At 41.8% G+C, this 57680-nt stretch overlaps 3 protein-coding genes across 3 annotated transcripts; all 3 read right to left on the bottom strand.

Moving 5' to 3' along the window:
* Window positions 1-12686: 12686 nt before the first annotated feature.
* On the bottom strand, window positions 12687-16489 carry NAA20 (N-alpha-acetyltransferase 20, NatB catalytic subunit). Its single transcript, XM_082287622.1, has 6 exons — window positions 16331-16489; window positions 16175-16199; window positions 15995-16085; window positions 14730-14865; window positions 13620-13765; window positions 12687-13013 (listed from the first exon to the last, which is right to left on the bottom strand). The coding sequence occupies exons 1-6, from the start codon at window positions 16381-16383 to the stop codon at window positions 12928-12930; spliced, it is 537 nt and encodes a 178-aa protein (XP_082143748.1). The 5' UTR covers window positions 16384-16489; the 3' UTR covers window positions 12687-12927.
* Window positions 16490-19253: 2764 nt separating this feature from the next.
* Window positions 19254-31485, bottom strand: RABGGTB (Rab geranylgeranyltransferase subunit beta). The gene is made up of 9 exons (XM_082287157.1): window positions 31378-31485; window positions 30783-30890; window positions 29619-29816; window positions 27277-27382; window positions 25759-25811; window positions 25517-25627; window positions 22355-22480; window positions 21414-21563; window positions 19254-19534 (listed from the first exon to the last, which is right to left on the bottom strand). The coding sequence occupies exons 1-9, from the start codon at window positions 31378-31380 to the stop codon at window positions 19394-19396; spliced, it is 996 nt and encodes a 331-aa protein (XP_082143283.1). The 5' UTR covers window positions 31381-31485; the 3' UTR covers window positions 19254-19393.
* A 1232-nt stretch (window positions 31486-32717) lies between these two features.
* ACADM (acyl-CoA dehydrogenase medium chain) lies at window positions 32718-47628 on the bottom strand. The gene is made up of 12 exons (XM_082287449.1): window positions 47476-47628; window positions 44184-44283; window positions 43287-43384; window positions 43104-43173; window positions 41061-41161; window positions 40894-40974; window positions 39867-39997; window positions 38684-38792; window positions 37688-37828; window positions 37515-37610; window positions 36575-36823; window positions 32718-33019 (listed from the first exon to the last, which is right to left on the bottom strand). The coding sequence occupies exons 1-12, from the start codon at window positions 47497-47499 to the stop codon at window positions 32948-32950; spliced, it is 1272 nt and encodes a 423-aa protein (XP_082143575.1). The 5' UTR covers window positions 47500-47628; the 3' UTR covers window positions 32718-32947.
* Between the last annotated feature and the right edge of the window lie 10052 nt (window positions 47629-57680).

Below are 57680 nucleotides of genomic sequence, written 5' to 3'. Positions count from 1 at the left end.
AATGCCTGTCAGCAGGAAATTCAGGAGAAATGGGCTGCTGGCTCCTGGCATCCTGGGCTTTCTAGGCAGGTTTTGTACTGGATTGCAAGGCAGTTTTCCTGCCTCTGGCGAGTGGCACCTGCATCCCACTGGAAAGGGAAAATGTGGGGAGAGGGGCAAGAGGGAAGACCGTTGCTGACCTGTGTCCTTGGATTGCAGTTCTTCCTGGTGGGTTTGTGCTGCCAGAAGTACAGAGGAGATCGGTCTTCGAGTACCTGTTGGTTCACCTGTGGGGCTTGGAGGAGATGCTGGACATGAAATTCCAGCGAAATTCCCCTCGCTGGGGTGAGCAGCAGGGAAAGCTGTTTGCTGTCTGCTTCTTTATCACCTTCACCACCATCCCCTGGGGCTCCAGGTAATCCCACCTCCCCTTTGCTTTTTCCAAGGGTCTCTAAATGAGGGCCTGAGCTTTGCTGTAGCTCCTGTTTATAGGGAGGATCTGTTCCAGGAAATGTCTTATGGTGTGGACCGATGAAAGTGCAGGGAAAGCAAAAAATCCCACAGCTCCTGAGGCTCACTTGTCTGAACTGCCTCCAGGCAGCGAGGATTGTTCCCAAATATCATCCCCTGGCTCTGGAACTCGGTAAGGTTGCGTTCCCCCAAAGCGCATGGACTGCATCTTGGTGCTGTGTACCTCTTGCCTTTGCCTGCTGTTAACAGCTTTGTGGTGCAGCTCAGTGAAATCCAGTTCAGTGGTTTCTACGCAAAAAACCTCTGTAGTGAGCAATTAAAAGAGAGGTGTGAAATTGGTGATCCTTTGACTTCTGCAGTGGGCTTAGGGGTTTTTTTTTTATTCTCCTCTCTTTCAGGAAAGGAAAATCCATTTAAGTGGGCCCAGTGATGCCAAAAGCTTTGGTGTTTGAGCAGCCAAAGCCAAGGGGCACCGGCGCCGAGGGCCTGTGGTGGAGGGCCCGTGGTCTTGCCTGCGCTGTGGGGTCAGAGGAACGCAGGGTTCCTCTTTTCCTCTCTGCTGGGATTAAGTGCCATGGGAATGACATTTCTGACAGCCCGGTCCTACCGCATGTCTGCTGCAAATGGGCAGAGGCGAAGAGGCAAATGCCAGAGTTCCTTGGGGGTGATGGAGTTGTGGCGTTTGGCTGTGCCAAGAGAGGCAGGTTGGGCATTATTCGTGCGTCTAAGGACTGGTTTGGGGGTATGGGAGCCCGGGGAGCAGAGCTCTTGGTGGCTTCCCAGCTCTCTCAGGGATGTCAGCCGGTGCAGGGCTGGGTGACAACCTCTGGTTGGGCTCGGGCGAACGCTGGCACTGGCCCCAGCACAGACGTGGGTGAGGTTTGGGAGCAATGGGAATAAAATGAGGGATGGTGCTGGGCAGAGCGATCGGCCTGTGCTCGTGTCAGCGCAGCCATGCAGGCCGCTGGGATCCGGGTAAGACTCCAGTTCTCCTGGTGTTCAGGGATGCAAGGTCTGAGGACCTGAATTTACCTGTGGGGTTTCCAGGACAGCAGGAATAAGAGGAAATGTGGTGCCAGAGCTGCATCACATCAGGTCGTGTTTCCCTCTGAGGACAAAGAGTCTCTGGCCTGAGGTGAGATTGCTGTGAGTGCTTGGATGAGCAATCGAGGGAACAGGGAGCTCAGAACTCCAGTCACTTTAGGTCTGTTTGGTTTGTGTCTGTGAGAACTGGGATCTGAGCTGCAGAGGTGCTGTTGGGAACAAAGGATGGAGTAAATCCACTCCCTAGATGCACAGTGAAGGACTGAGTTGCAGGCAATGGGAGTATTTATAAACAGTATCAATATTTCACTGAAACTGGGGCCAGAGCAGTGATGAGGGTAGTTGGGTTTGGCCTGGGCCTGTCAAGATGAGCCATAAACAACTTAACCAAACCCCTGACCCCTCAAGGGATGTGTCAAACACTTCCACAGAAAGCCAAGTCAGTAATGATTCCAGAGAAAAAGGTATTGGAAATTGCTTATGATCAGTGGGGAATTTCCTTTGGAATTATCAACCAGAGAGTTTATCAAAGAAGAACATTTCTTTTGGCTCTCTTTCTGATTTTCTCTCTGGCTTAAATTAGTTTTGTGTGCTTCCATTATGGAAGCGGCGTGTTTTCACCTTGAAATTTGGTTTGGGGTTTGAATAGTCCACATTGTTATACATGACTGCTTTGGTTATGGGTCAGAGAGAGGGAAGGGAAATTAGTTTTTATTATCTTGAAACTTTTCCAAACAGAAGATGTTGTCTTGCCTCTCCCCAAAGCACTCTAGACACATGGGAGTAACTCAAAAAACAATGCTTGAGAGGTTTAAGCATTAATAACAACTCTATTGTATCTCGGTTGCAAGGATTCAGTCCTACAGTCCCAGACCGATGAGGAAAAAAAAAGGAACTTCTGTTGTTCGTGAAAAATCTTCCATTATTCCTTGTGTGGTCTTTTCATTGTGTTACATGATTTACTGTCCAGTATCTTTCTAACAAAATGTGTTAGAAACTTAGATTAAGAATTTGAGTCTATTCACTACAAAATCCTGCCAAGCTTGAAGGACTGGGGTGATGACTGCTCTCAGCAACGGTTATTTATTAATATTCCGTCAGATTTCCCTCAGCTCTGGGCAGAAAAGCCAAGGGTTTGTGTTAGGAATTCTGCAAGCAAGGCCTCTGTGGCCATTGGCTTATTGTGCGTGTCAGTGAGCCAGGGCTGGGACAAAGACTCATGCAGGTACTTGAGCTGGCACTGGAGCTGTTGCCCTTTGGAGCCATTTAAAATGTATGATTATTGCACATTTTGGAGGCTATTTCCAGAATTCCATTTGTAGCCAGATCTCACTCCAAGTGCAGCAGTCCAGGTGAGGGTTTTTACATCTCCGGCCCAATGCCGTCTGCTGAGCCCCAAAAATGTTCATTTTGTCCCCTACAAATTACCTCGGATTTCACTCCCAACACATCCTCTGACTAGACTAAGTTTTACCCCCAAACTGTCCCTACTTAATACTTCTATTTTACCTCTGAATGTTTTTTCTGTTCCCTACTGATTGCCCTTCTTATATTAAAACCAAAATTTTCACTCTGTCCCCTGTAGTTTTCCTCGTATGTACCTTCAAAACGTTCATTCTGTCCCTCACAGATTAGCTCAGGTCTTTTCCCTCAAATTGTCTCTGTCTGTCCCCTACCGATAAGAACCTCAATTTTCATCCCAAAATGTCACCTACTAATTGCCTCGATTTTACCTCAAAACGTTCATTTTCTCCCATACAAATTAACTCACACTTTACCCCCAAAACGTTCGTTTTATCCCCTACAGAACGTGCCCAGCATCCGAGCAACAGGACCGCGAATGCCTGGCGGCAGCAGCGCCACCGCTCCGCGATTTGCGCTCTGGCCACTGAAGCCCCACACGGCCGGGACAAGCATGAGGCGGCGGCACCTACGGAAATCGTGAGGTCGTGGCCTGCGGTACGGGATGTTACCCCCTGAGCGGCAGCACCGAGCGTAAAAAGCCGCCGCGCCCGCACGGCCTTCCCGCGGCGCTGCGCGTGGGTAGCTGCGGCCGCTCCCTGCACACGCGCAGCTTTCTTCAGCCGGCATCGTTGGGCCAATGCGCGCCTGCAGCTGCTCCCCGGGGTGGCTGTAGTGCCTCCTGTGCACCAGCAGGTGGAAGCAGCGAGCAGCACCACGCAGCTCTCCCGCTTCCCTGCGCGCACGTCGCTTTCTGTCATTGCACCGGTGCGGTTTTCCGCGTTACTGCACGGGCACGGCTTCTCAATTTACTGCGCGTGTGCCGCTCTCCAAGTCGTTGCTCATTCCTTTGCTTTTTTGAGTTCTGCCGCTTATGTGCAGGTATTTTTGCTGGGGTTTTTTTATGTTTGAGGAGTTTTATTACTGCTTTTTAACTGCACGTGCACGGCGCTGCTGAGTTCACATGCACGGGTGGGATCTTCTGTACTGCACGTGTGCGGTGTTCTTACTTGCAGTGTTAGCGAGAAGGAGAAGAGCCCAGCCCGTGCTTGGGTTCGGGAGGAGTGCAGCAATGTGCAAGACGAACGTTTGAAACAACGCAGGTCAGCGCGGTGCAAACGACCTGGCAGGTGAGGGTAGCGCACAGCGAAAGGCTACTACGCGCACAGTAGCAGAAGTCAGAATTGTGACATGGAAAAACATGCTTTCCTTCTCGCCCCTGATACAGGAGTCTGGGATGGACGCTTGGAGCACGTCCATCAGAGCACCAAGGACCTCTGCAGGAGCCACAGCCCTAAAGACTCACGATGGCACTGAACACCTCTGTGCTCTGTTAACCAAAGACTGGGGCAGATCATGCCTGAAGAAAGAGTGGTCTCTGTTTTTTTCCAAGCTGCTACAGAAACAAACAAAGGTAGAAAGGTAAAAATGAACAAAGGAGGGAAGGTGAGAAAGGTAGTTTGAAAGTCAAAGTCAGAGAGAGAGAGAGAAACAAAGTCAAAGTCAGAGAGAGAAAGTCAAAGTCGGAGAGAGAAAGTCAGAGAAAAGAAAGAAAGTCAGAGAGAAAGAAAGTCAGAGTCACAAAGAAAGAAAGAAAAATAGAGAGAAAAAGGAATAGAGAAACAGAATAGGGTTTGAGAGAAAAAGAAATCGAGTTTAAAAGAGAATTAGTGTTGAAGAGAAAAAGAGAAACTGAGAAATAGAGTGACAGAGACATCCAGAAACAGTTAAACAGTGAGAAAAAGATAAAGAGTTAGAAAAAGTCAAGTGAGGAATAGACTGAAAAGTAAAGCAAAGCAGAGCAGCAAAGCAAGAAATACGGCGAAAAAATTACTAAACCACACCAAAGGAAGAGAGCAACCAAAAGGGGGGAGGGGGGGGTATCTTTATTAGGGTTTATTCAACTTTACTGAACGAGGGTTTTTTATTTACACTTCAGCAAAGCAAGTGGAAATAACAACATACACAAGCACAAATACAATCCATATGCACACTGGTCAAAGTCCAATTGACATACAGAGCAATATGTGCAAGTGCAGCAGCAAACACGAACACAGAGCAACACAAGCCAACCCCCTATCAGTACAATGTAACAATTGTTCTATTTCTGGAAAATTCATTACATTTTATTGTTTCAGGAAACCCAAAACAACAGCAGCACAGGGAGAAGAAAACACTCATCCACCACACACCTCCTTCAGCTGACACACAAACCCACCCTCGCTCTCGTCTCGAGAGCACCCCATGGGAACGCGGTTCCCGGGAGCCCCAAAATCATCCCGCCTGACAAATCCCCGGCACGGTCGGCACCCAAACCCTGGCGATGAACGGCACCTCACAGACCGGCCGGGTCCCAGATAAACAAACCCAGCCAGGAGGGAAAACATCCCCAGACAGCGCAGCTGGGTTGTTTTTACCCTAAGTTTAAAAAGTAGCTGAAAAGCCTGAAAGGCAAAACTCACACACACAAGGTTAGGACCATTCCACACACGCACTCTTCTCGCAGGCAGACAGACACAGGCACACACACACACAGTCACACACCCTTCAGCTTACACCCTGACTGCAGCCCTTACTCCAAACATTCCAGTCATGGAGATGCTCCAACACAGCTTCTGGATGCTGCTCCTCGACGTCGAATGGCGCGCGCCGGGAAAATTGGCAGCGTCGGTGACCGCGGAGATCCGGAGCCGCCTCGGGGACCTGCGAGACAACGGGAGGCGGTCAACGAGACGCCGAGGGCTGGGAGTTATTCCCACACCGGGCCCGTAAGTCTTCTGCCCAAAAACCCATGAAAAAGAGACGAACCACTAAGTTTGATAACTCTTCTACTTAACCGTGACCCTACGTGCCGGGGCAGGGCAGCTCAAACCCAGAAAGCACACAGGGAAGTGTTTTACCATGTACAGCCCCGTGAAACAGAGTGGGCCGAGAGGCAAGAACTAAAACGCAGGGGAAAGCAGGGATTAGATACAATAAAATGTCGGTAGGGCCTTTTTTAAGCTGAACCCAAGTCGATCACTACATCAGGTTGAACTCTATGTTAACTTCCAAAGACATATGTCTTTTCAAATCCAGACAGCTGGTTTAGAACTTCTGTGTTGCTGTTTAGACATCAAGCTTTGGGGCTGAGGTTTTTTTATTCCCAGGTGCTTGCTGGCAGTAAAAATACACTTCACATCTGCAGTGTGTGCACGTGGCTTGGGCTGTGGATTCTGGGGCAAAAAAAATTCAGGAATCAGGGAAAGAAAGAGATGGAAAAGAGAAAGAGAAAGGGAGTGTGAAGGGAAAGGGAAAGGGAAAGAAAGGTGGAAGAGAGAAACGGAAAGGAAAGGGAAGGGAAAGGAAAAATTAAGACATAAAAATAATATTAAACCCAAAAATAAAAATAAATATGATGCCGCTCCCCATCCCGTTCCCCGTTCCCCATCCCGTTCCCCCCCGTTCCCCATCCTGTTCCCCATCCCGTTCCCCCGCTCCTCGCTCACCGCCCGGGCCCGTCCGTGCCCGCCCGCCCCAACCGCTCCCGCCGATTCCAACTGCCCACGCGCAGCCCCGAGCCACCTCCCCATTGGCCAGCCCTCGGCCCGCCCCGCCTTCCCATTGGCCGCTGGGCCCGTCAATCACGCGGGAACACCCCCCCCCCCCCCTCCCTCGCCCGCAGGCGCTGTCCCACGGCGGCCGCTGGAATGCGGCCCGGGCACATCCCCAAGGGAAAAGGAGGCACAAAATGAGGAATTGGGAAGTAAAAGGGGAAGGCTGCGCAGCGCCCGCGGCGCCCCGAGAGCGAGGAGCAGCCCCCACTCCTCTCCCCATCTTCGTTTCGCACCACCGAGCCCTGCACGTTATCAGGGAGCAGCCCCAACCCTCTCCCGTCATTAACTCGGAGATATTCCATGGTTTTTCCAAACTGCTGAATTTATTGTGCTGAAGAGCCGCTTCGTTCAGCACACACCGGTCCATAGAGCTGCATAGAAAAGTGCTGAGATACAATTCCAGGCTTCCCCAGCCCATCTCCAGGTGCCACCCCCAGCCCTCCCAGGGGCTCCCAGTTCCCAGGGCAGAGCAGAACCAGCACCCAGCCAGCAGCTCCTCGGTCCTGCGAGGTGTGTGGCACTTCCAGAAGTACACGATGCCTTGGAGCAAGCTGGCCAAACAATTCCACACCTAAACCCTTCAATCCCTGCAAGTCAAGGCAGACTCACAAATGCCCAAGAATTCGCACCTGCAATGGAAAAGTTAAAAGATCAACGTCTGCCTGAACTGCATTTGCAGAGTCCAATTGCACCGATTTTGCTCTGCCTCACGCTCGCAAATTGCCCGGAACGTGCTGTGTACAACAGCCTGGAAACCATGGAAAACTCCTGACACTGGTATCCCGGCGCCTCTTGCAGACACCCAGCTCAGGGAAACCTTTGCAGCAAAGCACATCCCAAAGGAGCTGTTTTCCCCGAGGAAGCCCAGCACCGGCAGCGCTGCCCCAGAGCACAAAGCAGCAGCTCTGCCGGGGAAGAGCATCCTTCAGTTCCTCTGCTGCTCACTTGACCAGAGAGCTGTTCCTAGGCCACATTCACTGCCCCACCCTGAAGGAACTACCTGCACCCCCCTTCCAAATGCTCACTGCTCCCTGCTGTTCACATGACCTTTTCTACATAAAACTACCAAGAACAGTGGAGACCTCTCAAAAAAAAAATTAAAAAAAACTGGGTTTGCACAAATAAGCACTGAATCCAAAACCTTTTATGTTTCCAGTATTCCAACCACGTTCAGATGCTGAGCAGGTGCTAAAAACAACAGAAAAGCACAAAAAGAGAGAAATCTTCCTTCTCGACCTTCAATATCCTCAATTCAGGAAAATCACCCAAACTCAACAGCTCTATATAGAAGGGCAAAAAAACCCCACGTGTACTTTGAGCTGGTGAGAAGAACAGGAACCTGCAGCAACTGAGGCTGCACAGTCCACAGCAGTGAGAGCTCAGCACACGTCCAGACAGGCAATTCCAGCACCTAAATTTAAAAAGAAGAAAAAGTTGATCTCTTTTTTTTAAAGTTACTCTAAGTTCATAAAACTAAACCAGCCTTTGCTCTTGATTTTGGCTCACTGATGCACACACACACACAAGAAGCCAACGGTCACACAGGGCCCGCTTGCAGAATTCCTGCATGACACTCAGAGCTAAGCCGTGTCACTGTACAATGTACAGCTTCACGTTCTTTGCCGGAATCCACTTGATTCTTCACCTGTGGAAAGACATGCAAATCCCTTTCCCCATGTTATAAGATCATATGGTCTTTCTATTTTTCCTGCTTCTAAATTCTTAATTAAAACTGGGGGGTGTTCTTTCAATTTTGCTTTTTTTGTTGTTCAAGAAATATCTGTAAATGGGAGGGTCGGGCTCTTCTGCAGAGCTGCTCAAGAAATTATAAACATACAAGGCTTTATTGAAGCTTCTTTGAGGTGTAGCCTGGGCTTCTCCCCCTTTCTGTTGATCTAAAATGCGTTTTAAAGTTTGATGTGTTCTTTTTAGGGTACTTTTTAGCAGTTGTTTAAGATACGGTGAGCAAATACCACTGTATCTTACAGCTCTTCTTAGTTCTTTAATTTGGAAAGTGGGGATGGGACCCCACGTTTTAGGACTGTCAGGCTGTTGGCTAGCTATCACAGGCTTAGCTAATAGACTAAGACTTTCATCTTTACAGATTTGGCGTCTTATTTCATGCCAATCTGTTAATTGAGAAGAATCTGAGCACTTTGGAGGATTTTTTGATTCAGAAGGTAGCGCTGACAAACTCTCGGAACTCGTTTTCTCTTTCTGGGTCGCAAGATCCCCGCCGCTCGCTGGCGGGACTCTGGGGCTCTTTGCAAACAAATGTGGCTGCTTTTCAGAGTTAACCTCTGTTAGATTTAAAGCATCAGCTCCGGCAGAGGGGCTCTCCGTCTCCCCTGCCACTGGAGCTGCATCACTGACCTCCGTTCCCTCCCTGCTCGCGGCTTCTGAGGCGAGGCTGCGCTGCGCGGAGGGATACAGCTGGGCGGCGGAGGGATACGGCTGCACGGTGTCGGGGGAGCTCGGCGGGGGCGGCTGCGGCCCGGGGAGGATGGGGCCCGGCGGGGGCGGCGATGGCACGGCCGAGCTCGGGAGTGGCGCAGCCGATCTCGGTGGCGGCGGGCGAGGAGGCGGCGGGGCCGCGGGGGACTGGCTCCGTGACTCCGGCACGGCCGATCGCGGTGGCGACGGGCGAGGGGCGGGGCGGAGCTGCGCGGCGGTGGGGGGGGCGCGGCGAATATTTCCACTAACGCTGCACAAGCCGGGATGAGTTTTGCGGTTCTCTTGTCCCGGCGTGATATGGCATTAAATAATTTGATTCCCACTGAGTCCCAAAAGTCTCTGGTGTAGACTGCTTTAGAGTCAGCGATTGGGACACGGGTCACAGTCCATGCTATGAGATCCTTCAGTTCTTCCTTTGCCAATTTAGTTGGACTGGACTTAATGAGAGGTTTTAGGTGCTGATAGACATCCTTCTGTTGGGCAGACACATGCTGACCCATGACTGGATTACTCGGTGCTCACCTTTGCCGGCCCGTCGCGGCAGGTGTCTCTCGTTGAGGTCCGGTCCAGGCTCTGACCCGTCGCAGTGTCCGTCCGGCCTCACACGCCTTCCTTTCAGGCGTCTCCTCTCGTTAGCAGCTGCACACGCTTTCCTTTCAAGCGTCTCGTTTGCAGCTCCTCAGGTCACTTCGTTTCAGCGACCGACTACACGTTCACAGAGAAGTCTCCTATATGCGGAAAAATCCCTTTTTGCCCCTCTAAAACGCGGGCGCCAATTTATAGGAGAAAGTTTCACGAAGGATGTCTGGACTTCAGGCGGCTCTCTTGAAAGCTGTTTATTGCGTAGGCGAAGTTACAGCACCTCAGGGAGTGGGTATCCAGAGCCAGCCCTACAGCTGCCAGCTCCAGCTGTAGGCATCCCTGAAGCCACTTTCTGTTCAAGTTACAAAGCATTATATACTTTTCTTTGCAGAGTATCTTAACACATAACAACACAATACCTTTACATTTGCCTATAGCCTATCATAACTACTACCATCACCATATTATAGTCATTATTATCCAATCACAAGAGTAAGTAAGTTACAATTTAAGCTTACAGTGGAAAATTCTCAGACCTTTCTTCTTCTTGCTACATCAACATTTCTTGTTTGCCTGCCATCTCTCTCTTTTTGACATGTTTTCTATTTACTTATGCTCTTCTTGAGACTTATTTACTTGGTGAAAAACATGTCTTTGTAGTCACATCCCTTTGTCCTACTCCTAGAAATCTCCTTCCAACTCATCTCCAACCTTTGCCTTCTCAGTTACTCAGCGATCACTGTTTCAGCAAAACATCTTTTATTCTATACCAAAACTTGCTTTCATTTCTACCTCATCCCCAGTTTCTACATTCACAGATCTTTCTGCCAAGCCTACATACCTGTGAAACTTTCTTACCAAACTTTCATCCTCCCCAACAGGAAAGGGAATGGGGGACTGGCTTGTGCAGAATTCACCTTTATGTGATTATGGGAGTATATGGCTCCTACCAGAACCTGCTGGAAGTAGAGAAGCACAGCCCCAAATCTCTGCACTGTGGGTGGAGTCACAGAACCTAAACTGGCACAAACTGGAACCCCAAAGTTAACCATGAGAGAACAGGCCAAAATAAAGATCACTGTCCCTATGGAAAGGCAAAAGGAATTGTTTGGGACTTGGATTGTCCCTTTAGGTGATGCTGGTTGCTGTGATTTATATAATTCCATCCATCTGACTGCCAGAATTTCCCAGCCCAGGGGTTTTGGCTCACACAGCAGCACAAAGATCGTTCTGTGTGGTGGCAAGATTTGGGTTTCAGTATCGGCTTTCCTAGTTTAGATGAATTATACCTATAGCCTTGACTTCCATGCTGAATTCTTCCTGGAATAGCCTCACAGTGCCTCATGGGGAGTATTCCTGTCCCCATGTGGAACTGCTGTTTAACACCAGCTTTGTCAGAAAAGGTCCCAAGGAAGATCAGTGGGATCAGGACAAAGACAGGTTTATATTCCATAGAATTTTCTATTTATAACCCTTGTCCCCCAGCCCCACTGATGTTCTTGTGGGGGTCTTGACCAAGTTCCCTGGAATTCAGCTGATTTTCACCCACCCTGAGGTCGAGCTCCAATGGGTGTTTTAAAGCAGGAGAAGGTGGTAGCTGGGCATGCTCCCAGCCCAGAAAGCTGATTTCATTTCAGAGCCTGAGGAGTGGCCTCTGGAAGTTCTTTTCCCTGAGGAAAGGGATGCACATACCCACCTGCAGGGCACCTCAAGTCTGACTTGCCTGTTAAAACCTTCCCTAAGGTTCTGCAGTTCTGGTTGGGTCCCTGAAAAACTCAAAGCTTGATCCAAACAAAACTGTATCAGACTTTAACCTTTTATTTTAAGGCATCTCCAAGGGCTGTTGCTTGGGATCTAATTTTTGTGAGGTAAGATTCCCTTGGCTTTAATAACTGCTCTTGCGTGATATCCTCAGGCTGGAAAGGAAGGGATTCAGACACACCTGCGTGAGTGTGTAGGAGCTCTGAGAGGTTAGCCCTGGGAATTGCTGACAGAGCTCCTCCTCAGAGACAATGTGCTGACATTCCCTAGTCCCAGCTGGTTTCTTGGGGTATTTTTGGGGTGCTGGTGGAGTCTGTCTGGGGTGAAGGATCTCAGGGTGCCTGTTCAGAGCAGCCCACCAAGGGCAGAGCTTTATCTGTGCCCATCCAAGCACTACCTGGGCATCCCAGTGCCCATCACTGTGTTCTCATCCCTGGGATGTGTGTTTCGCAGAGGAGACCCGACTGGGAGACAGCTCCATCTTGTGCCAGATGGAAGTGCTGGCCTGGCGCTGCTCCATCCCTGGCTCCCCCAAACTGTGCCACGAGTCCTGTAGCTGGAAGGCAGCACCTTCTCACTGCCCGGCCCACCTGGAACTGCTGGGAAGGAGTGGGACGTGGCACTGGTCCCAGGCGACCCGCCAAGGGCTCCAGTGGTGCCCGTGCCTGCGGTGCACCCCCAGGCTCAGCCGCTGCCTGGGAGCAGTTCTCCGGGACAGCCGCTTTCGGTAGCAGAAAAGGCCTAGTGGCACCTCCAGCCCCGAGCCCAAAGGCACTGGTGTTCCACACTGGAGAGGTGCTCCGGCCAGGAAGGCTTTCTGGCTGTTGGCTTTGCCACGCCATTCTCTGCCACAGCAGCAGCCTTGGCCGTCGCACTGCCCCGGCTGCGGCTCTGCTTCTGGTGCCAGCGGAGAACACAGTAGTGGAGGGTCCTGTGCTGGCCAGGACCTCTGGGAAGGGCAAGGAGCCTGTTGGGAAATGATGGCCTCTGAAGGCTGCCCTGCTGGGGGCTGGAAGGCTTGTGGAGGATAGCCGTGCAACAGGGCTGTGTGTGGCCCTCCGGTTGAGCTTCCCTGACCTCTGGACGCTGCGGAGCGTGCTGCGTGCCATGGGCAGGACACCGCAGGGTGCAGCTCATCCCCCGTAAACACAAGGACAGGAAGTGCTGGTTCGCTTTCTGTGGCTGCCAGCCTCCTCCTGCCCTGCGCTCCCTGGCCAGCTGGGACACAGAGAAAACAGTACAGCATTTTCAGTGGTCACAAATAAATGCATTTGAAGAGTTTTTACTATTACTGAATTCAGGTATTTTGGTTTGACAGAAAACCAAGACAAGACCACACAGGAGGTAATTCCATTTTAGTAGTCTCCAAATCTCCAATATGTGAAAGGAAAAATAACAGATAAGTGTGGCAGTGTACAGCCATTACCAATATAAGCAGTGTTAGTCGGCTTCTCAACATTGCTTTTTAGTATTTTATGGGAAAAACATTCAGCCTAAAACTTCTTATCCGTAAGCTATTGGGGGTTATAGGAGAGGGAACCTGACACTTAGTAAATTGCATAGGAACCACAGCTTAAAATTACTCGATGTCTTCTGGCCTCACAGGATGAGGCAGAGGTATAACTGATTTCTTCTCTGTATCTCTGGAAAGAGCTTTTCTCATATCTATAGCAAAAGGAAAAAATGTTGTTATAGTAACACAGTCGTACAAAGCCATATTAAGTGACTTCTCCATTAAAATAAGGTAATTTTGAATCAAGAAGATTTCCTAGAATCATATGACTACCTCAAGTTGGAAGGGACCTATAAGGATGCAACACCTTGCTCTGCACAGAACTACCTAAAACTATACTGTATGATTAGGAGCATTGTCCCGATATTCCTTGAACTTCGATGGGCTTGGTGTCATGACCATTTCCCTGGAGAGAGACCACTGCAGTTACCAACCACCCTCTCAGTGAAGAAGTTTCAAGTCCCTGTTACGGGAGGAAAGGAAGAAAGCACTGCCATTCCTTTGCGTTTACTCTTGTTTTGCAGTTGATTTTGCCAGAGATGCTACAAAATGCATAAATGGCAAGATTAAGTTTTGTAACTGATATAATCTTAAGTAGGAAAAGTTACCTAAAGGAGGATACAAAAATCCCACTAATCAGCTATCTGAAATTGTTTCATGTACCAAAAAAAAAAAAAAAAAAATACTCCTACAAACAAGCCCAGGAACCCTAAATGTGAGAATCGTTCCATTCAATTTGAGACAGAACAAGAACTTACCGTAAGCATCTTCATCTGGCTCCCCACTGCTAGCTGAGTAGTACTCTAAGACTGTCCGGTACACACTGTAGCCTAGTTGCTTATACATATTTACAGCAACCTGATTTGATACTCTCACAAAGAGATCGACAAAAAATCCACCCTTTCTTTAGCAGGGGAGGAAAAAAACAAACAAACAAATAAACAAAACCACAATAAGGAATCGTACGTCAATGTATTTCTAAATAACAACCCATAAATTGTAATCAAACCAAAGTGAGTCTGATGTAGTACACTAATCAAACATCTTTCACAATGTAATAACAGATACACTCCTTTACCAAGGGAAAATTCAAATATAGACACAAATTTCATTTTATTTTTGTCGCACGGCCCTTCTACACCAGTTAGTGAGTGCAGAAATTTGGACAGAAAGAACGGGACAAGATAAACACCCCCACAGGCCTAAATCCATATGATACGATTAAAAAAAAAAAATCCATGTTTTAGATTGCTTGGATTAGGAGGAGTGGAATCGGTCACAAAATCCAGTTGCCTAACAGGAGATAGCCCCTTAACTTCACAAGGCAAATTTTTTCAAAACATGGTACTATTTTCCAATTTTACCAACCGTAGTACGGTTACCCTACCAGAATCAGTTAAGGACATTTCCCAGTGGGTTCATCTGACACTAAATTAAATTTTCTCAGGTACAAGTAACCAAACACAGAATGGCAAGTAAGCTAAGATACTCTCTGCAGTACAAAATTTGTTCAAGATTGTGCCTGAGGGTATTGCACAAAGCCCACAATTACTGAACAAGTATGTTGGAGGCCCTACAGGAAACAGTGGTGACATTTCACAAAGCTCTTTTCCTGTCAAGAAATGTTCTTTTACACAGGATCTCTACTGGAATTCAGGCCACGTACTCCTCACTCTGGCAAGTTAGCTTTCAGAAAAACTGTGACATTTTAAACTGCTAAGCAACTTTCGTAACTCTTTTTCTCCAACTATGAGGAATTTCAGAAAATCAGAACACTACGTAAAGCCAAATTCTGCACGTAAACCAGGGACAGGTGTCTGTAGAAATATTACTTTAAAATATAAATTTAAACTAGACATACTACTCACTTTTCTGAAATTTCTTCCAGGAGCTCCATCAATTTAGCAGCCAAACCCAGACGTCGAAATTCTGGTGCAACAGAGAGAGCAGTAACATGTCCATGCCATTCTTCCCTAGCCACAGAGCCTTCGGCTTTGCCCATGACTGTGAACATACAGAGCGCATCAGCACAGCAGTGCCTCTGGAGTAATGCACTGCTCGCAGCCAGACGACTTCACAAGAGGAATACGCCATGGATAAGGGGTGTCTACCTTATCACTCTATGATTCGGCGGCCACTAAAAATGTCATTTTGCTCAAATATTACAACAGTTTCTTGAGTAGTGTAAAAAAAACACTGAACAAGTTTGCAGATTCTTGCTTGAGGTGGCTTCTAATGCAAATTTTAAGCAATTCTCATGAGTCTTTCCCTGAACCAAAATTTAAGATCTGACTAAAATAATGGAGGAGCAGAGGGCTAGAAGCTCAAAACTACCATTCCAGCAACTACTGGGGACTTCTGGAGATTATGGGGGAATAGAGCTTGGGAAGCTTCACCAATCTGGAAACAGAAAGCTAGGGCCCTGCAAACACGATGTGTCAAAGGGGAAAAAAAAAAGAAGTGGAGGTGGGGATGGTGTTTTGGGGAGCTTCCTTCTAGTTTCTCTCCTTTCCACACTGGGCCGATCCAATGTGAGTTTATTAATGAACATTCACACATCCACACTGTGCTTTTACAGGTATCACAGTCACTGCTAATAAGCAACTAGTGTGGTGGGTACAGAGAAATGTTCTGTATAGCACGCATACTTGCAGCTTTAGTATGTCAAATACTTTATTTCTCGGGTCCCTGCAAAAAACATTACTCTGCCCCACCCCACCTCCTGGCAGTTCTCTTTGGCATGATTTCTGAAAAACACAAATATTACACAGCAAATCAGCAAATGACATCCAGGCCCAAAGCTTTCCCTTAGAGGGCAATGCAAAACGCAAACCCAGCACTTTTACTGACTCTGTGTAGGGAGCGTAGGGGCTTAATTCCAGATTACAGAAACACCCATTCACCAAATACGGGTGGATGTTACCACAGCTGCGCTAGGAACATCAAACTGGAAGCTACTGCCGTGAGTCCTGCATAATACCCTAAGACATTTAAGAAACGGGAAGATGCAACGCAACGTTCCTCTTCCATGTTGGATATTTGGTAAACGCGAAGAGTAAGAAAAGCTCCCGCGTCACAATCCCCGAAATAGGCAACGAAGGGAGACGTTACCGCCGGAACACCCGGCACTCACTGTAACCCATCAGCTCCCCGCCGGGCGCCTCGGCGACGATGAAATACTCGGGCCAGTGGGCGAGGTACTGCAAGTAGAACGGAATCCCGTACTGGGCGCTCGGTTAAGGAGCCAACTGCGGCCGCCACGGCTGCGCCGCCCGCGCCCGGCCCCGCGCCCCTGCCCCGCCGGGAAGGATACGGTCTCGGTCAGCGGGTCCAGGTTGCTGTGGGGGAAGAGAGAGCGGCGCTCACCACGGGGTCGGCCCGCTCGGCCGGCGGGGCGCCCCGAGGACCCCGCGGGGTGGGGAAGCGCGCAGGGGCTCGGGGGCAGGGAGAGGGGACAGCCGGTGCTCACATGTTGTTGAATCGGAAGAGATCGTCGCACGTGAAGGCGCGGAGCGTTGTCATGATGATGGTGATCACGACGATGACGGCGAGGGTGACGGTGATGACGCTGCCCCGGAAGCGCTCCCGCGCCCAAGGGGCACTTTCGCCACGGAAAGCCGGGAGACGGGGCACCCCCACCCCCTACACAGCCCTGCCCCGCCCCGTAGAACTAGCCCGGCCCCATCTCGCCCCAGTCCTGTCCCGCCCCGCAGAACCGCCCTGGCCCGGCCCGGCCCGGCCCCGCCCCCGCCTCGCGGACCCACCCCGGCCTGGCCCCCGCCTGAGAGCTGCTGCAGCGGGCCGTGCGGAGCCGGGGGCGGCGCGGGATCCCTGACCGAGAGCAGCGGGCGGGCGGCCGGCAAGGCTGAGCCGGCCCGTAGTGGCGGGAGGCGCGCTGGGGCGGGGCCCAGCGGGGCCGCAGTAGCAGGAGCGCTCTGAGCTTGTGCAGCTCCACCCCGAGCGCACACACACACTGCACGTAACGCGACATGACCACACGCGGGAAAAACAACTCTGCATCTGGAAAGACGCCGCCGGACGAGGCCGGACACAGGCTGGAACTGCCGTGCCCAGCACATGCTCCTCTCAAGAGGAAAGAATCCCCCACTGGCTCTCAGCACCAAAACATGACTGATCCTGAACACCCCTCACCACTACACTGACTTAAGCAGCTCGCCCGTCCCACTTTGCAGTCTCTCCACCCCACCCCCTCAGATCATTGGCCCTTCAACTTCGCTTTCAGAGGGCTGCGTGTCAGAATCCATCCTCAAGAAGGACCTCATCAATTTAACTGGGATGCTGCTGCAATCAGCAAGCAGGTCCCTCTTAATCATTTGCAAAAACATGGGGCTGGAGGTCATGCCAGCCAACATTGACCTCTTCCACAGAAATACCGTCCTCAGTAGTGCACAATACTCCAGTCACTTGTTCTACAGCATCTCCTGTGGCACCCAGAAAAACAAAGAAACAAGATGTCAGCTATGCCCATAAGCATTCACCTACTCCACACAACCCGCTGTGCCATTCCTCTCACCTCCATCAGTGTAATTCAAATGCTCAGCTATTTCTGAACAAAGTTACCTCTGCAAGGGACCCAGATCACTCTCCAGTTACTCTGAAGAAAGGTTTGCTCCAAAGTTTGAGGCTATACTGTGGGTTTGATTTTTGTCTTCAAAAATTCTGCATGAGATACAGTGCATGGAGTTTGGGTACATGTTTTGGGAAAATGAAGGATGTCTTCCTTAACCTGGAATATGGAATCAGGAGATGCTGGCAAGGCTACACCTGACAGAGTGTAGCAATTGGAGATCCGTCAGAGTTCTGATAATTTAAGGGTCAACATTTTGGTAGGAAGAAGTTGATTCAAGGTCTGTAGTTACGGTGCAACAGTGATGTGGGATTTCAGAGCTGCTGGAAGCAGGAAGAGACTATGCTTTTCAGGATGGTGGTGGAGGTGTGAGGGGGGATATGAAACTTGGGAAAAGGAATAGACCATTTCAAGGCTGATTCTTGGTCCTTTGCGGTGTTAGCGAATGTATAGCTTCATAATACTCTCCCACTTGAGGCATTCTTTTCCTGCAGAACTACAAGAATGATATGATGACACACCCTTAAGAGGAGAAAAAGCTCAACCATTCCCTTGACTGCCGTGACTAAGACACTCTCTCCAGTCACCCTGGACTTTGGGCTGTTTTGCTGTACTCATGATAAAGCCTTTACTGCTGAGGTGCTCAAAGGCACTCCTGTTACTGAAGTTGGTTCAAAAGCCGGTCATGGCTACAGCGGTCTTACTCTTATCAAATTAATTCCCAGTATTGTAGCCTAAACCAGTATTTCCTATTCAGTGAGTTTGGGTTTTTATTTTAAATGACTGACTACACATCAATATATAGTTCTGCTAGTATGAAAACTGTGCAGGCCAAATCTTGGGTGGCTATCTCTGCTGAGTGAAGAACAGGTAAAACAACTTTAGGCCTTACTTAAGCATAAGTACAGAGATTATCAAAGACTTTCTCCCTTTCACAATTACCTTTTACTGTATATTACAAGTGGAATACCATTCAGTCTCAGCTACGATGTGTGGAATGTAGATTAAAAGGCAATTTTAGCACTCCTATGTAGACAAAGAGGATTTCACCCTTCAGAGAACAAGTATTTTCCACAGCTATTTTTATTTTCAATTACACCATAATCGAGCGTTGACAATTAGTGTCTTAAAAGCTACAAAAGCAGGATTTCAACCCAGCAAGAAATTTAGAATCAACTTTAAATTCAATTACAAGTCACTGTCCTACAGGGACCTTCTCTAGAATGTTTAATGTTAGCAAGTTTCACTATACATACTCAAGGTATGCTGTATTTCAAGTATCAGTGGAATTTTGTCTACGGGACTCATCAATAAATGAAGACATTCACATATTTAGAAGAATCATAATTGTGGTTTTACTGGTATCAATTACTGTGAGAAAAAGCACCTGTTTCTCAATATAGAAAAGTGATGGCAAACGTGAACAGGAAGAATTAAATACTTAAGTGTGTGGTATTTAAGTGCATGGCTTAGGTAAAATTTTGTTGGTTGTTGTTTTTTTGGGTTTTTTTGGTTTTTTTTTTACTATTCTTTTAAAGTGCTTTGCATGATCTACCATCAAAAGAGGCCTGTGTGAAGGCCAGTACTGGCATGGCTGATATTACAGGAAAAGAAAAGTTAAGCATTCACACAGTCAAACTTTAATATGAATATTATATTTAAAAAAAAAAAAAGCGCCAAGGCCCACACATTTAGATACAGATTAGAAATGTTTCTAGGTATCTTAGAATACAACCAAAGAACATGTTACACTCAGGTCAGGAGAACCAGCCTGTTCTGATACAATTTATAAACTGACAAAATCCACAGCAAAGCAATTGCTTTACTTCCATAATGTAAACACATCTGAAAGAAAAATATGCTGACAGTTTCGCAGATGAGATTATAAATCAGTAAAACCAGAGCAACTGGTCATGTAAACTAAACCTTTTGTCTCTACAAGGCTTAGCTTACAAGCTCAGGCTGTACATTTATTCTTCGAAGGACATCTTCTGGCATACAAAAGACAGGATTGACAGCCTTAATTTGTTCTTCTCCTAGTAAAGATAGTCCAGCAATTCCAAATAAGGTGTGAAATGGATCAACCTGGGAGAAAAAAGAAAGCTTGTGTTTGTTCCCAGAAGTTAATCAGTTTTTCACTTGTATGGAACGAAACTTTTGTTTGCCAGCAGGAGACTGAAAATCTCCATGGCTGGGGAAGACAATACAACTGAACAAACTTTCATTTGTGCTAACATGTGTTGACAGGCAAGACAATATCCATAGCAGGCTTTTACAATACTACAATTTACTCAGGAATGCTTATCAATTATCTGCTGCTAAGACGATTTTCAACTCTGAGTTAGACAGACAGCACTCACATGTGTCTATTAGCATGTGATATCACAGAGTGGTAGAAGCGAAGATAATTAACACTTTAAAAGTAAACTGGATCATCTACAGGTACCACTTCCATAAATTCCCCATTTGTTCTTCAGAAACATCATAATGCGCTTTAATGGTCTCCAAATACAGAGCTATGCTGTAAAACCTTGAGAGGGAAGCCGCAACCTATTTTGCTAGAAAACCTCCCAGAACTATAAATAAAAAACACCCCTCCCAACCTCTACTGCTAAAACCACGTGACCACCACCTCCTCCCAAACGAACAGATGTAAAAACAACCCAAACAGAAAATCCCCCAAAACAACAAGGTCTGTTAGGAATGAGTTTCTGCAGGAACAAAGCAAAAACCTGGGCATCAGCATTTCTACAGGAGTAGAAATTTCTACACTTCAGCAATTGAAGACAGGTAAAAATCATACAAAATGACTGCTAATATAATACAGAAAAATTCTCCCAAAGGTGCTCTCATTAGATATAGGGAAAAGGCTCTGCAGAGCTGCTCTTTAAGAAGACACAAATATTTCAGTATTTAAAGCCAGAAAAACATTTAGACTAAGTGCTGGGCTTTTCTTGGAGAATGCTGAAAAGGGAAAACGTCTTCCTGTAAGTGCCTTAGAAATACAAAACTCTTCATATCTTAAGAACACAAAAACACTTTCCAAATGACAGATAGGAGTTAACAGATTTCTCCCCCAACTGGGAACAAAGTAGTGGTTTACAAAAAAATAGAAAGTTACTTTATTTTTTAATGCATTTCTGGAGAAGGGAGCAGACACGGGCAGCCACAATAAAAACGGCTAATACCTCCCCAGACTGTTAACAAATAAGCCAAGTGTTCTATAGGAATTGCAATGAAGTCTCATAATACCTTTTATTTTATCTGTCCAGCACTCTTGGAAGATACGAACTTTATCTGCCATTTCACTGGGACAATCTCAATTACTTCCAGTTGAGATCAGAGAGAACAGACCGGCTAAACGGTAACTGCTCTCTCAACAAGCAAAAAATCCATACCACCAGCCTCTTGACGATGTTATCACAAAAGCTTCTTCCTCCCTCATCTAGAAAAATGCCAGCTAGAAGATGTATTCAGTAGCTGGAGTGGCAAAGAATGAAAATTAATGTATAGGGATTCTTAATAAAAACTTATGATTTATTTAGAACAGACAAAACCACCAAGAGAGTTGAAGACTACTTCAACTGCACCAGACTTTAGCTTGCAGATCATGTCACAAAACAAAATAATAAACCCAAAAAACCCACCATCAAAGGCAGTGTTTTTACATAGATCTTCCAAATGCTCTTGTGAGAAATGGTCCGTGTTGCATGTGTTACGGGAACCAAACCAGATTTTGTAAGGAATGGCAACTGACTTCACTGGGTCATACAAGTGCATTGTACAGTATGTGCTCCCCAAGCATGCCTTCAATGGCAGTTCTACCCTCTTCTTCCTTCAGAGTAAACTGCAGCCTCTGCAAAACCCACCTGAACCGTGAGTTGAGTGAGTTACACTCAAACAAAAGCTGAAATTTCCTGCTGAAATTTTCACGTGTATTTTATTTAGAAAAAATATTACTTACCATATCTCCTGGTCTGTCAGCAAACCCTCCAGTCTCCTCATCCTGGCAAGCCAAAATAAAGCAGCGCAGTTTCTCTCTGTCAATCCACTGTATCCTACCAATCATCTTCAAAGAAGCAAGCACCCACCACGAATAACATACGTCAGGTAACTGGCAAGCAGAGAGGCAGATTAATATTTGATTTTGTTTTAAACCTAACATTGCAAATTTTACTGCTAATTCTGCACATTACCAGGTGTGCTGTCATAATACTGTTGCAGAGACACAACATTTAAGAATGTCTCTGGAGTAAATGAGTTTCTTGACAAGAGTCTCCTTTCAGCAGGCTTCTGTTTTCAGGAAGGGAAACTTCCTGAAAACTTCTTCCCTTCTTCAAGAAACAAGACCACAAGAATGTGATTTTTAAAGACTTCACCTTCTGTGAGAGAGGCTGAAAAACCACAGCGCTTTTTTCAGAAGGAAATACAAAGAAGTTCATATCAACTATTTGTATTTTTGGGGGGAGGGGGCAGCAGGGGAATCTGTTAGTTGTGACTACCCATTTGCCACAGATTATTCTAGGTTCCTAGTGTGATGTGGAACACTATGACACTCGGGATTTATATCCAGTAAAACAGTAAGTTTTATACAAATCCTATAGAAAAGATCCTTCCCGAAGTCAGAAAATATTAAAGACCCAGTTTAACAGGATAATGGTTCAAGCGGTCACCAAGACATCCTTCAGTATGTGTACTTCGCTATACTGAGGACTCAAACAAAGCATAGCTAAGGACTGTGTGACAAGTGCTAGTATCAAAATAAAGAATCAAGATGAAGGACTGACTTCTTTGAAAAGGTTACTAAATACTTTATAGAAGTCCTGACATTTTGCAGAAGTAGTTCAGCTTTAGAAAAAACAATCGCTACTGAGGTTTGAACAAGGAAAAGCAGCCACACAATACCTTCTCTGGTCGTCCGTTGAGACCTCCAGAAGGTAACTGACGTTCACAAAGCCACCAACCCAGCAAGTCAACATTTACTTGATGCAGCTGGTCTGTTATAGCCAGAAATCCTGTGCAACAATAGATCTAAAATTACAGACATAAATTTTTTGTGTATTTAAAAACTAAGTATAGTTTAGCAGACTAAAAGCAGGAAGATCTCAAAGCAGCAATACGGTCACGTAAACAATGCAAAATAAGCGCGCACACATATCAACTTTTAGTTTCAATGACTTTTCCTTCAGAAAAGTATGTTATTGTTACAGTTGCTTTTGTACAAAAGTACCAGTAACACAATTAATTTACATAGCAGTAGTATTTTACTAATGTAAGACACTAATAAAAGGTGTGGAAAGTGATCCTAGGAGATCTGACAGAGCCATATAATGTTATTTTAAAAACACAGATTCTCAAGTCACAGTAGTCAAACTGACTGCTGCAGGCTGGATATGGCCTTTATCAAAATTCTGTGTTCAGTCTATGGTTTGTTCCCGTACCTGCCTTTTACCCTAATGCTTGCAGAGAGTAAACTAAAGACCAAATGAATTCCCCAGCAGAAACAGGCTAACCCAGATCATTAACTACCTTGGCAATTCCACATATATTCAGTCATGTCACGCTTACTTTCAAAGTGCCATATAATACATCTGCATTGATTAATCCCCTTTTAATAATTAACTTAAAAATTAATAGTTTTTTTCTGGGAGATAACATTTACAGTGCAAGAGCATACTTCGGTCACATTTCACGTGGTCACTAAGAAAGCAGTGAAGCACAAAAAGCCAAGAATCATCAAATCACTAAAGTTGGAAAAGACCTCTAAAATCATCAAGTCCAACCTTTAACCTCGTAGCACCTAATACTACTAAACTGTATCACAAAGTTCCACATCTACTCATTTTTTGAACACTTCCAGGGATGGAGACTCCACCACTTTCCTAGGGAGCCTGTTCGAATGCTTAACCATTCCTCAGTGAAGAAATTTTTCCCAATATCCAACCTGAATCTCCTGCAGTGCAACTTGAGGCCATTTTCCCTTGTCCTGTTACTAACTGAGTGGGAGAAGAGGCCAACCCCCACCTTGCCACAACCTCCTTTCAGGTAGTTGTACAACAGCGAAGTCTCTCCTGAACCTTCTTTTCTCAGGACTAAACACTCCAGTACCCTCAAGCTGCTCCTCACAGGCCTTATGTTCCAGACCCTTCCCCAGCTCTATTACCCTTCTCTAGACATGCTCCAGCACCATCGTGTTCTTTTTGAAGTGACAGGCCCAAAACTGCCCTCAGGATTGGAGGTGCCCCAGCGATGGCCAGCACAGGGGATGGCAACTGCCCTGGTCTAGTGGCCACGCTGTGGCTGGTACAGCCGAGGTGCCACTGGCCTTCTTGCCCACCTGGGCACACCTGGGCTGATGTTCAGCTCCTGTCGACCAGCACTCCTAGGTCCTTTGCTGCTGGACAGCTTTCCAGCCACTCTTCCCCAAACCTGGAGCATTCCAGGGGGTTGTTGTGACACAAGTGCAGCACCCGGCACTTGGCCTTGTTGAACATCACACAGTTGGCGGTGGCCGATGGATCCAGCCTGTCCAGACTCCTCTGCAGAGCCTTCTGCCCTCACATGAATCAACACTCTCACACAAACTGGTCCTTCCTGTGAACTTACTGAGGATGCACTTGATTTCTTTGTCCAGACCACTGACGAGGGTATCAAACAGGACTGGCCCCAAAACTGAGCCCTGGAATATTCCACTCGCGACCCTTCGCCAACTGGATTTAACATCATTCCCCACTGCTCTCTGGGTCTGGCCACACAGCCCATTTTTCACCCAACTGCACCTGTCCAAGCCATGGGCTGCAGCTTCTCCGGGAGAATACTGTGGGAAAGTGTGTCAAAGGCTTTACTCAGGTCTAGGTAGACATATCCACTGCCTTTCTCTCGTCCACTAGGCAGGTTGCCCAGTCATAAAAGGAGATCAGGTTTGGCAACATTCCCAGGAAACTACTGAACTTCCATGGAGGTGAAAGAGATAGCTTTTTAAGGAGTATGTGAATAAGCACAACAGAGCTAATCCTCACAGGAAATGCCAGCTGCAACCAGAGTAGGGTTCAGCTATTGAACCGACTTCCTTGAACACTAGAATATGGTCCAGCCATTTAGACTATATGGGCAATGCTACTGTACATAAAACTATAAGGTAAGTACATGTAACAGATTTAACTTTTTTTTCCTGATTTTAAACAAAGAAGGGGCAGGAAACCCAACACTTGCCAACAAAACGCCTCCAGTATTTTCATGTGATGAGGTGAATCCTGACTATGGCATTACTCACCATAATTATGCAAAATAAACAGGTAACTGCAACAGCATTCAAAGTTGATTTTTTTCACACATTCAGGCTAAGTGCAATAAACTCTTCCACGAAAAGAAATAAATATAGGAAAGGTAAATTTAAAATTTAAATTATTTAAATTATTTAAATTTCCTGTCAAGATTGTCTTCCTCATGAGATCCCTTAATTTGTTCTAATTATACTACTGCATTTTCTTCTCAAGTAGATTTTACTGAGCATTTTTCAGAATTCACTGTCACCAGTAACACTAGTAACTAGTGACTAGAGCTGATAAATATTCCCATTACTAAGTTAGGTATGTCATCTTAAAACTGACTCTCCTCAAAAAGTTAAGTAATGCTTGACAGGATTCTTGGTTCATTTTTATTTGGGTTCATTGACTGATAAATCTCAAACATGCTATACGACTGATCTTTATGTCTCATTATGATCTGTGTCAGAAACAGTGATAAATCTTGTCCACTGTCCCTTGATACCCATCTCAAATTCTCTAAAAATCCACAGGCTAGCAACTTCAACATTACTATGCAAAGACTGAAATACAGTCCTAAAAGTTATTCCATTATGATCTTTTTTTCTACCTAGACTAAACTCTTGAGTCTTGACCCACCTTCTCAGATTAGGTTCCATATCTGTTCATTTATTTTAACTGAGACACTAGAATCAGGCATTTGGGAAACAAGAGGTACATCACCTGTCATCACTGATACGTGTTTATAGGCAGCATGTGATGCTTGCTAATTGAAAATATTTCCCTACAAAGAGAAACTCACCTGTCCTGCATGTGATTCAGAACCGGGTCTACAACCAAATCCTCCATCAAAGTTCATACAGGACAAAACGAATTCTACTGCTTTTCCCACATCAATAGCATCCAGCTTTCCCTGCAAGTCAGAAAATAACTAATGCACTTGATATTCTACCAAACTCATCTTCTACAGAAACTTCAGCAGTACCAAAGAGCAGTACCAATCGCTTCCCTACTTGTGCAAGTGATGGTTTAGGACTTACTTACCAGAAGTGCAAGAGTTGCTGCAGCGCAGAAAGAGAACCTTGTATCTATTTCTCCTATAATGTAGGGGGTAAGGAATGACATAAAGATTATTTTTTCAACAAACATACATTTAAATCACTACTGTAAGTATGGAACAAAATGTGAAAATCCTAGGTTCTACACAGAAAAACAAAAATCAGCTAAAAAAAATTCCCCCCATACAATTTAATTTTCCAACTTACCAATTATTCCCCCAGTAATTTAGAAAACGTACCTTACTATTTAAGTGATGTTTTAGTATGCATAAAAGTCAACAACTCATTTAGAGCTGGACAGCTACATATCCAAATCAATTCAACTAGCGGTAATTTACAAAAAACTGTATAATTTTGGATTTTATCTGTAGTCCTCTACAGATCACTGCAGAGCAACGGAAATAATGCAAAAATAATCAGACAACTCTTTCTCTCCCTTAAATCCAGGCAAAAGTAGAAGCCATTTCTTGTTTTACAGGAAAACTAATTAAAAGTTACAAGGTTTCTTTTGCATATTTGTACCTGGAAGAAAAACCAAAGCTCCTACACCTGTAACAGAATGATTGCTTGTCAAGTCCAATATAACTCTTGTAGCACAAACTCCAAGCAATTAATACTTGAAGTCACAATTTTAAATTGAACTGAGCTGCAAACATTCATTCTTTTGGTCAAACTTACTCAAGACTTCTCTTCTTAAGAAATTCACCAGCTGAAACACTTAAACCAAAAATCTGCTGCTTTGTCCTACATCAGGTATTGCACTCCTTCAGCTGCACCTCTCAGAAATAATGCCAAGCCATTGTGCAATCAGTACACTTGTGACAATACTTCAACAAAAAGGATGCAGCAAGCTATGAACCAATTTAACGCATAGCATATAATCTACCTTTACAGTAGCATACATATACTGGTAAGATCTCAATTGCTGAATTTTACCCAGACAAGAACATGAGTGATATGCAATAGATTTTATTAAAATTTAGGTCTTCCATGGTGATAAATACTTTTAGAGTGACTAAATATTTACGCCACAGCTTAAAAATGCCATGTTTGTTCATAAAGAATTTGTATGCAGAAACAAAATTAGTATTAACAGAAGTTCATGAGTATAAACACAGTTTTTCTCGCTCCCACAGTGAAAAATCCTTTCACAGTTGACATGGATATGGATCATTACTGACTACCATCAAATACCAAGTATAAAATGTTCCTTATGAAACAGCGTCTCTAGTATATCCAAGTACTGTTAAGTTACAAATGCCCAAAAGTTTTCTTCTTTAAGAACTGGACACTTTATTCTAATACAAGAATGGAACTGAAGTTTAGAATATTTATGAAAGGAATGAAACATAATTCTGTCCTTCACAAACCCTTCTTTTTCATGACTCAGAAAATACAAGTGTTCACATACAATACATATACAAAAAGACCATCAAAGGAAACTTAAGTTTACAGACTTACACAAGTCAACCTAGACACTACATTTAAAAGAACTAAAAATTACCCCATTCGTCTCCAGCAAATGATCCGTCTTCTTTTTGCAAGCTCTGTATATATTCAACAATTTTATTTACATCAACTACATGGAGACTATCATATAAGATAAGAATCTGGGGGGGAAAAAATGACACAGTAACAATTAAAGAGAAGCAAAATTTAATTTTTTTTTTTTTAACCAAAAAAATAGTGGATTTATAAAAGATGTGATTTAATTCACTCTGAATACTATTTGGTATGGTTTATTAAAAAAACCCTTTTTTTCACTTTAGTAGTTAATCTACAGTAGTTAACTGTAGATTACCTCTATCTAAAAACTTTAAGAAATTCTCAAAGGAAAATACAGACAATTCAAACTGGAACTCTTTCACGCTTTGTTACTTTCCAATGTTGAGGTCTCCTTTCAAAAGCATAACCAGGTTTATTCGTTTTATCTTAGCAATACGTAGAACAAAGATTTGATTATTGTTAATATTGTAACGGGACAATGACATCTTAGAGGTGCCAATTTTTTGTTTTGCACTGCGGCTACTTGGATATGTGTCTGTTAAGCTGCTAGTTACCAATTCCACTTACAGTGCAAACTTGTCAACAAGTATTAATTTCAAATTATTGGATTTTTATTTACATTCACTTTTAAAATATAACTATAGAACCAAAATGCAACAATTTAAGAAAAAGTATGAACAATATGATTATACACCAAATATACAGTGAATATATTCTGGAAGAAAAAATAAAGGTTATAGTAGGGAATACAATTTTCCAAACCAGCACTGATTTAAACCAGCAAACCTGTAGGACACAATGTCGTGTGAAAATAACAATACTGTTTCTGCGCCTCATCTGACTTCATGTTTTTACTTCCAACTTGCATAATAGGTAAAGAGTAATTAGGAATTTATTATTTACAACCAAATGAAAAAAAAAATCCCAGTTGAAACTAAGCAATATTATAGTGCCAATCCTGAAAAACACTGGACATTAAGACTTTAAACCTCGTTAGCTGGAATCTTTCAATTGTTAGATAAAATTTAAGTCTTACGGAAAATTCCAAAAAAAGAATGTACGACTCCAACAGAAAATATATTATCACAGCATGCACCTTAAATGCAAATCTGAACAAATTACTATTAACTGTGATCACAAGAACATATGACCAGACCCTTTAAACATCCTGGATATGTGGATAGGACTAAACAATTTGTTCACTAACACCATGCATACTCAGTATGATATGCTGGTTAAGTTTACCACAAAAATTTTACATCAGCATTTGCGAACACTTTTTCAGTCTGCACAACTAGAGCTTAATTCAGTTAACATGAAAACATCTCCTGGTAATATCAAGTATATACTTAAGAACTAACATCTCTAATACGTTAAGTAACGACCTCAAATTGTACCCCCTTATACTGAACTAGAATTTGTGAAAGGAGTTGGATTGGACAGTTTGGAAAAGTTCAGACATCACAGCCTAAAGAAACTTTAGTTTCCTGGGTATTCAGAGTAATTCCAGTGCTAAAGTGGTAATAAAAATCAACCTTAGAGTATTCTGTCCTACCTAAGGGGTTCAAACCCAGTATCTTAAATCTAGCATCGTTTCTGCCTAAAAAACTATTCCATATTATTTATTTGTAATGCCATTAAAATACTTCATCCACAAGATTGAATGAGAGAGGCGTGCTGCAAGCAATCAAGTGAATTGTTTGGAAGCGTTTGAGCCTTTTCGGTACTATTTCACACAACGGTTTGCACGAGCAGAACAAACCAAAACAAAAACTAGAACAAAACAAGGGCACAAGCAATAGTGAGAAAATAAAGTCTATAGTGGAGATTAGTTGCACTGAAAAAATAAGATTGAGAGTTACTTCTTATCAGGGGGAGTGTATGCACCAAATAAATAAATAAAATGCTCAACAGACTAGTATCATTTTTAAATTATACTCCCTAAAAAAACCCAGATAAAAATAAAATCAAAATTTTGCTCTTATTCCGGTCATACGTATCTTTCACCTCAATGTACGCTAAGAAGAATTTAAAAAATCAAAAATTATCTATAAAATGTTCTGGAAAAACCTGTAGCCAAGGAGTATTTCACGATAACTTACAAAATTGCTAACAGAATGCAGTAGCCATTGACTGACCATTTAAAGTAAAACATTCCCAAATACGACAACTTTTAGAAAGTGATACAGATAATCCTAAAGTTTTGTCCATTCGATTTTTTTAATAAGATAATGAAATAATTTTTGCCATGGGCTTCCAACAGTAACTGGTTCACAAATCTGCAATCATCAAAGTCTTACTCACAAACACGTTTTTCTAAAACTACCCTACTGCACTTACCTGGACAGCACTGAGGGTATACAGAAGATGAGGATCATGGCCTATGCTGGCACTTATTCCACCACATTCATGTTGACATGATTTAATGAATGACAGAATTTCTTCTTTGTTCATTCGGTGCAGTTGCCCCATGAGATCCATTGCTGTCAGTCCCCAGTACACACCACTCATCCTCAAATACTCCGACATACAGTATTCCTAAACAGTACATTATTTTAGCTCTTGATCAGATAAGCACACCATCAATACAGATCAATGAAAATACATTAGTTAACTTTGACAGTTTCTAGTTAGTCAACCATCTTCCATCCGTTTAGCAACTATGCATCAGCCGCTCACAGATATTCTGTACATCATGCACATGTGTATATACACACATATATACAGGAAAATGCACACGTATATACCTACACACACCACCCTCCCTTCCTGTATTTTTCTAGTTCAAAGCATCAAGCTCATCAAATTAGGCACAAACAAGTAGTTGGGCGCCAATTCACTTCAGAACGCTTATTATCTTGGCATTCAAAGAACCCCTCAAATTGCCACCCCAACTAGTCCCAAAAAACAACAAGTCTGTTATTTCCAAGTGCCGAAACTCTCACAATCTGGAGTTGCACCAGGAAGTAAAATTTTAGATTGAATTCTCTTACATTGATTACATCACTTACACTACATAAACGTTATTTTTTTATATGCAGTACAATCAAAAGCAACAGTGCTCGGCGTGCTTTTGTGAACAATAAAGATAACCGCAACTTTTCTTCACATAAGCAGTTATTGACAACTTTCACCTACTGGAAGCAGAATCCCATTGTTGTGGACTACATCCAATCACGACTATAAAATTGATATTAGTTGTCCCATCAAAAGAATAACATGCAAATGCAACTCTACTTGTGCATTCTAGTGGATGAAGAAGCTAGTAGGTTTTTTCTCAGGTCTCAGAGTAATTATAGAGCTAAAATGATAATCTTCAAATTTATACTCAGATAATACATGCCAAAACTCATCACAGACCTAGCGAAATTAACAAATACATCTTTATTTTATACTTTGGATTGCGGGGTAAAAAACAATTAGCTTGTCAACATTAATCTAATCCTTAACTCTGAGCCAATAAATAAAAGCTATTATTACTCTCTGTAACAAACTGATACCTACATAATCATCTTTCTTTGTTCCATATGAAGCTATATAGTCCGCATGTTTTTCTGAAAGTAATGTGCTTGGGGCATCGGGTTTTATTATAACATCCTTTTGCGGTGTCCCCTGTAAAAAGCACCAACAAGTCAGTTGCAATGTCAGGACAAAATGCTTTAGCAACTTGGCATAATTTAGTCAACACCGGTGACCGTGACTCTGGGAAAAAACATCCCTCCAAGTCTTCTGAGCCTAGGTCAGGCTGCGTATCTCACGCCATCCCTGTTCAGCCTGGCTAAACCTTTCCCCGGGAAAGGCTGCGAACCAAACCTTGCAATAAATCTAAGAAAGAACCCCAGCTCGCCAGGAATAACCTGAAGCGCCGGACGCAGGAGCCCTTTCCCGGGCCCGGCCCTGCCGCCCAATGCCCCCCCGGCCCCGCGGGGCCCGGACCAGCCCGCGCCTCCCGGGGCCGCTGCGCAGCTGCAGAGGCGAGCGCCACACCGTCCGCCCGAGCGGACCCAGCGGTCCCCCAAAGCCCATACGCCGCGCGCTACAAAACAACGCCTTCCCACAGGCGAGAGAGCCGCAACACGCCGCGGGCCCCGATACCCACCATGTTCACGGCACGCACAGGAAGAGGCAAAGCGGAAGGCAGCGGAAGGCAGCGGAAGGCAGCGGCCGGCGCGGCCTCGCTGTCCCCGCCCCGGACCCGCTCGGGCCCCGCCCGCCGGCGGCTGCGCAGATCCGGAAGGCGCTGCTCGGAAAGCGTCCGCGGCCCGACGCTGTGCCCTTCAGGGGCCGGTAGCGGCAGTGGCGTTCTGACTTGCTGCAGCTAAAGTCTATTCCGAAACAGATAGTGAATTTAAAGTACACTAACTACAGCTGTGCACTTTCTTGCATCACAGCAAACAGGACAGCATTCAGAAATAACTTCGGTTTCCTTCCTCAGCTCTACGGAAAAGCAAATCCAAGAATTTAGTCACAGGTAAAACGGATAAAGATAACTGCCCCTTTGCTCAAAACTGTCTCTTTTGCTTCCTAATTAAAACTGTCTTGGGTGATTATGCTCATGATTACCAACTCTTGATGCTGGCACATGTTCCCCTTGAAGTATACCAGGCAGGAACATCAAACAAGAAGTAGTATGTATAATGCTGGGTTGCATAGGACAGTCAAAAATAAGATCTATTTCTTGCATACGTCAAATACTAAGCAAAGATGTTGCATTATGGGGCTTCCTGGAGGTAAGCCACTAATTTATAGGGATTAAACACTTTCTTTAAAGAACTAACTTCCCAGGTACCCTACCCAAGAAGTAAGGATGGCTGAACTAATACCTGATGATAGTACCATCCAGCACTAAGTTCAGATGAGACATAAAAGAGACCAGACAGAGGCAAGGATATTTTGGAGGGAAATTGGAAATGAATTAATAGAATTATTGAGGTTTGAAGATACCTCTTGAAATCATGGACCACAACCCATCTACACCAAGTAGGCTTAGCTAGAGCAGGTTGTTCAAGACCACTACCAGTTGAGTTTTGAGTGTCAGATGGAGGCTCCACCACCGCTGCCAGCATGTGACATCCCTCACAATAATAAAAAAAAAAATTTCTTGTGTTCAGTGGAATGTCATGTATTTTAATTTGTCCACGTTGCCTCTTGTCCTGTCAGTGGGTACTACGGAGGCTGGCTCCCTCTTCATTGCATCCCATCAGGTATTTATGCACATAGATAAAATTATCCCTGAGCTTTCTCTTGTCCAGGCTAAAAAGTCAGCCTCTTCTCACATGAGAGATGCTTCAGGCCCTGAATATTTTTGTTCAAATGCCTGGGGCAAGAGCATAGAGAAACTGAAATATGGCTATTAACATACTTCAGAATTCATATTTTGCGTTACTTGTCCGGTGTAAGTGATTTGACAAGCAAAATGAATACAAACCACAACCACACTTCTCTCAAAAATATTTTATTAGAATGTAGCACTGACTGTCAGAAATGACATTTGGATTACCTTATTTTATAGTGAGAACAGAATCAGTGCTTAATAATGAACAGAATAAAAATATATTGAAGGATTTTTTTCTTCATCCCTTTTTAATTCTGTTGAGAAACACACTAAAATCTTTTTCCATAAGAACACAGAACACTACAGCAGCACCAGATGCACTTTATACATTTCTTTAAGCCTTAAATTTGCCAACATGTTCACGAGCTATGATCATCCTTTGAATCTGAGCAGTTCCCTCATAAATCTGAAAAGAAGAATTGCAATAATGTTACTGGGTGATTTTTAAAAAGTTTTAACAGGTATACATTTGTAAACCTCCATGACACTAATCCACTGTGGATTAGGATGTGCAGGAAGACAGAGAAAACAGAGAAAATTCCAGTGTGACAGAGTAATTACAGTGGGCTAAACGAAATGTAACTCATACAAGATACTGAGAAAGTCTTGTTCTCTCAGGTGCTCTTACCTAAAGTCAGTAGGGCTCTCATGAAAATAGACAGGTGATAACATTCCTCTTATTTCAGGAAGAAAATACATAATTTAGATTTTACAAAGTTGGATCTGAAATCATGGGTAGACGGGAAAACATTACTTGTCCTTAAGTGTTGTATTTTCTTTGACTAGCCTTTCAGGGTCATACCATATGTTATCTTTGATCCACTTATTTCCATTGCTTCTTGTTAACTAGTACTGTCTCCCATACAGTTTTGCTTATGGTTTTCTTTATTCTTGCATTTTCTTCTTCTTGCATCATCACTCTATTCTGTTTGTTTGCTGGCAGCAAAGTCAGAAATAGAAAAAAAAGCACCTGTGAAGTTCTAATGCCAGAGGAGGCTGTATGCTCCATAGTCACACTGCAATGTAATGCAAGGACTGAGGCAACATAGTTTAGAGGTTTTAATGGTTCAGCTCCCAATTCTGCCAGAACTTGGTTTGGCAAATTGCTGAAAATCATGCAAATTCACTTATAGGAATAATCTTTCCAGGAACCTTAAAGAGCATTTAAAAAATAAGGATGCTATAACCCGTGTTCACATTAGTGTTCTGGTTCAGAACAAGCTGTTGATTGCCAAGGTGAATTCTCTGCTGCTACTTACCCCATGTTGATCCAGTCCACAGAGCAGACTGTGTTTTGTGAATACTAGGTGCCTTCTGAAACCAACTCAAATGGAAGTTCTGTTTTCTCCCTGTACTAAACACTCACCAAACCCTAGGAAAGCCATTATGGTCCAAGCCTACAACTGGACCCTAACAACTGCATGCCTATCAGGGACATACATTCCAAGGGACCAAACAGGCTTGCTATGAATTCAGCCTGCTCAAACTGCTTAGTGTGTGGCTGTCGGGGTCTCAGCAGCCATTCCTGCCATCTACCAAACTGCTCCTATTGCACTAAATTTGCACTTGCTGATGAAGACAGGCAGGAAATTCAAGTGTAAAGACTTGAATCACAACTCACAATCCTCTTAAGTAATTATAGGAAAGGTTTTGGTTCATAAGCTGATGGAAATAGTTTCAAAATTCCTCGACTATTAAAGAAAGGAAGTTTTCCAAATTTAAGAGTTTCCAAACCTAAGAATTTCTACCAAAGCAGCCTAAATTTGTAGCCAGACAATACTAGGGCAGAGTAGGGACATGTAAAAATGTTAGCAGTAAACACAATAAAAGGATCATGTAATACCAAAAAGGATCAAACATATGAAAGACAAGTTGAAAAATCAAGTTTTTGTGCATGCAACGTATGGCCAAAAGTATATACCATCTGGAATTAAGCAGTAATACAGCAAAGCATAGTGAAGTGCAAGATATAATCAAGAGACATGGACAAAATAATTGCAAGACAAGCCTTTCCTGAATTCTTTTGGGGATGAAGTGGAACTGACAGTCATCAAAAATTTAATACTAAATCAGATTAATTACAAAAACAAGCCTACTTAGCCATGCATTTGGATCACTGTGATGAAAAAACTAAGTAATAATGGGATTCTGTAAAATCAATCTCAATCAATCTGAGTTTCAACCCTCACACCATCGTTCTCTAAATAGCATGCAACCTGACAGGAAAAAAATCCCAATCATAAAGTTCAATTAATCATTCATTTCTTCACTCACATAAGTGAAGTTAGTTATAGGGACCTTTAGATTCCAGCATAGCAGTTGTCTTTCCTTAAACTGAGAAAAATAAATTCTTGGCTAGTGGCAATAATAGTTTTCACTTTCAAGTCAGCTGTAAGGCAAATATTAACTTCCTAGAATCTTGAGAATGACAGCTGTTATAGCTAACAATCATTATAGGTCACGGTCTACGTGCATTTCTTGATATCATCTATTTTGTTATGTTTTATCTAGTCACTATTTATGTTAGATAATGTCAGTAAAGATTACGCCTTTTGCTGAATGCAATTAAAATATTCTTGCTGAATGAAGAACTGTAGCATAGTATATGCCAATATACTAATTACAAGATGTCATGGAATAATTTTTTGACAGTAACACTGCAGTAAAAAACCTGGGGTAAAAAACATGTCAGATAATCATTTTACGTGTCATAGTGTCAGCTAAGATAGGGTTAATTTTTTTCCTAGTAGCTGGTACAGTGCTGTGTTTTGGTTTTAGTGTGAGAATAGTGCTGGTAACACATTCATGTTTCAGTTCTTGCTCTGTAGTGCTTACTCTAAATCCAGGACTTTTCAGTTTCCTGTGATCTGCCAGCAAGGAGGTGCACAAAAGGCTGGGAGGAAGCATGGCCAGGAGTGCTGACCTGGAATGGGTATACCCCTGGAAAGGGGTATTTCATGCCATAGAGAGTCACACCCAGTATATAAACTTAGGGGGAGTTACCAGGAAGGTGCTGATTGCTGCGGGTGGATAGGGTGGGCATTGGTCACTGGGTGGTGAACAACTTGATTGTGCATCACGTGTTCTTCTTGGGTTTTATTCCTATCTGTCTCTCCCTTTTATTATTATCATTTACTTTATTTCTGTTACTAAACTGTTCTTATTCTTAACGCATGAGATCTACCTTTTTTTCCAATTCTTTCCGCCACCTGTCCAAAGCAGGGAGGGGAAAGGAGTGAGCAGCTGTGTGGCTACTTAGTTGCCAGAGCAGTTAAACTACAACACCATGATACCCAATACTGATGATACCTCAACCACAGCATTCTACACAGTTTATGATACCAAAGTTTCAAACAGAAAGTTTAAAAGTAACAGATGATGTTACTGGAAACAGAAAGGAAAAATAAAACCAAAAATCCCAACCGAACAAAAACCACCTTTTCCCTCATAAGTCGCTGGGGTAAGAAACTGCTTTACTGTTCAGGCTAAGACAGCTGAACTATAAGCAGACATCAATCCAGAATACAGATAGATGGTCAGAAGATTTGCACCTCTGAAGGTTTTCAAGAATAGTGCGATATGTAAACCACCTCTACTTACAAAATACCAAAGCAAACGTTGGTATTTTGATCAGGATTTTTTTCCTAAGAGTTCAAAAACTTCAGAATTGAGAATCCAAGAATTGCAAAGAGTTACCACATTAGAGGGGAAAAAGAAAGGAAGAAAAAAATATAATTTATTTCTTTTATGTGGGTTGAGTTTTCAAGTGCAATGACTTTTGTATGGAAGTAATTTCCTGATTTGAAATAATTTCCTCATTTGAATGACTCTTTAAATGGAAAGATTACTGCTTTCATTCTAAAATTTTTTTTTTTAGTAGGTGTACATGATGATTTGAAGTAAGTAGCCATTAGTTTATTCTATATGAAATCTATGCATTATCACATTCTGTTTTACTTACCTGGTAGATTTTAGCATCTCTCATTAGTTTTTCTACAGGATATTCAGTATTAAATCCATTTCCTCCAAAAATCTGCACTGCATCTGCAGCTACTTGGTTTGCAATGTCACCAGCAAATGCCTTCGCAATGGAAGCATAGTAGGTATTCCTACGACCGGCGTCAACTTCCCATGCAGCTCTCTGGTAAGCCATCCTAGCGAGTTCAACTTTCATTGCCATTTCAGCAAGCAAGAAAGACACTGCTTGGTGCTATGATTAAATAAACTAGGTTAATATTGCCTGCTTAAAATTCTATGACATCCAAGAAAGACATCATCTCCTAAACACAGTCATTTTTTTCAAGAAACTCAGTAAGTTGTACAAGAGAAGTTCTACAGAATACGCCTCAGGCTCTCATATATGTATGTTGAATTATACTCTTTAAGTTTTTGATTTTCAAGTCCATTTAGCCGTAGGGATTAAATAGTGATTATGAAGTTGTTCTTTCCTATTTATGAGATTGGTATTTACCTTGCAGTTTATTTGTATTTTTTCAAAACTGGTAAGCAGCATGATTGGCAATGTATACTATTAGTGTTAATACTATATGTCTTGTTTCACATACTTCAGATGTTTTCCTCTTTCCTGAAAACCCCTCTTTATTAGCACTGAAGAACTTAAATATGCCCTTCTGGTACTTAAGTTTTGAGGTTCTGGGCAAAGTTTTCTTTCTGCTTTTTTTTCCCCATTATTGATAAATTATAAAAAGTTCCTTAAGTTATCACATAGCTAAGTTTACTTATGTTGCAACCTATATACTTGGAAACCCCAAAATGGCAGAGGTATAATAATAAAAATTAAGGAAATATAAATATCAAGGAATAACCTTGAAAAATCAGTAGCAGTACATCTGGTGTGAAAACATAAGCTTTTACTATAGTCTATCTGCCCCCACACTTACTTCAACAATTGGTTTCCCAAAGGTTTTTCTCTCCAAAGCGTATCTAGTAGCTTCATCAAGAGCTCTTTTTGCTAATCCAACAGCACCAGCTGCTACCTGAATTGAATACAGGCCAGAATAAAAAATCAGAAGTTCCTGCTGTGTTTTATAACCAAGTTTTTTCTGATACTTACGGGTGGTCTGGTCTTATCAAAAGCTCCCATTGCAATTTTAAAGCCAGCTCCTTCAGCTATCAATACATTTTCTTTTGGGACTCTCACATCTTCAAAGACGATGCCTCTTGTATCTGAGCAGCGTTGACCCATATTCATTTCCTGAAGTGGGAAATTTACAGATGTGCTACTAAATTGGATTATTCAAAGGTACAGTATGTTTTCATTCTTTTGTTGACTCAAAGCATATAGTTTTTCTTCCCCAAAACACTTAATCTAAAAATTACTGCATACAAGACAAATACTAGTTTTGTACTTGCAGACCAGCATGCCCTTAACTTGTCTAAGCTGGGCAGTTTACTTTCTCCTTATATGAAATTAGTTCTGTCACTGTAATCAGTCTTCTTGTGTTCCTCTAGTTCCACTGTCTCTGAGATGCAAGTGGAAAAAAAAAAGAATCTAATATGCAGGAAGTACAGGTACACTACAAGTAAATAAATAAATGAGCTTTCCAAGTTTTCAGATTTCTTGCCTACTGTTCAACATTCAGTTTTACCTACTATTAAAAATAGTACCTTTTTTTTTTTGAAAAGAGAGAACTAGCATTAGTATCTCTAAGGCCTCTTCTTTGACCAGCAGTAGCTAAAATTAAAACTCACTATATGTGTCTTTACTGCCAAAATTGTTCAACTTGCTTCTTATTCTTTCAAAGCATACTACTTCTCATTTACTGGCACCTGCCAATACAGTAGTTCTCAAAGACTCTTTTGCAGCTGTTCAAAGTAGTCATCTTCCTTTAGACCATTCTGAATAATTCCTTTTCTGAACTAATAGCTTTAAAATTATGTTTTATGAATAGTTCCTCTATGCTGTGAAAATGAAAAGATGGTTGTACATAAGCATATGAAAATTTTCAGTTGCATAACAGTTTCTTTTCTTTAGTGGTACATTTGTTTTATTATTGGTTTAAACTGAACAATAATTCCTGGCTTGTCAAACAAGAAATACAGTCTATACCTTTCTTCCAATTTGGATCCCCGGGCTATCTGCTTCCACAATGAATCCAGTAAAGGCTTTGCTTGCAGGAGCTTTTGGATCTGGATTGGTACGTGCTAGCAAAAAGTACCTAACGTAAAACAAAGAAGATGGATGCAGTTTATCCTCACAATTAACAGGATATATTTATCTAGCACTTTAAACATTTTTATGTTCATTTCTACCATATAATAAATTCTGTCTGTAAGCTAACAGCCCTTCTTTCTTGCCCATCCTGAAAATAAAAAGAGAGGGAGCAAGAGAGTGGAAGTTTCAAAGATTCAAGATTTCATAAAATTTAATAAAATTATTCTGATCAACATGCAAAGATTCTCTACCTTTTCTATGTATTGTAAGTCTTTATGATATTACCAGCTTCCCAAATAGTACAAAAGAAACCTATTCATAGCATGTAAATAAAAATTAATGCTTAGGACATACATTCTTGGACATAAAAGTTATCACCTGATTTCAAAGATCTTGATTTTATTTTTCTAGGTGTAAGTTGTAAATCAGTATTTCTCTTAGGAATTAAACAGCTGTAAATCACTTTTATGGTATTCAGTAAGGTCAAAAGAAATCTGACAGATTGTCTTTGGTGGGTCTGCCTTCAACAAGGAAATAACTAGAAAATTCAGCTTTTGGGTAAGTGTATAAAGTTTTTTCCACTTGAATTCAGGAAAATTTTTGTGTTGTGAATCAGTGTGATGTAAGACATTATTTAAGAGGTTTACATTGTAAAAGCACGCTCTAGACATCACAGCCATATCTGCAATATTTGACAGACAGAAAATGTCTTCTTTTCAGAAAATGAAAATTTATGCTACAATCCAACAGCGTTTCTAGCTTCACTAGGAGTAAGAGGTGTTTCTACTAGAATCAGATTTCATTTTGATAGCAGCAAGATTCAAGAGGCCGTTCTTGAGTGTGGAGTCATGATGTCATCACTCATTTTCCTTTTTAGGCTTTGCATAGCACTCGACTGCATTTGTATATGCTATCCTGATAGCTGTCCTGATAAACTGGGCAGAGATTAAAATTTAGCCTGCTGAAACACAGTGAACATTCAGATTCATATCAAGTCTTTAAAGAATTTAACTGAGGGCGGAGGGGTGGGGTAAAACCACTACATAGCAGCATAAGACTATGACACCAGTTAACATACCAGTTTGCTTTCCCCCCATTTGTGATCCACATTTTCTGACCATTAATAACATATTCATCTCCTTTCTTCTCAGCCTTTGTCTTTATACCAGCCACATCAGAGCCTGCTCCAGGCTCTGTTACACAGTAAGCCTAAAAGAAATTAAGATGTGAAGTCTTGGGCAATAAAAGTTCTATCTTTAGTCAACTACAAATTAATGCAGATTTAAGTGAACTGCATGGTAAAATCCAAACACCAAATAAACAAAACCCCCCAATAAAACCCCAAAACAACCCAACACATAACCCCCTCTCCCCCAAACGGCTGGCTGAGTAAGGGTTAATTTTCTATATAAATCCATAACAGTACACAAAATTGCCTTTTAAACAGAAACATTCTGTAACTCTTAAGTTATCACTTCCTCAGGCTTCAAAAATTCTCATGGGAAAGCTGAGGATCTTTGAAGTCTAAAAATAAGAGCACTGAGTAACATTTTATGTTCACCAAGTCCTTCATTTTAGGAGGCCCAGTTGTACAGCTTTACATATATTGCACACAAATCTTTACCTCCTTCTATGTAACAAGTACTTTTTACGTAGTATTTAAGGTCACAAACAGAGTTTCATTCCCATCCAAGTTAAGGGTCTCCTTATATAAACCTTGTATTTTTCTTAAATGTCTATAGGCCCTCTTGAAAGGCAAATAAAAACTATTAATTTTTGATAAGTGACTTAGGATAGGGATATTTTTCCAAGTAGTATCTTCTGTTTGCTTACTGCATGTATCTCATTAGATATCTGCTAACTTTCAGTAAATTTCACTGTTTATATACAAATCAAAAAGGGCTAAGCTGTGAGTACATGCAAGTGTTCAGGGAGGAAAAATGGAAAAAAAAAAGAGGAAGAAAAGAAAAGAAAAAAGAAAAGGAAAAGGAAAAAGGAAAAGGAAAGGAAAGGAAAGAAAAGAAAAAAGAAAAGAAGAAAAAAGAAAAGGAGTAGTACTATTAACATGGTTTAGGAACTTTCTACAGTATAGCAGTTACACTTACACACATCATTGGCTCCTCTGTCATTCTCCCTAAGTATTTTTTCTGCTGATGCTCATTTCCTGCAATGATAACTGGCATTTGCTGAAAGAAAACATTTAGATCGTTAATCTGGCTCTTTCAAGTGCAGAGATTGTAGTTTAAGGGATATAAGAAAAGACAGAGCTTACCCCTAGGGAGTTTGCTTCAATGGCCGTTTGAACCCCTGTACATCCGTAAGCTAACTCTTCTGTAATAAGGCACGCCTCAAAACTTCCAAGGCCAAGGCCACCTATGGTTGAAGTATTTAATTTACTTGAGGGGATTTAAATTATAACATATTAATATTAGTGATTTACACAACATAATTAACAAAAATGTGTTCTTCCACATACATGTGATTGTGTACTGTGTTTGATTAAGCATTCTCACGCAAGCTTTTTAAATAAATCCTCATCAGAAGAGTAACAGGTGATTTGAAAATTACATATCATGTGTCCAGAGTTATTGTTTGATCAGTGTGGGACAACTTGCACAAAGTGGCAAGAATGTACCACTCACATTTTTTTACTACTGTATATTCAAGAACTAAGAGTTCCTAGGAAGCAGAGAAAGGGCTCCTGAGCCGAACTCATTTGGGAACAAAAAAGTGTCCCTATTAGCAAACAACGGATGCAGAAATCTGTTTCTGGCAGAAGACAACACTATGGCCAACACTACATACAAATACAATAACAACTACCTCAAAAATATTTTCCTGAACTCTCAGGTGACTTCCTCGGTCAAAGAAATAATTCTCTTTGCTGTCTTTGTTATGCCAACCCTCGACAGACATCTGTTACATGAATTTGTCTGGTCTCTTTTTGAATCTATGTAAAATTCTAGCACTTATATCCTACAGGGGCAATAAGTTGCAAATTAACTCCACACTGCATACAGAACCATCTCCTTTCACTTGTTTTGAATCTAGCCTCTGCTGACGTAATTTGATGCCTTCTAGTTATACTGAAAGGGACAGTGAACCATCAATCCCTTTTCACACTCCCCCATGACACTGACATTTTAGTCACTTCTACAGAATTTACATCTCACACAAAAGATAAAACTTTTATAACCTTTGTCATCCTTTTAGAAACCTTTTCCATTTCTCCAATACTCTCTTGAGATGGAAGAATCTGACCATATAACGAGTTAAAGAGGCAAGTGCAATTTGGATTCAGGCAGCACCATAATTACGTCTTCTGCTTTCTTCTTCATTCCCTTAAGGGTCCCTCTTGACCTTAGATTTTACAGTTTTGACCACTTCTGAGCATTAAGCTCATGTTCACAGGATCCAAAAATGTCTTTTCTGAGAGGCAGTATCTAGTGCACAGCATACCATTTCTCTGAAGTTCAGATTGCTTCTTTCCCTTCACATGCACGTAACTTTTTCTTTTTGGAATCGCATTGCCATTTTAACTCTCACTCTGTTTCATGACCTTCTCCTGCAGCTCTCTGAACCAGATCATCTTTTCTACGCTGAATAACTTAGTATTATCAGCAAATTAGATAGATATTATATATCACCTTTGCATTTACCCCCTTTTCCACTCTACAGACATGCCAAATAGCACAAGACCCAGCAAGGCTGTGCTGCTAATTTTGCCAGTATGAAACCTGATGATTGTTCAAACTTATTTTGGAAGTTCAAGCATTCTCTATCAACCAGCGATCCCTTGTTCACACATTTATTAGCTACTTCAGAGAACACCAGTGATTTTATGAGGCATGAGTTCCTTTCACTAAAACCCTTCTCTAGCATATCATGTTTGTCTGTATTACTCATACACCTTATAAGCCAGGACTCTGCTGTATTGCACTTAATCTAAACTGAAAAACTGTCCTTCTGGAATAAACTCCTAAATTGCTCCAGCCTGTATCAGAGACTAGAACAACACATGACCTTCTAATTTCTCTGCCTAATCAGCTGACACTGCACCAGGGGAACGTTAAGCAGCTGTAATCACAGTAGAAAAATCTGGTCATAAATTACTAAACCATAATCTGTCTAATTTGTCTCCTGATTACATCCACACCTAGTAACACTTGTATGTGTCAATTTGCCTACTGATTAAATTTAGATTATTCAAGTATGTGACTATTTATTCGGTACAGAATCCATAATTACACACAGGAATCTCATCTAATGTCTTTTCGTTGTTTCATTTTACAGATTAAAAAGGATGTTTACTTACCACAGCTTTCCGGTATGTGTGAATTCATAAGACCAAGTTCCCAAGCCCGCTTTATAAGTGGAACAGGATACTGAAACAGACATGGAAAAATCACCTTCTCATTCACCACAACCAAAACTTTAAAATTTATACAGGTTAAGGTATTTTTCCCCCAATTTCTCCCTTACACTATGGTAGATTTACCTCTCCAGTTCTATCATATTGTGCAGCAACAGGAATAATTTCCTCCACAGCAAATTTACGAGCAGTAGCTTGAAACTCTTTCTGTTCATCAGTAAGTTCTATTTTTAAAAAGGAAGAGAAAAAGATTGTAAATTCTCTACTGTCTTTTATTTTGCCAATTCTCAAGACTATGATAAAAAAATAAACAAGAGCATTCTTCCAGGACAACCCAAACCACCACTGTGCGGGGCTCTCCAGGAAGCAAAAAAAGCTCAGTTTCCTCTTCCTCCTGGGAAAAAACCCTCCGTTGTTCTCTGATCAACACCTACAATGCACTTACTTACATCTGATGAAATTATCCACAAAATATTGAAGACGAACTAGAGAGGACTGTGTAACATAAAATGTATTACCAAAAGAAACAAGAATGCTGTGCTAATTAAATGCATAAAAAGACAGAGGTTGCCCAAAGATCCTGACTCTTCAGTTTCAAACATCTAGCTCTGATCCTCTAAATTTGCTTGTATATATATTACATATAAAATGCCAAGATGAACATGATTTCTTTTTTGACATTTCTTGATAACCAAGTTCAACTGTGACTACATTTAAGTACTGTAACATTGAAAACAGCAATATGAGGTAAGTATTCAAAGCTAAGACACTTTGGCAATTAAAAAAGCTTAAGACAGACATGAGTTAAAAAAAGAAGAAACTCTTAAGAACACTGCACACATATCTGCCTCAGTTGAGGATAAAGTTACTTTGTTTTTCAAACTATTTTTTTAATAGAAATCTATTTAGAACAAACACCTTCATTTTAAATTCATGGTGAGCTACAATATAGGATATTATTTCTTTTTAACTCTGCAATTTGCCCATAATTGTTATATTTCTTTCAAAAACTGTATTACTTACCAAAGCTAAAGCCAGCTCCAGGTTTGCCTACATGTAAGTTTTGAGCAGGTTTACTAGAATGTGACCTCCATCCATGCCCTGCAATGGTTTGAAGCATTTGCTAAAGAGGAAAAGAACATGAGGTGTAAGATCTTTACAGCTCAAGCCTCCAAAAACTACTAACCTATCTGCAGCACGACTTTAAATGCAGACTCCCTCTCTAGAAATGGTATCACATCAAGTATAATACAATTACTACAGTCATAAAAGAATTACTGGCTACCTTGTGTTTTGCTCCTGTGGCAAGCAGCACTTACATGAATTGACAGCTCTACCAGGGATCTCAGCCTTTAACAGGACCAAGGGCGAGTGAACTGCTGTATGCACTTTTAAGTATTGTGCAACTGAGTATTTAAAATTTATTAAGCATAATTAAAATTTATGTTCACAGAGACACAGCAATATATATTTCTTTCATTTATACACACAATCATCAAAACTTCATTTTCTGGCTCTCTAGTGAATCCTACTACCCAATGTTTACCTACATGCAGATTTAGCAAGATTTTAAAAACAACCTACCTATTAGCCAATATATCAGAATATTTTGATAATGTCCTAGACTCATCTCTGCTCTCTTTTATTAAGCTGCTGCCACTGACACTTGGAGATTATTATTATATTCCAAATAGGACAGAACACAGCAGACTATCTGAAGTTTATTTTTCTTCCTAATACTTATCACAAATTTATTCTTTTTCATAGTAAGTATTTTCTTTGCTTTTTTAAGTTTAGAGCCCCAAATACTGTTGCTACAGCTATTTTCAGAATGTCTTAATACTGTGCAAAAACATGTCTGAATCTGTTTTAAGAGGTTGGTTTACTCTCTTCAAGAGCTATGAATCTCTGAAATGGTTGGAAATTAGTGAAAAATATGTAATTGGATAATTTTTAGGACAACCCAAATCAATACTGCAAAACCAAATTTGCTTAAACGCTAAGAAAAGGCTTCTGCTTGATTTTCTTATGTGAAAATGTAGACTTTAAAAAAATTGAATTAATGACAGTGATGCAAAAAATATCACAGAAATTTTACTGTGAACTCTAGAAGACAAGGACATTACAGAAAGTTACATAGGTGGGGAGGCAACAAGTATCTTCAAAAAAGTTACGGTAGATAAACTGTCCTCTTAAAAATAATAATGCTATGTGATAGATGGTTATAACACAGCACAAGAAGCATGAAGAATACTGCAAATAATAGGTATCAACACAGTGAAAAATATATTTTCAGAGGATACTGAAAACATCTATAAAGTTCAAAGGTGAAGAAATGCAGAAGGACCACTGCTAGGCACAGAAGAGGGAGAGGCTATGACATATTTGCATACTGTGCTGGTAATGTAAATTTATTAATAGTTCAAGACTGCATTTTCCAGTAGGTAATATATTATTAGTTTCAAGTTTTTAAAAACAATAGACATTGCAAAACAGCATCTTGCTAAGTTTTCTGTTACTGCTACCTCTCATATTAAAAACCGAAACAATACCACAAACATCTAGAAAGACCTCAATTCTTCAGAATGATTTATACCTTATTTTATCTGGAAAAAAGACAAGATGAGGTTGAAAAAAAGTCAGGTGATTGTATTTTTTTTTCTTTTGTTTTTTTAAGGAGCAGCCCTTGATACACTAATGCATAGGTTTGCCACCAAAAGGTTTTGTCTGTGCTTGGATTCAAACTAATGCTAAAAGTGATACCCTGTATGAAAGGAGTTGTAAAATTTAAACCAGTGAACTTAGGTCTGTTGTGGTATAGTATGCAAGGTAACACTGAAGATTACTCTGGAAAAACTCAACAGTACCCCCACAAACAAACATGGACAGATGGGATTCATACCTGGAAGCTGCATGACTGATCAGGTGACAAAGGATGAGGGTTTGCTACATGTAAGAATTTGGATGACCATCTGTCTACTTGTCAACTTTCCTATTGCTTGACTCTGAGGAGCAGTTAGATTCAGTGAGAAACTACTGCTAGTTATGTTCAGATGAAACTCCTACTGCATTTCCTTGCGCTATTGTATAAAATCTGTCACAATTACAAATATGATCATCAGTGTAGTGAGACTAACAGTGGAAGAATGTGCTGTCAGGAAAAGGGTGTTACAAGGCTACTCACAAAAGTGATGCAATCTCTTTATCACCTTGATGCCAAAAGAACTATAGAACCTGTTTGAAAAGATGCACATCACAGACAATGATGGGACAACAATAAGCTAAGGGTCACTAACCTTGATTTTCCCTCACGTATCTCAGGGCAAAAATGAAAAGAACTACCAAGAGGAGTTTGTTGTTGGGGTAATGTGTCAGGAGGGTGAACTTGAAATACTAATTTCCTCCCTATGGGCTTCCTTTGCCTAAAACATTACTTTTGATCCATAAGATACCAACTTCAGATGGAGACTTCTTCCCTCACTGACTTCCTTCACTCTCACAGCAACACTTGGGAGCTGTGGCCAAGCTGCATCAATTTTGGGAAAACTAACACTGCTGCCAGGAGGCTGTGAAGGGCCTTTCAAGTAATTCAGACTCACGAATGCCTCTAGAAATGGGGAATCCAGAAAAAGGCATGTGTAAATGCTAAATGTGTTTTGAATAGTTTTTATTTTCTAGTTTGAAGCTGTGAGGTTATTGGTGGTTCGATACAGTAGAAAGTTTGTACTTAAGAAAACCAACTATTACATGTCACACATATTTTTAAAAAAATTAATATACGTAGTACAGTTACGTATTCTAAAGGAAATGCATTGGATAAAATACCCTGAACTATAATCCCGGTGTTTTGAAGCCGTCTCCACCGTCAAATGGGAGGTGCCAGACACACACTTGGCACTGGGCGGCCTTTGCTACATGAGGAGCCCCCGGGCTGTGCAGTAACGCCGCTGAAGAACATCATCTGGCAATACCCATTCGAACCGTGAGGATTACGGCCATAAACTCAGGTAACAGTGCGAGGCAGGAAAAACAGCACAGCGGGCAGATTCCAGCCCCACCGGCTCTCCCCACAGGGGCAGCCCTTATGCCTGCAGCTGTCCCGACGCTCACGGCGGGCGGAACCCGGACTGGCCCCGCCGCTTCCGCCCTTCGCCCTCTGCGATCCCGCGGCCCTTCCCCGCCGCCCGGGCTCCCCCGGCCGCCAGCACCGGCAGCGCCTCGGCTCGGCTCGGCTCGGTCCGTCCCGTCCCGTCCCGTCCCGTCCCTCTCCCCGGGCCTTGTGTCCTCCGAGCGTCCGCCCGGCCCTGCCGCTCACCCGCGTCGCCCTCAGCGCAGCCATCTCGGCGGGAGCGCCCTACAGCCGCAGCAGCTTCGGCGGGGCGGTGCTCGGGCGGCCGGGGCGGTGCCGCGCGGGCCGCCCACTGAGCCCAGCGGCCGGGGAAGCCCTGGACTCGATCGCCCCGCCCAGCTCCTGCGAGGAGAGCCGCGTTCTGCGGCTGGCCCGGCCCGTCCTCTAAACACGGCCGGCGTCCGAGCCGCAGGCTTGGCCAGTTTGTTGTCTGTTTGCTGAGTGTCCTAGGCTGGCTCCAATCACCTACATAATTCACCTGTTAGCAGAAAAGCCCGCGTAAGCAGTTCTACTGTAATTTGCGCCTCAGGGAATCATAAACTCGTGTTTCGGAGGTGTGCCAGTAACTGTAGAGTGGGTGGGCCTGGCTCACGGGAGTTGTTACCAACTGTGTTGATAGTTACATAAAATGTGCTTATAAATGCTCTTAATTCCGGTTGTGTTTTAAAGGAAAAGCAATGTTTTCGGAAATCATCTGCGGTGCTTAAAATACGCTCTTCTGAATATTATTGTTTCGCTGTTGTACAGCAGTGTTATTTAGGGGTTTATTAAAACAAGGATTTCAAGAAGAATGGCACTCTTGATTTTTCTACGAATTCCTTTTTTGGTGTGACATTTTAACACAACAAAACAAAGTATTTCTCTGGAAGCTTGATTTTGGATAACATTTTATTTTGCATAAGAATACAAAATAATATGCCACAAACATTTTTGCATCATTATTACCTTTTTATGTTTGGTTCTTAATTGCTTGTTTTGTTTCTGACAGTTGACAGTATTGACTTTGTAGTTAATACCAAAGAAACAGTTTGATAGAAAACTAGCCATGCAAAAGTTATTTCTGGGCATATTTATCAACCGTTTGAAAGGAGGTGATTGTAATGTTTTATAGACTTCATACTGTTGTGACTGTAGGTGATTACCTAAGGGAAACACGTAGGCAGCTTTGATTCAGTGCACAGGCTGCTGCTTTTTCACTCTAATATCAGTAGAATTTTTTTTCCTGTAGTTTAAGAGTAATTGAGCAAAAGACATAAGCATAATTTATAACTCTATGTTGCTTAATTATTTTTGAAGATTCTGTATGTTCCTGTTTCAAGTACTCTATACCTTTGGAATGTAAAGCTGTAGTGGGGCTTTTAAATACCAGTGCTCAAAGTCTGCATTTTGTATTCCATTTTATATAGGGTTCTGTTCCATAGGTCATGTTTATGAATGTAGTGTGGGAATTTAATTACTGAGCAGTCCATTTTCTGTCTATATATTATTTAACAATTTGTGCAGTTTCTGTGTATGCAATATCTTTGTATTCCTCAGTTTGTTTATCATTGCAACACTATGTTGTGATGATATATAAGGAGGTATGCTAATCCCATTTGAAAGCTTTAAAGTTTGAATTTTTGATTTGCGGCATGGATTTTACCATGCATATTCTGAGATGGCACACATGAAAATTCTAAAGATGCATAGATGGGTTCAGAGTCTGTATGAAAAGCTGATGTCATATGTAACATATCCTGTGATATGTAACAAGCGACTTCAGCTGACTGATCATGCTTAAACATCTGTAAGGATGCTGTACACTAAGCATAGTTGCTAGCTGCAGGAAGTGATTTAAATCCTACAGTGATCAGAAATACAACATTATTTCTAGATGCCTTTGAGGTGAGGATGCATATCCCTTTAGTAGGTGAATAAGCTTTTGTTTCAGGTGAAGAGGCAGCTTTGAACTGGGTTGAGGACATCCCTACAGCAGGATAAATCAGTACACTGAGGGAATGCTGACATCAGGAAGTAATGCAGAACAATGCTGTTTGGTTTATACAGTGAAATGTAGTATTCAAGACCTATAAAACATTTTGGAGTGTTTCTACTTCAGGCTTGGCAGAGTGCTCCCTAGTAAGGGGCTGGAACATGTTGGGTGCACTCCTAGATTGTGTCTTCCAGTAAATTTCATCCAAAAATCAGTTCATGTGTTTTGAGATCTCTCTGTGAATCAAGTAAGGCACAGTAAGTGAGGACAGTTTGGAGATTCCCCTCAAAACTACACTCCTCACCTGAACTGAACTGTTCATGTAGACAGAGACTGAGAAGGTTGTTGTCTGAAACTGTCCAATTGAACAAATTGAGTCAGGAATACACTGTAACATCTGCTGTTCTCCAGGTCTGCCTTACACTGGAAGCATCTTTGCATGTGAAATTGGCTACTTGCTTCTGAAGACAGATGTCTATACTTTCTGGAAGCAAGCTTCTGTAGTAAAAAGCTGCTAACCATCTGTGATCTCCTGCAGGGTTGTAGAGGTTAAAGAACAGAAGTTGTTCCAGAAAAAGGAAGGAAAGAGTGCATGGAGCCAAGACAAAAGTGTTCAAGGACATTACTGCTAAATGACAGGAGCAACTGGGTTAAGGTAATAAAACCAGCTGCTCACTATGCAGCTTGCACTTACAAAGCTATACCCTTGCTTACCTTCCTTCTCTCCTTCAAATTGTTTTCTTACTACCCCTCTTCACATCTCCTTGGGTAAATGAATGAGAATTTTTTTGGCAATATGTAGTCAACATAGTTTTTCCAAAGACAATCTGGAGGAGAAAATTCAAAGCCCAGGTGGTCCATGTCTACTAAGTATTTGGGAATTGAGGGGTATGAAAGATGGCAAGGTTATCTGTCAAAGCCTGATCCACTATATCTTAGAGGTTCAAACTTATTTACGTAAGGAGTGACAACAGATAGAAATTTCCATAAGGTGTACTTAGATTTTTTTGCATTTCTCTCTGAAGCAGGAAATATAGCATCTGTCTTTCATTTTTATTTTCTCAAATGCTTACTACTGTGCCATATTTCTTAATTAATATTCCTCTGAAAACTTTTACTACAGTAAGAATTGTATACTGCACAGTATGTTGCTTTATTAATCTATAATACTCTCTTCTATATTAACCAGCAGAATGCATGATGCTTACTGCTGAAACTTATAACTTAGCAAGTAAGCACAGTAAGATTATTACATTGCAAACTACAGCTCATTGTCATGGTTTAGGGATGGTATTCCCCAATTTTTAGTTGTCATGTTGAGACTCTCCAAACTACGTTGCCGCTCACACGCTCTCTCTTCTGCTCCTCCTGTGGCAGGCTGGAGAGAAGAATTTAGCATCTGTTACTTGGAAGGGTATGCAGGGCAATAAATCGTATGATAAAACATGGAGGGAGACACATTCTTACAGGAGCAAGCTAAATGGATTATGTGCTGAAGATTTGACACTGCTTAGTTGTAATCCAAGTTTGTACAGTCGATTAATAATCTGATCTCGGAATTTCACTTCTGTAAATTCCATATTTTTCCATGCTCCTCCCAAAACATTAAAAAAGTATAAATTTTATTATGTAATGTTAGATATAGGGTTGTTTGAAGATATTGTAATGTCGTAGTTTAGGAACGGTACTCCCTAATTTAGTGCTCCCATTGAGACTCTCCAAACCACGCTGCTCCTCGCTCACTCCCTCTTCCCCTCTCCCTCCCCCTATGGCAGGCTGGAGAGGAGAACCGGAGGCACAAAATGTAAAGATTATAGGTTGAGATAAGAACAATTTACTGGAAACAGCAATGAGATAAGAAAAATTAAAAGTAACTGCAACAATAATAATAATAGAAGTGTGCAAAAGAGAGACAGCGATTCACATGGAAAATGCTCGTTAATCCTGACTACCCCAACCAGAAGCAGCCCCTTCCCCCTACCCCAGCAATTACGAGAGGTGGTATAGAATAACCTCTTGGTCCTGGCCATGTGCCTCCTGGCCAGAACCAGCATGCTTATCCCTTAAAGTTAGCAACTCTATTCTAGACTGAAGTGTTAATTTTTATTAGTAATTTTTAGTGTTTCACAGGTTGGGGTTTCTTTTTAATTGTTAACAATAAACAGGTTTTTACCATTTGTTAATGAACTTTCGTTTTAGAAATGGAAAGCAACTAGAATTTTCTGCAGTGATTTGGATTTGTGTACTAAAAGTTTACTTTTTTACTTTTGTGTTTGTTTACTGAAGTTACTGCAGTAAACAAACATAGTAAAATTTAGTGTGTAGGTCCTGAATTCATGATCTATAAAGCAGAATAATTTTTGATGTAGTGCAATGCAACAAGCATGGTAACTTCTTCTTAATAGAATTAGGACATAATGTTTTGCTTTTCTTTGATCCCTGATACAATAGTAACTTAAAATATCTTAAACCAAACATTTTTTCCTAAACTTCTGTTGCAAGCTCTTGTGATATTTGTATTTTGTCTTGGGTTGTCTTGGCATTTAGTTGGGGGGGGGTGTTTTTTTTTCATGGTTTTTAAAGCAGTAAATTTATTGGTGGGGAAAAACAAAAAAGGAAAGCACCTTTATGGAAACTTCTGAATGATCTAAAATCAAGATAATGTGATTATTGAATTAAAACATTTTCAAGTATATTTTTATATTGTTTAATTCCTGGGTGTCACAAACAGTACTTAATTTAAAATTTTCAGTCTTATTAAATTACAAAGTCATAGCTGCTCTAAGTCTTGAAAGTTTCTTATTTTGACTACTATATGTAAACACATCAAATATTTTTCCTAAATGTCATAAAACCACACTGTGTTACATTCATGTGACTATCAAACATGAACTGTAAGGAGAGAGAAGGGACAGATGTACAGAGCTTAAGAACAAATAAAAAACAAACAGTGGCACCCTGTAATAATTTTGCTCTCTATTGACTTTCTGAAGAAACAGTCAGTAGAAAGCTCAGAAGATTAACTTTTGAACCACACCTTAGTGTAAAAATCACCTGTCCTAATTTTTTTTTTAAAGTATGATGAGACTTTTTTGGGACTAACTGCTTTAAGAAACAAGTACTTAGACAAGCATGGCTTTTGCTTGCATGAAAGATAAGTTAATCATTAAGAAATAGAGGTAGATCTAGCCATGTGTAAAGGAAGCATCTAGGACATTTTTGCACTAAACATGCTGCAGATGGCACATTAGCAGCCTAAAAATCCTCAAGATATACTGTTTGGTACATTTCTCCTTGTAGAATCAGATATTAATAAAAGTCCAGTTGTAGCGAACATATCTCTCTCAAATGAATTTAACAATTGTAGGTTAGAACCCGGAACAGTGAAGTCACAACTCTGCCAGCCCAAGCTGACTAAAGGTGAGGTACCAAATAAGCAGCACCGTGACAGTGCGGTGGGTGGGATTTTCATAAACGTTTATTTTGTAACACTCCATTTGTGGCTCTGCAAGACCATACCAGTGCTAACATTTAATAGTGTACAAGAACCTAACCATGTAAATCTGTATTGATACAATGTAGACACTAATTTTATAGTAAAATGTGTATACTTATTTGTAGTAAAGGCAGCAAATGATAAAAACACAAAGTAAAACATGCCTTAAATCACAAGAGTTCAGTTTCTGTATCAGCTGACAGAACGTAAGCCTGCATAATAAAGACAGAATTCAATAATGATTATAGGTGCTGCTTGTTGTTGAATTGTATAAGGTAGAGTTTAGAAACACTAGCTGAGATTATAGCCCTTTTGAGGCACATGCAGTGAAAAAGCAAAGAAGGGGAGAAATCTTGGGTTGGAGATTCTGGAAGAAGAATAATGGAATTGACCATATGAGCACAAGAAGGTGGTGATTGAGATTTTCATGTAACGTTCATGTGACAAACAATGCCCCAAACAATGCCCTTTGCAACATGAATAGCTGAAGCTCATTTTGCTGTGGAAGCAACAAGACTTGTACCAGGTCAGACCAAAGGTTCATCTGGCATAGTATCCAGTTTATGGCAGTGCAACAAAGAATGGTCAGGAAATGGTTCCAGAACATATCATTTACCAATAACACAGTGATTCTTTTTCTCTTTTTTTTTTTTTTTTTCAAAATTTTTTATATCCTCCAAAATTTTTTCAGTTTGTAGGTTTCCTGAGCTGGAGGTGATACCTCTGTGTTCAATAATGCTTCATAGATGTCTCTTCCATTAACTTGACTGGTTGCTTTTTGAATGTGTTGGGAACCACAGCTTAGTTTCTACACTATGAAGAACCACTTCAGCTTGCTTCTTTTTAATCAGACAGCTGCTAAATTCATTTGTCATCCCTACTACTTGAATTCAAGCAGGCACTGAACCATCTTTGAAGCAGTCACCCTCTTTGGGTCAAAGATTTAATAGAAAAATATCTTCATACCCCCATAGCAATTTCTTTTCCAAGCTGAATAATCCTCTTTGAGTACTTTCTACAATGTCTTAGCTTTGTGTCAAAGAATCAGAATCATAAAGTCACTCATGTTCTTGCAAAAAGATAAGAGTATAAGTTCTGTGCTCTTTTTGTGTGATTTTCTGTTACCTTTTTTTTTACTACCTCTGAACAGTGAAAAGTTTTGTATATTATCTATGATAACAACATGTGGGATGTAATGGTCTACTCAAAGCTCATCTTTGTATGTAATTATTTCTCTGCACCCTTTGTCTGTGTCATTTTACATTTTATTTGCCCTGAGCTTATCTGAAATTCTTTCAGCCCCATAACTATTGGCATCAAATTTTCCCACTTCAGTATTCCTCTCCTTTTTAAAATCTTTGATGAGTATCTGGAACAAGAGTCCCAACATACAAGCCTTTGAGATTCCATGGGTGACTCCACCAATTTAACACATTTTTGATTTAGTCTTCAAATTAAAAAAAAAAAATTCATAAGGTTATGTGGAAGGAAAATGTGTGCTTCTTTAAGGATATCTGGTCATTAATCTTTTCAGTGCAGAAATGGAGAACAAGAAAAGGAGGAAGCCATAAACAAGAACATAAAGAGACAGAGACCTGACTGACAAATGGTAAGGGAGGCAGGGATGAGACAAATCAGAGAGTCATATTAACTGATGAGGAATGTTTATTTCAGTATGGTTATCTGATCAAAGGTCTTGTCAAGTGAGATAACAAGAAAAGGTGGAAAGCCACAAAGAAAATTTGGAGACACAAACTTGACAGTCAAAGATAACAGTGACAAATACGAGAAACAAACTGCCTCTCAGTAAACTGCAGGCAAACTTTGCACCTGATAAGATGCAAACCTGAGGGTCCATAATGTTGGAAATGGATCTGTGGAGCTATTCAAACTAATGAAGGAATGTGCAGGGGAAGGGCATCTGGAGGAACAGGTGAGAAAATAAAGAATGGGCTATTAAATGGACTAGTCATGTTAAAAAGGGCAGTAAGTACACTTGTCTGACTGAGCCCAATCTCACTATCCCGTATGTATGTGTGTTGTAAGGATGAAGTGGCAACTACTGAGGGTCCTCCTTGAATGGATTTGGTACCAAGGTTACATTTGGGAATGTGGGTACCCACTGGTGCTGCTGGTGTCAGGGAGGCCTCAGTATCTGCTACTGGAGCGGTGGGAGGTCTTAGCTGCCAGCTGCTGTGGTGGGAGCAGTGCACGTCCTGAAAATCTTCCACTGGGAGGGACCGGTGTGGGTGAGGTGAGTGAGGGGTTCAGCACCAGTAGCCGGAGCGTGACCACACGTCACAGCCCGTGTGCATGGCGCTGGATGCTGAGGGTGCCAGTATCTTCCCCATAGTGGGTGTGCGTGTCTCATTTCCTGGCAAACTTCAAGCTGGACTTGCTAATGAATGGGAGACGTCAGGTGAGCAGACAGACAGGGATCCATCCTGTCATCCATGGTGACCTGTGAGTGGAGTGCCTGTGGGATGTGTGACTGAAATACGTTTGCAGCAAGCATCAAGCTGAACCAGCCTGGAAATAAGGTGCTCCTGAGGCAGGTAAGAAGTCTGGGATCTGAGCAAGGGTACTGGGTGAATGTTCATGTGCTTGGGCATGCAGGGAGTCTTGTGAGCGCCTGCACTAGTGATGTTTTGTCTCTGCCAGCCCAAGAGGGGAGAGGACATGGCTGCCTGTGCTCTGTGCTGGAGGTGAAGGTAAGTCCTGCATGTAGGTGCTGTTGAAGACTGTGTCTCATATGTGGCACCACAAACAGGAAGGCGGCGGCAGCCACGTCACTCTGCCTGGCAGGGACCCTGTGTCCCCAGGCACCAGCCTGGGCTCCAGCGGCTGGGCAGGACAGGAGGGGTCCTGGAGCTGCAAGAAATGACAGACCCTTCTAACACCCTTTAACAATTTTTAGCCAGAAAAGGACTTTTCCCTCTATGGTGTCTTATTTGATTTAAAACTTTTTCATGAGGAACCTTGTGGAATGTTTTCAGAAATCCAGATAACCTGAAAATCAGCTGTATTCCCTTATTTTCATGTCTGCTGTCTCCTTGGGAAGTCTTCAGTAGTTCTCTGAGCCTTGACTTCTCTTTACAGAAATTATACTTTCCAATATATCACATATTCCAAATCTGTCTGCATGATTGTAGTTTTCACTGTTTGCAGCATGCAGAGGCAAGGTCTGCAGTTTTATGAATTTTCATCAGAAGTATTTTCAAAACTTTCAAAATGTTTACCACCTTCAAGTCTATATGTGCATAGGAGGCTTAAGAAAAATATCAAGGAAAATATCCTATTAACTCTATGTATTCTCTTCCTCCTCTTGGCCTTTAGAAGAAGGATTCTTTTTAGCATCCATACATTTTGCAAATTAATGCTCAAACGTTTTTGGCCTGCCTTACTGTTCTTCCACACTTAACATGCCAAATTTTGTGATCCTTTATATTTTACTCACTTGAACACAACTGTTCCCTATTTTGATAGGTTATAGGAATATAGTAATATTCCTCCTTGTTTGTAGCTACTGCTGTTTTCATTCTGTCTAGTCCTGGTGGCTTCCTTCTGCCATTTCTCAGGCCCTTCAGAGAAACACGAATATACAAAGATGATCTGCTGTGTCTCAAAGTGGTCTCCTTATATAATCTGCCATCTATCTGAATAGATACCTCGTAGTGTTTAGCACTATTCTAACCTTTTGAATTCTTTTTAGCAAGTTTTCTCTCTTATTTTAGTGTATTTTTAGGTTATTCCTTGGTTCTGATGATGCCATGATATTTTTTGCCTTTCCTTTTATGTACCTTTTATATACCCTTTTATAGCTTTTATGTATCCTCAGTGCTTTTAGCATGTATATTTGTAATTCCTTAAGCCCAATAATTTAGCATAGTCCTAATATTCCGTTAAGCCAGGAAGGAGACCAAACATCCTGGAGGCCTCACAGTCGGGGCCAGAAAGTCCTATGCTATCCTGAGAAACTAAGGTCCTCTCTAGAACACATCCTGTAGACTAAGATAGAGGACCATCCAGGGGGGAATTCTTCAGGATGGGGAAGTATCATGCTATTTGTTTAAGCTTCTCATTGGGGAATCTTTGATAGATATGCTAATTTGCAAAGTCTATAAATTGTATATGTGATCTATCGTGGGTGGGCATGCATTTTTGGGGCGCATTTTGGGTGCATTTCCATGTGCATTTTGGTGCATTCCACCTGGACGAAGTCATTCACCTTTAAGGATCCTTAAATAAATACCAAAGTATTTATTTTTCCTCTCCCTTTTCCCTTAAACCGTGTTTGGTTCTTAATTTTAAGACCAGGGATAGGCAACACTGATAGTCCGAACCAAGTCGAAAGTTACTTCTTCTCCTGGAGGATATAAATACTGTATTATAAAAACTTTCTACTATAGACACAATATAGACATTGTATATGCTCTGTATTATATATTAGACATATAATATGTGATACTTATATATCCTAAATATTTATTTGTAGAACAGGCTATACTAACTGTGTTACCTATGTTTTTTATTGTTGAGATTCCAATATTCATTCTTGAAGGTAGGCTATATATATAGATACATTCCTCTGCACAAGGGGAACAGAACAACACTGAGCTGTAGAATAATACTGAGGCCTCCTCAAGAATGCTGCTTAAGCTCTGACTATCAAATCTGGTCATGCCCTGCTACCTTTAGGTTGCCATGCGTTATCAGAATGAGCCAGAAGACATTAATATACCTCCTTCATTCTTACAAAGCTGTCCTATGCCGCTTTTCTCATGTTTGACTCAGTCTTTGACACAAGAAGCTCTTTCTTCTGTAGGTGAGATTGTCTGAATTGTTTTCCTAGTCAACATCACTGAGATGAAATAAGGATTTCTTCGTAGATAGCAAAGTATGTCAGCCTTTTTCCACATCAGG

Source organism: Coloeus monedula (genome assembly GCF_965178545.1).
Source record: "Coloeus monedula genome assembly, chromosome: 9".
Lineage (NCBI taxonomy): Eukaryota > Metazoa > Chordata > Aves > Passeriformes > Corvidae > Coloeus > Coloeus monedula.
This window is presented reverse-complemented; position numbering and strand designations above follow the sequence as displayed.

Excerpts from the sequence above, each read along its gene's own strand:
- NAA20 (XM_082287622.1), bottom strand. The coding sequence starts at position 16,383 with ATGACAACGCTCCGCGCCTTCACGTGCGACGATCTCTTCCGATTCAAC. Across the intron at positions 14,866-15,994 it reads CGGGGAGCTGATGGGTTACA|TCATGGGCAAAGCCGAAGGC; the intron begins GTGAGTGCCGGG and ends GTATGTTCACAG. Across the intron at positions 13,014-13,619 it reads GCCAGATGAAGATGCTTACG|ATATGAGAAAAGCTCTTTCC; the intron begins GTAAGTTCTTGT and ends CTTTTGCTATAG.
- RABGGTB (XM_082287157.1), bottom strand. Across the intron at positions 27,383-29,618 it reads ATACCCTCAGTGCTGTCCAG|ATTCTTATCTTATATGATAG; the intron begins GTAAGTGCAGTA and ends TTTCCCCCCCAG. Across the intron at positions 21,564-22,354 it reads TCAACGGACGACCAGAGAAG|TTACCTGACGTATGTTATTC; the intron begins GTATTGTGTGGC and ends TCTGCTTGCCAG.
- ACADM (XM_082287449.1), bottom strand. The coding sequence starts at position 47,499 with ATGGCTGCGCTGAGGGCGACGCGG. Across the intron at positions 43,174-43,286 it reads AATATGATAGAACTGGAGAG|TATCCTGTTCCACTTATAAA; the intron begins GTAAATCTACCA and ends TGTCTGTTTCAG. Across the intron at positions 33,020-36,574 it reads GAGATGCTAAAATCTACCAG|ATTTATGAGGGAACTGCTCA; the intron begins GTAAGTAAAACA and ends TCTTCTTTTCAG.